The sequence below is a fragment of the Amblyomma mixtum genome, chromosome 7 (genome assembly GCF_055824585.1).
Source record: "Amblyomma mixtum isolate Tamu chromosome 7, ASM5582458v1, whole genome shotgun sequence".
In the NCBI taxonomy this organism is placed as follows: Eukaryota; Metazoa; Arthropoda; class Arachnida; order Ixodida; family Ixodidae; genus Amblyomma; species Amblyomma mixtum.
Window position 1 is genome coordinate 45,029,414 of NC_143018.1, and position 64,091 is coordinate 45,093,504.

General features: G+C 45.5%; 4 protein-coding genes across 4 annotated transcripts; all 4 read right to left on the bottom strand.

The window, feature by feature from the left end:
- Nucleotides 1–2,589: 2,589 nt before the first annotated feature.
- Nucleotides 2,590–19,169, bottom strand: LOC149335875 (uncharacterized). Its single transcript, XM_089554578.1, has 4 exons — nucleotides 19,055–19,169; nucleotides 7,054–7,133; nucleotides 4,960–5,156; nucleotides 2,590–2,908 (listed from the first exon to the last, which is right to left on the bottom strand). Exons 1-4 carry the CDS (start codon nucleotides 19,167–19,169, stop codon nucleotides 2,590–2,592), a joined length of 711 nt encoding a protein of 236 aa, XP_089410704.1.
- Nucleotides 19,170–29,235: 10,066 nt separating this feature from the next.
- LOC149335876 (uncharacterized) lies at nucleotides 29,236–35,477 on the bottom strand. Its single transcript, XM_089554579.1, has 4 exons — nucleotides 35,396–35,477; nucleotides 34,338–34,450; nucleotides 32,009–32,211; nucleotides 29,236–29,512 (listed from the first exon to the last, which is right to left on the bottom strand). The coding sequence occupies exons 1-4, from the start codon at nucleotides 35,475–35,477 to the stop codon at nucleotides 29,236–29,238; spliced, it is 675 nt and encodes a 224-aa protein (XP_089410705.1).
- Nucleotides 35,478–42,206: 6,729 nt separating this feature from the next.
- Nucleotides 42,207–50,600, bottom strand: LOC149335877 (uncharacterized). Its single transcript, XM_089554580.1, has 4 exons — nucleotides 50,534–50,600; nucleotides 45,826–46,049; nucleotides 44,002–44,213; nucleotides 42,207–42,483 (listed from the first exon to the last, which is right to left on the bottom strand). The coding sequence occupies exons 1-4, from the start codon at nucleotides 50,598–50,600 to the stop codon at nucleotides 42,207–42,209; spliced, it is 780 nt and encodes a 259-aa protein (XP_089410706.1).
- Nucleotides 50,601–52,169: 1,569 nt separating this feature from the next.
- LOC149335878 (uncharacterized) lies at nucleotides 52,170–56,804 on the bottom strand. Its single transcript, XM_089554035.1, has 4 exons — nucleotides 56,690–56,804; nucleotides 54,403–54,536; nucleotides 53,827–54,032; nucleotides 52,170–52,449 (listed from the first exon to the last, which is right to left on the bottom strand). Exons 1-4 carry the CDS (start codon nucleotides 56,802–56,804, stop codon nucleotides 52,170–52,172), a joined length of 735 nt encoding a protein of 244 aa, XP_089410161.1.
- Between the last annotated feature and the right edge of the window lie 7,287 nt (nucleotides 56,805–64,091).

Genomic DNA, 64,091 nt, shown 5'->3' on the forward strand with positions numbered 1-64,091 from the left:
TAACCCACGACGCAGTGAACGTATTAAGGCAGTTTGCACTCATACGAAACCAACGAAAGCAGTTCTTTTCGAACTGGGTCCATAGACGTCCCGACAAAGGTTACTAGGAAGGCTAATACTCGCCTGGCAAGCCATGCGGCAGATGTTTTCTGCACCATTTTGGACAATATCACTGCTTATACCTGCTTAGGCGCACTCTTTAGGCACGCACAGAATGAGCAACATTGAACCTCACCACAATTTAGTTCACTTCTTTAGCATCCCTTCCCGTCAAATATGTCGCCTGGGTGGATGTAACCTATCTACTTTGAAACCGAAACCAGGGACACTTTTTGGACGGCTCGTCTTTCCCAGCGTGCGTGTTTTTGCGGGAGCAACAAAAGCTAACACCACTGCAGCTAGAGCAGCACCGGCGCCACTAACAAATTAAGGAACACGAACACAACGCCTAAGTGACTGTGACCGGCGCTGCAAAACAGGCGATGCGTCCCATATAACGCAGGTGACGGTGTTCATGAAACACGCAAAGGATGCGCGATGGTTAGAACGGCCGCGAGGGTCAGGAATTCAAAAAGATTAGAGAGAGAGATCTTTCTCCTTTCAGGACCTTCTTGTGCTCTATCCTTTGTTACTTTGCTAACGCCAATATCTCCTCAGCGACGTTCATAGTGGGCGTAGGCGCAGTAATGGCTTCAGCAGAAGTTTCAGCAGAGGAAAGCTCTGGCTTTCCTCCTCGTGGTTCTACTTCTTGGGCAATTTGTTAGGAGTAAACATCTTTTAGAGAGTGAAGTAGCAGGTAGAGGGGCGCGAGAACATATCATGGCGCCATGGCGCCATCTATCGCAACGACCATGTGACGGTGGAAGGGAGGTCACATGTGTCACTCCTGGTTTGCAGTACGCCTCCTCGGGCTGTTTGTTTTTGTTGTTTATGGCTTCGTATTCCTGCTTACACGGCACCTGAGGCGCTATATCGACTTTTTCGATACCAAATCATTACCGGATGAACGAGCTGAAGCAGCATAACACGGTGAGTTTTATCCTCGACTAAAACAGGACATCGACCAACACACCGCAGCCGTTATTGAGCGCATGTGTTGTAGACTTTACGGACAACACTGAATAGGCTGCGCCAGTATTCAGCGGTCAGCGCTGACCAGCTTCCTAAATCCCACTGAAAAAAAAAATTCCGTATTCAAGGTGCGGGGGCTGTGCAGAACGCGTCTTAAAAATGCAGTGAAAATCAAATGCGGGTCAGTTGGTTTGGATTTGCGCCCGCAGATGCGGTGACGGCCGACTGCTCCCTTGAACTATTTTAGAGCATGCGGGTATGGTATTGGGGATGATGGCAGGTCTTGTCTAGCACAGAGCAATTTTAAGTGCTTGAACTGTGGAGGTGTGTTCCAGCCCGCTCCGTCAGCGTCGTCTGCTACTTACTAACCAAATTAGCGATAACACAATGAACCTAAGCTTCCTCCTTCAAATGCTTGCTGCACACAGAAATTTCCGAACTCACCTTTTTTGCCCGTTCACCGCTTGATTAACCAAGACTCTCAAAACATGAGCCGAAATGGGTCGCGCCCGTCCGGCATGGAGGCACTAATAAACCAGCGTGACAGAAGCACAATTTCCACTGTTACTACGACACATATGATCATAATGTGCAACGCAGGAACTCGCTAAAACTGAAAAATAAACAGAATAACTGACCTATGTCTTTGAAATGTAGACATTTTTTTTTTCGGCACCATCTCCTCCGGCTGCAAAAAGGAATCGCGTGATCCCCTTGCGGCGCAAGATCGGAGGTAAAGACGTTCGCTCCAGACGCTCGCGCCCAGTACTCTACCAAATAGAGTACCAGTTCTTAGCGTGTAGATAATAAGCATGAAAGAAGCCAACAGTCTTTGAAAAGAAAGAAAGCAGGCGGGATTTGTTTTCTGGAGGTATTGACTAAAGGGGCAATTAAATTGCGTTATTCATTTTAGACTTCATATAATTTTATACGAAGTAGGAGAAAAGACCCCCTTCTGCCCCCTAGGGCATGCTATCTCACGACCTTCGCTGTCACGTGTGATGCTCCAGCAAGGCTACGGTAGGGTACGGCGCTCTGCTATGGTAGGGTGTGGCGCTGGTGAACATGATCAAGGCTAGGTGCAGTCTTTGTCAATAATATACAGCCCAAAAGGTTTGCTTCCAAGTCATGTAGCGGGGCTCTTAAGCACATTGGACAGTCCTAAGCTTGGGAGGGTTGAGGACTTAAGTTCCTTAAGCCTTCGTGAGATTAGGGTCTCTAAGTATGCAAGAGGAGCTGCACTGCAGGGCTCAGGAGCAGACCCCTTGGGCTGCATACTTTTGACAAAGACTGTAACTACTTCTACTCTGGAAAGCAGAACGGGAAAGAGTCCCCGCTGTAGCTCATCTTGCGAAAAAAAACACTGACATTCCCCGGCACTTTACGTACTATCAATGCCTGTTTGCTTTTTTAATATGTATTGTTAACGAGGCCCCAATCTTCCTAACTTCTCCCGATCAAGTAGGTAATGAGGCGACGAAGCCTGTTCCTTTATTGGTTGCTCTTTTGGCCACTGCATCATCGGGGAATAATGAGACCCCGGATGGGCTTCTTGAATGAGCCCCGGTGGGTAAGGGCATCGACGGCGAGCTCTAGGGGCTGGAACTTGAGCCTGTACACGTCCAGGATGCCCATGCCCAGGTTGGCCAGTGCCCCGGTGACGCCGCGCACAATGCTGCGCAGGTAGCCCGCGGTGTGGCCCACCAGATTACGCAGCGACTTGTGGTAGCCCGACCAGATGGCCTGCAGCAGCGTCTGGCTCTCGCCCTCGGAGCTGATCTGGCCCAGGGACACCTTCCGGATGAACTTCCTGAACTCGATCTCCGTGTGCTCCGTCCTATCAGAGGAAAGGAGGTGATAAGAACGAAGTTAATCTGTAGAAGAAGTGCAGATTGGGCTAGTTGGTGTTGATTCATAATGGTGGTTAAACAGCGCAAACACACACTGACCAAGAAAGAGACAAGCCACACAAAAACAAGCGCTGAACATACAACTACACACACAGACCAAGAAACAGAAAAAAACACTCATAGCCAGCGCAGAACTTACAACTGGTTGTAAGTTCGGCGCTGGTTTGTGTGTCTTGTCTCTTCCTTGGTCTGTGTGTGTTTGCGCTGTTGATACAACTACACACACGTACAACATACAAAAAACTACACACACAGACCAAGAAAGAAACAGAACACACATAACCAGCGCTGAACTTACAACTGGTTGTAAGTTCAGCGCTGGCTATGAGTGTTTTGTCTCCTTCTTGGTCTGTGTGTGTTTGCGCTGTTGAACCACCATTATGAAACAACGAATTTGTATAAGGGTACTTTCTGAATAGGACTTCCTTATACAGGGTGTTTCACACAAGACTTTACTCAATTTTTTTAAAAATAGGCTTTTTGAGTTAGAAGAGTGCTTTCATCACCATAGCACTGACAGCGGTGTAGTACATCAGAATACATGGTTTATGGTTTACGGGAGTTTAAATGCTAAGACGATCTGTCACGCTGGTTAACTAATACTGACTGAACAGTGAACTTTTTAACTACCACTGGTAGGCTCATTAATTAATGAGAGGTATGTTGCCCACCGTAAGTAATATCCATATCAGTTTGTAGAATTTCTGAAATGTCGTTACCCTCGACGCTGTGGCTCAACAAATTTTGGCTACCACGCCAAAATACATGCGCTTTCGAGAAGTTTGCAGGCAACGTAACCTCTCCAGTGCACGTAAATGGTCGAAATAGCTACAATTTGTTGTGCCACAGCGCCGAGGGTAACAGGGTTTTAGAAATTCTAAAAACTGGTATGGATATTAATTAGTATGGGTTACACGCCTCTCAATAATTAAGAAGCCTATCAATAATGGTTAAAAATTTAACGATTCAATGTTGTTATTCAATGTTGCAAGCATGCTAGTTAGCACGTCCTAGTTGTATTCTGATGTGCTACATCACTGACAATGCTATGCTGAAAAAAGCACCCTCCTAACTCAAAAACCCTATTTTTAAAAATTGTGTAAAATCATTGAGGAAACGCCCTCTATATAGCTAAAGTATGTAAGGTTGTACAAGGAGATCTAATTGGTTTGCATATAGGACATCATACACGGCTTTATATGGGACTTTCCTTTCGAATGTCGTAACTTAAAACAACCGTTTTCCTCTGCTAGCCAACGACATAATGTTAAACAAGCATGCCTCGGGAGTTTTTTGGACCACGCCTTACGCAGAGTTTGGCCAGTTATCATACTGCTTGTAAAAAAACTGATGGACACGTCTTTGATGTTGCATTATATAAAGTCTCCCCCCTTTAAGGACGGTTTAGAGATATGTATTTGATTGTGATGACCCCAACAAGCTCGATGCAACGCAAGGGAGGCATTCATTACTTGCCGTAAATTTTAAACGTTTTACACAGCTAAATTACTTTTCACTTGTATTGCAAGTTCGATGGCAATTGATCTCGTGACCTTACGATTCACATCGTTTAAAGGAAGTTTCTTTAAAGACGACGTTTTGTAACAAATTTTAGCCACTAAATTTGTTTGCAGCACCTAGCGGGAAGAACGGGGATTTGCAGGTCGGTAGATTATTAGCGGGCCTTAGCGGAGCAAGAGCTCTTTTTCATTGGACCTTACTGCTGGCCTCAAATAAAGTTTTTTTTTTCCTCCTCCTCCTCCTCCAGCTGACCCCGAATAGCTGCACATGAGTTCCTGCGACTGCACTGTGTTCTCTTCACGCTCGCCTTCGACAAATTGAAATCAATGTCCAGTGGAGTATCACGTCTGGCTGTAACGAAAATCTGGGCCGGCACGGCTCGTTGAGCCAACACCAACTGCATGACTTGCACTGAGTGTGCACTAAGTGTCACACGATGCACCCGAACTGCACTTACCTGGTGCGCACTTGCCGGATGATGACGTCTATCCTATCAAGCCTCTGCTGGAATTCTATCCGCTCGCGCCTAGTTCGGCACTTCTCTATCTCGACCAACAGAAGCTCGCGCAGGCTGGTCAGGTTGCGCTCGATTTCCCGGCCGATGTTGATCTCGATCTCGATCTTCTGGATCATAGGCCGCTGCGAACGCAAGATCTGCCCGCCGCAGTGCGCACAGCGGTTCGTTTATGTCTATAAGGGTAGCACGACGCAGACACTTTAGGGGTCGCCATACTGAAGGCTGCATTGCCAGCAAAGAGGTTCTCAAAATTATTAACCCTTTGATCCCACGGGTGTTGCATGTGATAGACTTTGCCAAAACTCAAAATTTTGGAAAGTTATTGTTCATAGAAAGAGGCCCGAAAAAACTTAGATTGATGCTTATCTATTTTATGGGAATTTATTTTGCGCCAAAAACTTTTCAGCCAGGAGTGCGAGAGTATATAGAAATGCTGAGGAAATATCGAGTTTCGGCTTACCTGAAGAGCTAAGAAGTTCCTCGAAGCATTAGATTTTCTTTGCGCCAACCCGCGGATACAGGGAACACTTTTATCAAAAGAATTGCGTGCGCCTTTTGCATACGCTCAACTGGCACAGGTGAAGGGGGAGGGGGATCACTTTCCTTCAAAAACGTGATCAAGGGTCTCTTCACTCTCTGAAGCGTCTGCTGGCCTCAAAACACTCGTTTTTCCCGTCGTACTGGCAAGGGGGGGGGGGGGGGGGGGGGGTTAAACGACACTTCCACTTCGTTCTCACTGTATGCAGAGCTTTCGCTCTCGCTACGCGTTATCAACTCGTCAGCGTGTATTCCTCGTCGTGGTCCGACACGTCCGGTTGTAATCCTAGCTCTTAATTGGGCATTGAAAAAGGATAGCGTGGATGTTCTCCTCAGTCAAGCGTTGCCTGTATATCAAGAAAGCACTTTTCGGACATTAACACCTACTCAAGTGCAAGCTAGACAACAGCTGTGAAGGCCAACTCATGCAAATTAACTAAGTGGCCTCAATGACTATAAGGCCGCCGCGGTGGCTCAGTGGTTATGGTGCTCGGCTGCTGACCCGAAAGACGCGGGTTTGATCCTGGCCGCGGCGGTTGAATTTCTTTGGAGGAGAAATTCTAGAGGCCCGTGTACTGTGCGATGTCAGCGCACGTTAAAGAACCCCAGGTGGTCGAAATTTCCGGAGCACTCCACTGCGGCGTCTCTCATAGCCTTAGTCGCTTTGGGACGTTAAACCCCGTAAACCAAACCATCAATGACTATAACGTGTGCGCTAGAAGAAATCTTACACTTTTTTATTTCTCTGAAGGGTGAACCTCAGCTTCCTGACTGCCACAAACGCTCGTATAACTTTCGCCCGTATAGCTAGGTTCAAGCCACGTTGAACTCCAACCGACGACGCGACTACAAGCGAGCGCTGAACTTCAACTTCATTTTAGCGAATCTCCGAACCGCTGCATGAATACCTGCATACATGTTGCGGCGAGGTGTACGTCGGCCAAACAGGCCGATGTATCATATAAAGGGTAATGGAACATTGCGGTTGTTTAACAGGGTCACCTCTCAGAAGCTTGCCAGCTCATTGTCGAAAATGAGGCAGTCAACGGACTCCCGTATGTTCGAAACGACACTAGTTTAGAAAAATGCCACAATAAGCTCACACACGAAATAGTGCAGGCCGCCAAGTTTCCAAAGCTCAAAGGTGAATACGTCAGCACGCACTCCGTTTTCCTTTCGGATAAAGAATTTGCATTCCTCTGTCATTTTGTGCTACTTTACAGTGGTTGTAATGCAACATTTCGCATGCTTCACATTCCCTCTATTAGTCTGCTCGTCTCTATTTCAGTTTTTTAGTCCCTATGCTTACACCTTTGTCAGCTCTCTGATTTTGACAACGTGGTCTTTCATCATATGGCCGTTTAAATTGTTGGTTTTTATAATTATTATCGGCGAAGTACCACCAAAACAACAAACTGATAGTACATCGGGTGTGAAGCTTCAAAGACTGCACACTCGCCACAAGGACCCGCAACTATGCATATAGCGTACTCCTACCTGAATGTTGCGTGCCACCGGCACGCCGCCTAATGTATCCGGACCTTCTTCGCTCCTTTCGACGGAACCTTCATCGCTTTCTGTGGATCAAAATTATTAAGCATTAATAAAACGTCAATCTACAGGCATTGTACTCAAGCAGTGCAGGTAATTGGCCCGATATTGGAAATATATATATTAGCAAATGCCGGCCCTGCAAAGAACCACAGTGAAACCATTAATTTACAATATTGGGCCTTTTACCTAAGCTGCTGGGGTACATGAGTGTTTGGAGTTAAGATAACCACTCTCAAAACTTACAGCAGTGCTCCTTTTGGCTTTCGGCACTTGTACACGCTCAACGTCTTCTCATTTTTTTATTACATGTCCAACATTCGCGGAAAAACATTTTGAAAATTGGAAAATGAAAAATATTGAAGACAATGGTTCATTCTTCTGATACATAGCAAACACTTTCTTTTAAAGTGTTTCCATCGATCGCATCGAATGGATAAGAGCCTCATAGAAAGCCAATGGGGAACGCTTTTGAAGACAACGAAAACGTTAATAGAAAAAAATGCAAGAGTGCCGTCGGGCTGTCCGCGGATATATAGATTGTTATATATATATAGATTGTTATAGTTAAATATTGCATTATATGAGAAAATGACGTGCATAAGCAGTTTCTGGTTCAAAAACGTTTTTGTCCAGAATAGGGGATACTCAAAATTCTGAGTGCGCTTTCTCACATAACTACGTTGCCCCAAACAAGATGGCCGACTTCGCTATAAAGGAACTACGTGGGCTACAAGACAGGTGCTAAAGGTGTGAATAGAATGTAAGAAACGTATTTTAGAAGAATCAAACAAAAAACTAGTCTTCTTGCTTTCTTTCAGCTGGAAACGCATGGTCATCCATCTTGTTTTGGGCAACATCGTTATGCGGGAAAGCGCACTTGCGGAATTTTGAATATCTCCTTTGGCAGTCAGCGGCAAACCTTTGTCCCGGTCTAAACGTTTGCTTCGCTTTTGGCAGGTGAGCTCTGCAAGCCAGGGGACAGTATCAGCCGGAAAGCGGCTCGTATCTTCAACGGCTATCACCTTCGCAACTGCTTCGGGTGACTGATCTGCGCATGCGGCTCAAGAAAGCTGTTGTTTCGACATCGCAAGCCATCCTTGCCTTCATTCGCTCTGGACCTGCCAAAGATGTCCCCCTGGCGCCGATCACCGACTATTTAAAGACCGTCAACTTCGTGGACCGTTGCAGTCAGCGGCAAACCTTTGTCCCGGTCTAAACGTTTGCTTCGCTTTTGGCAGGTGAGCTCTGCAAGCCAGGGGACAGTATCAGCCGGAAAGCGGCTCGTATCTTCAACGGCTATCACCTTCGCAACTGCTTCGGGTGACTGATCTGCGCATGCGGCTCAAGAAAGCTGTTGTTTCGACATCGCAAGCCATCCTTGCCTTCATTCGCTCTGGACCTGCCAAAGATGTCCCCCTGGCGCCGATCACCGACTATTTAAAGACCGTCAACTTCGTGGACCGTTGCAGTCAGCGGCAAACCTTTGTCCCGGTCTAAACGTTTGCTTCGCTTTTGGCAGGTGAGTGTTGGTTACACCTGTTGTAATTCATCACTTTTCGTGTTTTGCCGCTGACTGCACCATGTCTTCTTTGTGTACTTCTTGCTCAAAAGCCATACCGAAAGATGGGAAATTTATGACTTGCTGTGCCTGTGAGGGCGAATTTCACTTGGGGAAAAACTGCTCGTCAGTTACTGATAACGCCTACAAGAAGATGAGTACGGTAACACGTGAAACATGGAAGTGTCCTTCATGCAAGGATGATTCGGTGGCGCAACCTGACGTAGCATCCAACCCCGATGGTGGTTCGTTCTCGCAGCAACTGTCTGCTCTGAATGTGAAGCTGGATACTTTGACTACCACTGTATCAGCACTGATGGGGAAAATGGAAGAACTGTTGTTGGTCAAGGAAGCTAGTGAAAAGGTTGCTTCAGCAGTCGAGGACATACAGTCAGCTATTGACTTCCTTTCGTCACGGTATGACTCTGTGCTTGCTGGAGTGACCACTAATCAGGCTGAGCTTGCAGATCTTCGGTCACAAGTTCAATCACTGTCTTCAACAGTAGTTTCCCAGAAAGAAGTGATTGACAGGATGAGTGGAGAGATAAATGATCTCGAACAATACAGCAGACGATGTAACTTCGAGATTCACGGCCTTCCGGTCAAATCTGATGAAAACTTGCACACTTTCTTAAGTACCTTAGCAGGCAAACTAAACATTACCGATTTTCAACCAGCAGATATCTCAGCAGTCCATCGGCTACCGTCCAGAGGCGACTATATCCCACCGATCCTAGTACAGACTCAGTCGGTTTCTGTTAAGCAGAAATGGCTCGGAGCTCGGAAGGGCCTTCCTGATTTGGTGCAAGACGACCAGTCTCCTCGGCTGTTTTTTAACGATAACCTGTCTCGGGTTAATCGCGAGCTGTTCCGACTAGCAAGGTCTCGGGGCAAACAAAAGGGTTTTGAGTTCGTCTGGACCAAAAATGGGAAGGTCCTTGCAAAGCGGTCCGAAGGCGCACCTCTCATTCGCATCAACAAGTTTTCGGATCTTGAGAAACTAACATAACCATGTCTGATACAGGTTTCGTGAAGTGTTCCGATTTTTCTGAAGTCCGGAAGTTCTTTCAGTATCAAACAGCCAATTCATTTCAGTTTACTCATGTTAATATTCGCAGTATACGGAAACACTGGGACCATTTTTGTGCGTTAATTCACCCTTTTCACTTAAGTTTTGACGTCATTGCTCTCACGGAAGTGAACGCTTCGTCAGACGTGTTACTACAGTTCTCGCTGCCAGGCTACCAGTTATATTCTTACACTCGTTTACAAAGAATGGGAGGAGGAATCGCAGTTTTTGTTAAGGATTCTTGGTCCGTTTCTGAAATTAGTGTTCCTTTCACTCAAGCAGAAGTAGTTGCGCTCCGCCTAAGTACACCTTGGTTGTCGCTGGTTCTTCTCACAATTTACCGCCCTCCGTGTTGTAACGGTCGAATCTTTTTAGCTGAGCTAGATTTTGCATTATCATCGTTCTCCCGCGAAGAACACGTGTGCATTATCGGTGATATGAATATCGATATTTTACGCCCCACTGTGTCAACGGTCGCAGATTATCTGGACACTTTATCAAAGTGGGGGCTAGCGACTACAATCCACAGCCCTACACGTGAGGAATACTTAGCTGGGCAGCTGGTCGCGTCTTGCATCGACCACATCAACGTGCGTTCTCAAAACCTGTCGGTGCGGTCTGCTGTGGTTGAGGTCAAGCTTGCAGACCACTATTTCATTTGTTGCTCGTTAACAGATAGTTCCAGCCATCCTGCATCTATGCACAGCCAGCAAAAGGTCTCAGTACTTGATTATAAGCGTCTTGACGAAAGAATAGCAAAGCATGATTGGGATTCTTTTATACACAGTGTGTCCCCTGCGGACCTATATGATCGGTTCGTCGATGTTTTTCGTTCACACAAAGCAGAATCTTCCCGCATGGTGAATGTTAAACAACGAAATTTAGACAATAAGTGGATGTCTCCCGCAATATTGGCAGCCATTAAAGAGAAGGATCTGCTCTGGGCTCGATCAAGACGTGCCCCAAACTGTTCTCAGCTACGACTGCAGTTTAAACATGAACGAAACCGTGTCAACGCCATGATCCGTCTGGCCAAGCGCAACCACTTTAGGTCTCAGTTTAATGACGCACGTTTTAACAGCAAGAAAACATGGTCATTGGTGAATAGTCTGAAAGGAGGGAGCGCTGCTATCTACAATGATACATATTTCATCTCGCATTTTCATAAAGATGGACAGAGCATTGCGAATGACTTCAACAATTTTTTTTCTCTGGTCTCTGGTGCATCTCGAACCCCTCCTACCGACTGTCCTATGCCTCTCAGTGTGATGGAATCTGCTTTCCTTCCTGATATTACTGAAAGTGATTTGAGGTGTATACTTTTCAGTCTTAAACGTAGCAAATCTCCTGGTCATGACGGCCTCACGATTTCTGAATTGTGCAGAAATTTTGAAGTAATTAAAGGTGTTCTACTAGTTATCCTTAACACTATCATTTCTACTGGTATAATACCTGCTTCAATGAAAACTGCTAAAGTTATACCTTTGTACAAGGGTGGCTCCAGAAACATTATGAGTAATTACCGACCTATCTCTATTCTACCATGCATTGGCCAAATTTTTGAGAAGCATCTATTACTCACCATGACGAATTTTTTGAATACGCACAGTGTTCTATCACCTTGTCAGTACGGCTTTATAGCAGGAAAAGGAACAACGGTTCTTCTTGAAGAATTCTCTGACGTGCTAAATTCAGCTTTTGATAAGAATCAAGTCGCATGTTCTCTTTTTCTGGACGTTAGCAAGGCTTTTGATAGCATCTGCCACGTTCTTTTGCTTGATAAACTTTCTGCGCTGGGATTTCGAGGTTCGTTTTTGGAACTGCTTACTAACTTTTTACAAGATAGGCGCCAATATGTGTCGATTTCAAGATTCCATAGCGATTTCACGGCAATTGCCTCTGGAGTCCCGCAAGGTTCTATATTAAGTCCTTTATTATTCAATCTATACGTTAACGACCTTGCTAACAGTGTGCCATCTTTGCTGTTTCAGTATGCTGATGACACTGTTATTGTTGCATGTGCAAAGAAATACACTGATGCTGTTACAGCATTACAGATAGCTGCTATTCAAGCCATGGACTGGTTTAAGTTTAATCTTATTAATGTTAATACTTCTAAAACAAAACTGATCTGTTTTCATAACCCATTAAAACAAGTTGAATTAACTGACCTTGTTTATTTGCATACTTCCTCTTGTCTTAATTGCAACTGTGTACCAGTTGAATATGCGCATTCGGTCAAATATCTTGGCCTGACCTTCGACAGTGATCTCTCTTGGAAATCGCACCTTTCTTTTGTTTGCCAAAGGCTTCGTGCTGTATCGTGTGTCCTGTATAACATTAGATATTTTATGCCTTTTTCTGTCCGTAAATGTGTTGTACATGCTCTAGCCTATAGTGTACTTAGGTACGGAATTACTGTTTATGGTCACTGCACGGTTCGCTGGCAACATAGGGTGAATTCGCTTTTGCGTTTGCTTCTAAAGAATATTGCTTACGACCTGTCCATTGGTAATGACATTGATATTTTTAGAAGACTAAAGCTTCCAAGTTTTAACTCTTTATTAACAGAAACTATTGTGCTAAAACACTTCTGGTACAGTCAGTTCACCGTTCCATATGTCCCTGCTCGGGATTTAAGACCAAAATACCGCTACTGCATTCCTCGCTCCTCAACCCGGTACGGTAAGCGCACACGTCATTACTATGTACCTGCCTGTTTCAATAGCTTGCCTCCTACTGTACTCCGCATGAAAACTAAATACACCCTGAAGAAAACTTTGCGGTATGTCTCCGTGTTGCTTCCTGCCCCGTAGTTATTTCAGCTATTTACTGTATTAATTTCAAATCACTGTAATCTTTCTTGATGTTGTAATAGTTATATATTTGTTTCATTCTGTTTGGTGACCATTTTCTTTTTTTGCAAAGTTCATTGCAACGTCTCTATTTTCCTTTGTTTTGCCAATGTTAGCTGTCTGCCAGGCGCTGCCACTCAAGCCCTTTGAGGCTTTGGTAGGCCTGATTTATGTTGTCTGGCAATTGACGTGAATAAAAGTTCTATCTATCTATCTATCTATCTATCTATCTATCCTATTGTTGGGTATGTTTTGAATCTGTAAACGGCAGAGTGCTACTCAAAGTGACAAACTCTACAATCATTAAATGTGTCGGTACATCCAGAATCTAGCCTACTCTCTTACGGAATCAGTATAAAAATCGATGTTTATTAGCGTGATGGCAGTGATGGCAGAGAGGACAGTGTAATACTCTGAGCGCTGATACATATTCACACAACGCATCGCGTTCACGTAACCGATGCTATTTCTTACAAGTTTCATTGCGCACCCTTAAGTTGTCAGATCTGTTGCCTTGAAAAGCTGACATGCTGAAGAACCGAACAGAGCAAAACATTGTGGTTCCCTAGCAGGTAAAAACCGTAGCAATTCAGGCCCGCATGATACAATCAGTTTTTTTTTTCTTTGTTCTATTCCATCTTTGTCTATCGCAGTGCCGACTGGCACATCATGATCACAGCAGCGTCGCTGTGCTGTTTGCATCAGTGACGAAAGGCAAGGAGAATCAAAAGTAAATATGATCAGCACGTAATGTTCGCAACAGGTACTCGAGAATCAGTTTATGCTCTCGCCAACAAAGAAATTTTCTATTCTCTGCAATGATGCTGCGGGATTACCTCTAGCCCTTGAATTCTCAGCTCATGTACATATTTTCAACTGCCCGCTTACTTTCCTCTGCCGTAACGCATAGTAACAAATCAGAAGAAAAAGTCAAATGACTATTAAATTTTGAAGTCCATGATAGAAAGAGATTGAGCAGATGGCTCTAAATAATCAAACGTTAACAAGAAAAAGCCTCAGGGTGCCTGCCTCTGGTTAGCAAGCACTCTGAGCCTCTTCTCTCCCTTGTTCACTTATAATTAAATTCTTAAAACAAATAACTCGTCATGCTTTTGAAAGCACTGATCACGGCATCAAGAACATCGTTATGTTGCTCGTTTCTCAAAAACATTGAGATGGAAACACTTTCTACATACGGAAAGCAGTACAGAACAATAAGCACAAGCGAAATTGGTGCCAGAAGATAAATTCAGCCGCACTTATACAGCCTACGTTTTCCGGCATCACGTTACTGATATAAAAGTTTTATAGACTTTTTTTAGCTCTCAGTGAGATCACAACGGACTATGGAAACATAGGCCGTTCTACTTGGGAGCCATAGCCATGCTAGCTGAAGAAAGCACATCCACCATGACGCCTATTCATAATGCCACAGTGGCAAATAAAACTCCTGCAGTAATACCTCACAGAAAGGGCCACAAGCAATGGTTGGCCGCGTTTGATAAATGGGCATGGTACTGCAGAGTTACTAAGGCGAAGTAGTTTATTTATTGTGATTTGTTTTAAAAAGATCTTATTGTTCTCAAATAAAAGTGTGGATTATCAGACGTGTGATATTTGGTCCTGCAGCGATGGCGTAGAGGTAGAGCATCCGCCTCGAGTGCAAGAGGAGCGGGGTTCGAATCCCGGTGCCACGCAATTCTCCACCGGATTAAAAAACAAACCGCGTGTCGATGGAATTGCATAACCAGGCTTGGAGTGCGGCCTGATTTCGGTTACCAGAACCGACAACGCACTTCCTCACCAGAACAGGATTTGGCCAGCCTGGTGTAGTACTTGGCCACAACCTTCTATGAACAAACCAATTAACCCTCGGCCCTCAGTCCCCAGCGGCTGCGGAGCAACTGACCAAGGCGGCGGTCAGATCTGTGACGCAGCGGAGGGTGCTAAGAATCTCTGGCTCCGGACAGGCCGCCATTGGAAACTGAACCTGGCAACGTTTAACGCAAGAACCTTATCAAGTGAGGCTAGCTTAGCAGCGCTGTTGGAGGAATTAGCCGATATGAAATGGGATTTCATAAGGCTTAGTGAGGTTAGAAGGACAGATGAGACGTATACAGTACTAAAGGGCGGGCATGTACGTACTGTGCTATCGTGGATTACCAGATAGGCGAGAACTAGGTGTGGGATTCCTCATTAATCAGCATATAGCTGGCAACATCGAGGAGTTTTACAGTATTAACGAGAGAGTGGCAGTTATCGTAATGAGGCTTAATGAGAGGTACAAGCTGAAGGTGGTGCAGGCCTACGCGCCTACATCAAGCCATGATGACCAGATAGTTGAAAACTTCTATGAGGATGTGGAATCGGCAATGACCAAAGTAAAATCACAGTAGACTCTACTGATGGGCGACTTTAATGCAAAGGTAGGTAAAAAGCAGGCTGGAGACAAGGCGGTAGGTGACTATGGCATAGGTTCTAGGAACAGTAGAGGAGAGTTATTAGTAGAGTTCGCAGATAGAAATAATTTACAGATTATGAATACCTTCTTCCGCAAACGAGCAAACAGGAAGTGGACGTCGAAGAGCCCCAATGGTGAGACTAAAAATGAAATAGACTTCATACTGTGTGCACACCCTGGCATCGTAGAGGATGTGGAGGTCCTCGGTAAGGTCCGTTGTAGCGACCACAGAATGGTAAGGTCTCGTATTAACTTACATTTGAAGAGGGAACGGAGGTAACTGGTGAAGCGAAAGGCTATTAACGAGTTAGCATTAAGAGGGAAGGTAGAGGAATTCAGAATGTCGCTGCAGAACAGATTTTCCGCTGTAACTGAAGAAGACGACCGTAGTGTTGAAAAAATGAATGATAATCTCACAGCTATCGTTACAGAGTGCGCCGCAGAAGTAGGTGGCAGGATGGTTCGACAGGATACCAGCAAGCTATCTCAGGAGACTAAATATCTGATTAAGAAACGCCAAGCATGAGGACGTCTAACTCCACAGACAGGATAGAACTAGCAGAGCTATCGAAGTTAATAAATAAGCGCAAGGTAGCCGACATAAGAAAGTTTAACATGGAGAAAATCGAGCATGCTCTAAGGAACGGAGGTAGCCTAAAATCAGTGAGGAGAAAACTGGGCATAGGTAAAAACCAGATGTATGCGCTAAAAGACAAACAGGGCAATGTCATCAGCAATATAGATAAGATAGTTGAATTAGCCGAAGAGCTCTACACAAATCTATACAGTAGCGAATGTAATCATCAAGTTACTGACGGAGGCAGTCGAGCACAGCAATGGGACATTCCGCCAGTAACGAAGGAGGAAGTAAAGAAAGCCTTAGGAGCAATGCAAAGAGGTAAAGCAGCTGGTGAGGATCAGGTAACAGCAGATTTGTTGAGAGGAGAGATTGTGCTACAAAAACTAGCCACCCTGTATACGCAATGCCTTGTGACCTCGAGAGTACCAGAAGCTTGGATGAACGCTAACATTATCTTAATTCATAAGAAAGGAGACGTCAAAGACTTGAAGAATTACAGACCAATCAGCTTACTGTCCGTTGCCTACAAGGTATTTACTAAGGTAATCGCTAATAGAGTCAGGACAACCTTGGACTTTAGTCAACCAAATGATCAGGCAGGCTTTCGTAAAGGATACTCGACCATAGACCACATTCACACTATCAATCAGGTGATAGAAAAATGCACAGAATATAACCAACCCCTATATATAGCCTTCATTGATTACGAGAAAGCATTTGACTCAGTGGAAACCTCAGCTGTCATGCAGGCATTGCGGAATCAGGGTGTGGAAGAGTGTTATGAGAAAATGTTGGAAGATATTTATAACAATTGCACAGCTACTATAGTTCTCCATAAAGTCAGCAATAAAATTCCAATACGGAAAGGTGTCGTGCAGGGAGACACGATCTCGCCAATGCTCTTCACTGCCTGCTTACAGGAGGTATTCCGGGAACTGGAATGGGAAGAGTTCGGGATAAGAGTTAATGGAGAATACCTGAGTCATTTGCGATTCGCTGATGACATTGCCTTGATAAGCCACTCAGGACAAGAACTGCAAAGCATGATCAATCAGTTAGACAGGCAGAGCAGAACGATGGGGCTAAGAATTAACATGCAGAAAACCAAAGTAATGTTCAACAGCCTAGCAAGGGAACAGCAGTTCGCAATTGGTAGCGAGGTGCTGCTGGAAGTAGTAAGAGAATATGTCTACTTAGGGCAGGTAGTGACCGCAGATCCTGATCATGAGAGGGAAATAACTAGAAGAATAAGAATGGGGTGGAGCGCATATGGCAGGTTCTCTCAGATCATGAATGGTAGCTTACCAATATCCCTGAAGAGAAAAGTATGCAACAGCTGTATCCTACCGGTACTCACCTATGGGGCAGAAACGTGGAGGCTAACAAAGAGGGTTCAACTTAAGTTAAGAACAACGCAGCGAGCTATGGAAAGGAAAATGATAGGTGTAACGCTAAGAGATCGGAAGAGGGCAGAGTGGGTGAGGGAACAAACACGGGTTAATGATATCTTAGTTGAAATCAAGAGGAAGAAATGGGCTTGGACAGGGCATGTAATGCGAAGGCAAGATAACTGCTGGTCCTTAAGGGTAACGGAGTGGATTCCAAAAGAAAGCAAACGTAGCAGGGGACGGCAGAAAGTTAGGTGGGCGGATGAGATTAAGACGTTTGCGGGGATACAGTGGCGGCAACTGACAAAGGACAGGGTTAATTGAAGAGACATGCAGGCTGTAGTCAGTGAATGTAGTCAGGCTGATGATGATGATGATGATGATGATGATGATGATATTTGTGATATTTTTCAGAACTGCAGGAATTTTATTTTCTCTAGCCTTAAACGTCCAGCTAGTAACTGCACCTGTGTTTCAAAACGGCGTAAAGCTGTGTATCTTGGGTGACTGGAATTCTGAGCTGGTCGTTGCGCTACATTTTCCTGTAATCTTTAGATTACACGGTGCACTCGTTGGTAAACTATTATTTGACCAGCCACATCGCTGCTGCTCCTTCTGGCAGCCTTGCTGTTCTTCTGTGCCTGCTGAATCATTTGTTCACAATACTTCTTTCAAGCGACAGAAACCTGTGAATCGCCGGAATATGGCGGTTGTCCACTCGCAAAATCCAACGAGACAATGTTAAAATCGCAAAGTCGGAAGAGAAAGGCATAGAGTGATCACAGAACGGCGTTTAAGAAATCATTGTTGTTAATTTTACCTTTCCCAAGTGTTAGGACGTTGAAGGCAACATATGAATGGTTCCTGGCCCCGAACTTTCCGCCGATTGAGAAGAAGCAATAGCTCGCACTTAAGGTGGTTCGGGTTATGTTTCTAGAGCCGCTAAGGTATACTGTACCTGCAGTGTACGTAGCCCGCTAATCCTCACTATGAGCCGAAATACGTCCTCTTCAGGACATATCTCACTCATCTCTAACTACGCAACCCTGTCGCCGCCACATTCCTGCGAACTTCCCGATCTCTTCCGACCCGAGCTGTGTCCTCTATCTTTTGGAACCCACTCCGTTACCCGAAGGGACCTTCGGTTGTCCTGTTCCTTATGTGTTTAGTCCGTGTCTTTGTTGTGCGCAGTAACGGTTTATTCAGTCATGAGCCAGTACCAACTAGCCCATTCTGCTACTTTATGACCTTCGGCTGCGCACTCTTCGTATCACGTGTCATGCCCATGTTTATTTCATGTAACGGATTTTACCTAGGTTTTAAGAAACTCGATTTTGTTTGACCCACTTGGCTTTCTGCCTGTAACTTAAACTTACTTCTTTTATTTTCTTCTCACTCCATAGTCCTCCTTAGCTGTGCCTCCAGCATCCTACTAACGTGTCTTCGAAAAACTGCAGCTTAGACTGATTCACAATCCACGGCTTTAACCCTGTATTGATCACACATTCAAAATGCCGGATAGGAGCCACGAACTTACAAAATTTGATCACAGAGGGTCCCTTAATTGCAGAGATGTAAAAACTTCGACCTTCGTTTATAGAAAGATGCTTATTTCTGAGCAAACTTGCCGTTAACACACACACAAACACACATGCACAGTTCAAGGATAAAATTAAAAACTGCTCCACAATCTTTGAATGTAGAATTGCGATCACAGAAATTTTAGCCTGTTGTACGGTTAGGGCTAGCTTTTGCATTAATTTATATTTAGACAGGTCTCCTGCATATGTAGCAGCTCACATTTTGACGTTGCTTTTATAAATATGCTCTAAAAGGTCGTATGTAAAAATGTCTTAGTCATGTAGAACTGCCGGTATAATTCTGAATTATTCAGATTTTTACGCCGTTCTTCAAAGATGATACGCCAGATTTTCTAGGGTTAAGCAAGGATTTGGGTTTTTCAGTGTTCAGTGCATCACCACGTCTTATTTCTTCACACGCCACATTACTACGCGACCTTCGCAATTTCCTACCGTTTTCTACGTCACCGCCTTCGAACGGGTCTTCATCGTCCGCCAGCAGCGTCCAACCTACGTCGCAGATCAAAGGCAGCAGCACCAGGAAGAGCAAGCCACTCAGTGAATTCATCTTTCCGTCGGCCAGCCAGGACAAAGCCTCGCTGAACACGTGAAGGTTTCGGTTCCGGCCTCCCCGAGCTCTCCGCGTGGCGTATAGGCGATGCCTGTATTGTACTATTGGCTCCCTTTTTTTTTCTTTTCATTTCTTTATCGTTGTTTGCCTCCTTGTGGCTAGTTGAGCCTCCAAGAACCCCGCCTCCCCCCCGCATTTCTTACTTTGTGTAACTACTACCTACCCTTTCCCCCGCCTCGCTCATACCTCTCCTCCCTCCTGCACCTACGCGTGGGCCCGTAAAACTACTGCAGGCCTTCAAGGGCCAATCACGAAACAGGAGCCGGTGGTGTAGGCGCAATTTCTTATAGCGGGGTGGCGATCGCTTCGTGCCCACTCGGACTTGAAAGTGCCGTGCTTTTCCGCAGATAACGAACGTGAATAACGGCGGCATTCAATCCCGTCGGGCCACAACGCCCACGTCCCGATTACCAAGTGCGGAATATACAGGGTCAGTCAGTGTTTACGGTCTAGCATTCCCTCACTGAAAATTGCGCAATGGTCAAGCTCGTGCGTCAACTTTGACAGGGGGGTCCGAGCATTCTCAAGTGAGAACGTAAACGAAGCTGGAAAAACGAGCAAACATAGCGAACTGCGTGCTAGGAGGCTTGAACTGTATACCTTTCGTCTCCTGGGCCTTGTGTAAGACATAACTGACCAATCATTAAAGAGGACTGCTCACTCTCGACAGCCAGCTCTCCAGCAACAACATTCGAAGCTCAGGCTCAAAAATGGGGCCACTGATTCGCCCGCCACAATACCTCTAGCTTCAACGGGTGCTTGGGAGGTTTGTGTAAGAAGTACTATATGAGGGCCTCGCTAAGAACGACGGTGCTGACATCAGCGGTCAGCCAGTTAAAGGGCCCATCGCTTGACAGGGGAGCCGGGACGTGAGCGTGCAGTTTGTCATCTGAACGAGCAACCGAGAAATGATTTGCGGCTTGGTCGTGACCGTTTCGTTAGTATCCCTTCGGTCTCTGAAGGAATACGGTTGTCGGCCCGTGCAGGTTGAGGTGGGGAGAAATGCTCTCTCCGGAACTCACGCGTGAGCGGCAGATTGTGAAACGAGAACCGACGACTGGTAGAAATGAGCTCTAATCCAGCCCCGTCTTCTCTCCTCTTTTATGTTGGGTGAGAGATGTATGAGCCATCTATTCTTCCAGAGTAGTTAGCAAACATGAGCATTTTATTGTCACTTGAGCTCGGGAAGGGGGCAAGGAAAAGCGACGAGCGAGGTATAGCAAAAAAAAATGGCATATATCCTCATAACCATACGGATACTGCATACTTCTCAGGAATCTTAGTGTAAAATTCACTGTCATCAGATATCAAATCGCACCATATTATGCGCTCATTTCACCACTCATTAAGGACACTGATTTTCTACTATATTTCGCTCCACCGACTAAGGGATGTTCGAGGTCTTTCTTTTTTGTTTTTTTTTCTTGTTTGTGTATTTTAAATTGTTAATCTGCTCCCTTTCTTCTCGTTAGCATTGTGTTACAAGTTTCTGGTTTTACACTCCTGACTGCTCCTCTGCTATTTAACTGCCTTGCAAGTTTACGCTAAACACTGTCACCCGGACGACAATCGTTAGGTATACCCGCCGTGGTGGCTCAGTGGTTGTGGTGCTCGGCTGCTGACCCGAAAGACACGGGTTCGATCCCAGCCGAGGCGGTCGAATTTAAATGGAGGCGGAATTCTAGAGGCCCGTGTACTGTGCGATATCAATGGACGTTAAAGAACCCCAAGTGGTCGGAATTATTCGGAACCCTTCACAACGGTATCCCTCATAGCCTGAAGCGCTTTGGGACAAACAAACAATCGATTAAGAACAGTAAAGAACGGCATGCGCTTAACTGTTCTTGTTGGTTTTCGCTAACTTTTTGCGAGTAAATCCAAGCAAGGCAGCTCTTGTAAAGTGCTGTTCCAACTAGCCCTAACCTGACCACTTTCTAACCACATTCACATACATCAGATTTCATTAAGCTTGAGCAGTTTTTATCGCTCAAAAAAGCAAATAAACCCCAACTGAAGTAAAATAACTGCAACGAATCGCTTCTTTAGAACAGCATGTTTAAACTATTGTTTCTGTATAGGTTGTTTGTAACAGGCAGCTTTGCATGGCAATGTGTGGTTTCAAAGATAACTAAAATATTGACTGTTTTGGATAAGGATTGCATAATATCTGCTTTATGTCTCGCTTCAGTGTCTGTTAACAGCTTGAGGAGTGCTGACAAATATTGTCTTAGGCAGGATCATGCCAACGAAAAAGAGGAATGGGGGATTCAAGAGGCTCTCAGTAGTACTAAGGCCGAAGTTTAGACTAGTTAGCTCAGATTCATAATAGTGGAAAACAACCCAAACTGGACGAGACACACAAGAAGGGAGACAGCGCATGTAGTAGTACGTAGGTTTCATTCGCGAATTGATCGCAGCCACTCCCTGGTCAATCCGCTCGCCAGTGAGATGGTGGCCAGCCAAGGCATCAGCCAGTCATAAATATACGTTACGGTAGAACAGTTTTATTTGAACGCACTAACTTAAGAGATAGCTGGTAAATCCAGTTAAGTAAAAAAGGTTAGAATCTGGTGGAAAATGCTTAAACTGTTTTTGAAAATATGCACTATTCGTCATCTAAAAGAGATGCGGAGGAAAGATTATGCGATTTCTGTTCTTGGCAAACATTAATTTGGCCGGTATTTTTTATTATGTTGATGCTTGTTTGGCAGCAAAAGAAGCCTTTATTGCTGAGAAGACTGAACTTGGAACTGTAACATAGTTTTCTTTCACTTTATTTAAACTCGAGACATCAAGGTATCAAGCCTCAGGGATCCGTGTTTACACAATTTTAGGGGTGCCATCATGGTTTACTTGGATAAAATGGCCGCTAGTGGCGACATCTGTGTTTCATATTTAGACATTTTTAAGCTTTCAAAAAGGTCTGCTCAGACTTAAACCAGCGAATTTGTCATTACAACGTGGTATCTTACCGATGCAGGTGCAGTTCAATGAGTCCTCACTTTCTCATTAAGGTGTATTGACATCTGCCATTGTAGTTCTATGTCGCTGCCATTATCACGTCTGGCAGTATCAAAGCGTACATGTGAAATCACTTTACTGCCATCTTTATGACGCATGTGTTATTGACATAACTGAAATTTCTCATAGTTAACAAGGCTATAAATATCTAGTACATCTAGCATTGTGTTTTACCTGCCGCTCACTGCAGATAAAGCATCATGTGGAGGGGACAAGACTGTTCATCAGCCAAGGTAGTTTTCTTTTTTTTGAGATTGTTACTCATAGCAAAAGCACTGTTTGCTCAGTAAAACGATTTTTCTGTTCTGTTCTTGTTACTTTTACTAGTGTTTTTCTTCTTCAGCGAGAAAATTGCACTCTAAGCCACGACTTGGCAATATGAGATTTTTTCCGCCACTTAGTTCTGAGGCCAAACAATTAATAGCGGGCAGATTCCTCCTTGTAGTTATTCTCTTAGAGAGCAATAGCTTCTTTTAGAGACTAATGGTTGTGGTAATGCTGTTATGCCCCGGACGACTAACCCTAAAGCGCGTTTAGACTTTTTTTTTTTTTTGTTCAGACTGCGCCTTCTGACAGCTGAAACCCTTGGAACGGCGAAATTGGAGCCTTTCTGCGAGAGATCCTCATTATCTAAGAGCGCAACGGAATCATTGTGCGAGTTGCTTACCGATTCGGCCGCAACTTTCGCGACTAAATGAATGCCAGAGACAATTCACTTTGCGCAGCGCGGTGGCGATAGCCCTCTAGCGAGCAAGCCGTGGCGCGTAGGTCCTCAGTCACGAACACAGGTGCCTCGGGTGCACAGATTTCGGCGGCCTTTGATACGCAAATCGGTGCGACTGAATTCGGCGTAAATTACCTCTCTTCTGCGCTCATTAGCATGCGCACGTGTTAAACCTTGCGCGACCTCTTTTGGGTTCCGGAGAGCTGGAGGAGAGGACGGTACGTTCACATTCGTGGAAGCTTTTTTGTGATTCACTCACGCTGATATATTCGCCTCTTACGAACGATTCCTCAAAGATTCCTCAAAGGCACCGATTATGTGCATATGCATTTGTGTTTAGGCTGTGGCTAGAGTTCCGTCCAGACGGAACTACAATTTGCGCTAGGGTTCCGTCTAGACGGAACTACAATTTGCGCTAAAGTTCCGTCCAGACGGAACTGTATCTGACACCATACAGTTCTGTCCAGCATTATCTGCCACAAGAGTTATGTCAAGACGGAATTAAAGCTGGCGTTAGGGATTGGGAAACCAGCTTGCTTGCAGACTTTTGCATGTCCATTTTAAAAAGTTGCAATCCTATTCCGCCTAATGTGTGACAGGATATTCTGCTGCATCATTTTATTTTCCAAGCAGTCAGTGAGAAATGGCAACAGAACGAGCTTTGGCTTGCGTTTGTTGGTGCGTTTGCATAATGCTTATTGACCGTTTGTGTACGTCTTAGTCTTTTTCGCGCTACGTCATCGTGCAGCGCAAATAGCGACAGGGCTTCACATCACTTCGCGAAGAGTTCCTGCACTATGCTTCTAGAAGTGTCATTTTCCCGATCCTGCATGCATGCACGGAAGTTATACCTTCGAGGATGTAACTAAACGCAATACGCGGACAGATATTTTGGTGCCGTATAAATGCATAGAGAGAACATCTGAATGCAGCTTTGTCAACTGGTTATTCCAGAGGCAAATAAATGCTTTATGTGGGCAGAAATCACCCATTTTGTATAGTATGGACAATACGGATATTAGACAGTTCTAGTTTTACGTGCGTAGAACCTTCACGCACGTAAACGTGAGCGTATGCTCGTGTCGCTTCGTACAGTTTTAGCTACACGTACGGGACGCAAACTGTGTATATCTGCCAGTATCTGTCATAGAACCTATAAAATGCACTAGCATGTTGTGCCGCGCCATCTAGTACAGATAAAGAAAACTAATTTTGTTTAGTCGAGCTGCTTGGAGCGGAGCCAGGCCAAGCCACAGTGCGGACGGTGAATACTTTCCCCCTTTCTTCTGACTGAGCAATTTCAGTCCACCGAACTGTATGATGCATGTTATCTTCAAAGGGGTTGCTTTCCTTCACGTCCCGCAACATCATTAAATCATCGCTTTTCGAGAAGCGAAGGCGCGCTGGTGTCCCACTCATGTTGACGACGTGCGCGTATGGAGGCAAAACGTGCACCTTTTTGCTTTTCCCGCTGACCGTGCCGAAGGTCTCGCGATATCCCGCGAGGTTTTGAGCTTCGCGTGGTCTCGCGAGACCGTCGGCACACTCATTGCTATGACGACCACAAACGCTTCTCCGTCAGGCTTAGGAGCTGCTGAAACGGATTTCTATCTGGAAAACAAAAGCTAGTTCTCACCTAAAACTTCATGCGAGAGCAAGGATAGACCAACTGAAGGCAAATACAGCAGTTTACAGCACGATACCACGTCGAGGGAATAGCGACGAAGCTGTTATCGTTGTGAAGCGGGCGGGCAGGGCGCCGCCATCTTGCCAACGTCACGCTGCACGCAAGCAAGCAACGTGACGGCCGCAACCAGGCCGCAACGCAAAGATCCGAATCTCACGTACGTCCGTGCGACCCACACAGACACTTCACGTTCTGCGCATGCGCACTGGTGACCCGTAAGCGCTCTACTTACGTGAAGCTTCTACGTACATGAAGCTAAAACTGTCTATTGTATGGACGGAACTCTAGCTGCAGTAAATATTCCGTCTGGACGGAACTGCAGCAGCAGCAAATGTTCCGTCTGGACGGAACGCTAGACACTCCGTTGTGTTTAAAGTGAATGCGTTCTTCCTTCATGCGGCAACTTTGTGACTACGGTTTCAGCGAAAGTTCTTACTGCACTAGCAGAACCGTCCTCTTTCAGCGAAAAGCCTTTGTCTGTCTGTGTGAAGCCTCAGGTGGCTGCATATCTGGGTGGGTGTCCTCCACCATTATCTAACTAGACCATCCACCTCCAACCTCCAAGAAGCCTCCACTTACCATCCACCTACCCACAAACACTCCAAGAATCTTGAGATATGAGAACTTGAAGAACACACCGACTGATAATAGCTTAATCGGCGGTGGCTATCGCGATAACGCCCACATCCATCTCCATTGTGAAATAGTGGAAGATATAAGAAAAAGGCGTTTATCATGGTTTCGCCCCCTAACCCTTTCGCCTTTTCAAACAATCTTTTTTATGAAGAGCTTGCGCTTGTAAACTCGGGGGCTTGGTTTCCCGTTTTCAAGAAACACAAACAGTTTAAACACACTTTCGCATCAGTTTTTAACGTTGAACACGTTTTGTCCAAAAAATTACGAGTATTAAACCTCGTGTTTTGGCTAATGATGTTCACATCCAATCGGCCTGCATGCGCGCACCTACCCATTCGCTCTGCATTTTACAGACCATTGGCCCGGCCATTGACCCGGCCATTGACAGGCCATTGGCCCGGCCTTCAGCCTACCATGAGGAATGAGTTGTTCTCCCTACTTTACTATTAGCATGACCGCATCAATTCCGACGCCCTTCTTCCCCAACTGCCCTTAATGAAAACGATATCAAGGATCGGAATACGCCTCCAGCCCTCTCCCCACTGCTTTACCCTACGATCTATATTAGCGCCCCCTGAAGAGCCCTTTGATATCGTTACGAAGCTGGTAATGAAAGTTGTTTACTCTGTTTGATTTCTATTTTTCCTGTTTTTCAAAAATGAAGACTAAGCTGTGGTTGACAATTTGCGTACGGAACCTGGGCATCATGTCACCTCATTTCAACGCTTCCTTGTCGTTAGCAGCCCAAACGTTGCTGGCCAAAAGCAATTAATCGAGAATCCACGTATTCTGTGTGCCTATTAGTACATAGGAGTGCTGCGTTCAGTGCTTAATCCCGGCTAATGAACGCCCACACGAGCAGTTCTGGTGTGGTTTTCTATGAATGTATTGCTCAAATCGCTCAATGATAAACTTTGGCGCCGCCGACCCTCGACCTACAGCGAGAGACGCTCTTGAAAATGGTCATTAGCATACCTACACAATAGTACTAAAAGTGTGAAGAAGCACAAGTGAATGCTTTTGGGATCATTAGATGAGGTGTGCCATAAAAACTTGGACGACGCTCTTCTTTTAGTCTGAATGTTTTCCTTCGTTCGACAGCCAACAAAGTAGGATGAAATGAGTCGCAAAATAAAAAAAAAACCTGCTGCCGAGGTTACAGAAACCATCACACCCGCAGCAACCGAAATAAACTAAACAGACTTGAGGCACTTGTTACTTTTTTGCATTTTACCGGTATTGATTCCTTCTGTTGCATGCCATTTGTCTACAGCTATAAGGCTTACACAACCCGAAAGAAATTGATTAACGCCGCCTCCACAACACACAATGGTCCACCCTTATAACTAACTTATCCACTTCCGCTACTTCCATATATCCATTTTACCGGCATATATACCTTCTATTGCATGCCAGCTGTCTACAGATAAGGCTTACACAACCCATGAGAAATTCATTAACGCCACCTCCGTAACACACAACAGTCTGCTCTTGTAACTAACTAACTTATCCGCTACCGCACCTCCGACCGCGCTTAGCGTCCCTGCCCTTTGGAAGCCTACGCCATACTCTTATGATCATTGTGTCACGTTTCTGGCAGTTCGTTAGTCTCTGCACGTCGACGAGTTTACGCGAAAGCGCGTCCATTCTACATAAATCACGGAGAACAGCTGGCCTCGGCCGACCCGCTAACAAAGCTCTCAATGGAATCGTTCATGCAGATACGGGTACATGACAAGTAACAGCAGGTGCATTTCCGTTCATTTACCGCATTCTTTGTTCGTCATTCCACAAGGGCAACCGTCGTAGGCGCAAAATGTAAATACAAGGAAGGACTCAGGAATAAGAAGGGTAAGAGGAGACCGAAATACGTGCTGTCAGTTCCTTTCCCCCGTGCCACTGACACAGTAGCCGAATAGAAAAAGTTAGAGCCCACGTTTCCCGCATAAGAGTAGGTGGGCAAATGATTACAAATTAGTCGGTGCTTGTGGTCGTTAATAGAGCCATTAGCGTAAATAGCGGGGTGAAAGGAAAGGCTTTCCTGTTATTCTATTCTCGAGACTGGCCCTAATGCTAAATGAAAGTGGGGAGAGTTTGTGCTCTAACACCTCCGTGCAAATCAAAATTGGGTCGTAGCAGTATGTCTTTAATTCTTCCTTCTTAGTAGGGTTTTTTTTGCTTTTCTATTTGACTCCAAGTTCTTCCGCGTGCTTCATTTTCTCGAGAAAGTAACAGAAGCTTCCTTTAGCGCGTTATGTCCAATAAGGACAAAAGGGACGCATTGAAATTAATATCAATAGTGAATTAATAAAACGAAATAAATGTGCGATTTCTTCTGTTTTATTTACCTGGCACTAGTTTCATGCCAGTCTTGAAATACTGTTGATGTTCAAAGTATATATCACATAAAAAGTTCAACATTAAGCTTAGGGCCAAATTTTTAAGCAAAGGTAAAATTTTAGTCAAAATAAAACATATTCGGTGTGCGGCTGAATTTCGAACTCCTTCTGCTGATCAATAATTCCACTTTTTTATGCCCATTGCTCGCACTGATATGTTGCTTAAAGCAGTTGCGTTTTTTTCTTAATAGTGTATGGATTGCATATGAAATATTTCCGAGGAGGAAAGCCAGAATAAGACCTTTTTTAGCTGTCTTGTAGAAACATTGTTGTGGCACATTACGCGAAGTCCCGGTGGCATCACGGAGAACATGTCGCTCATCGCAAATGAAATATTAACTTGTTTTAAACAGAGGAAATAAAGCTCTCTGTCGTGCTTCTAAAAGATAAATGGAATTCTACACTTTGATCTCTGCGCCAACAGCTGCCTTATAATAGCCACATAAAATCCCGTTTCCTAATATTGCGCCAGTTAGTGGTAATAAAGCTATGGATTATTTCCTCGGATCTGCTCCGAAGTGACTAGCATGATCGCAGTTCTCGCGAGCGAGTAGTATTAAGAGCTATAATAAGGGAGTAATTACTCACTGACATCCACCCGAGCGCAGCCAATCGGCTACGAAGGAAAGCTATACAGCTTTCTCAGAAACTTCGTAGTTAAAGAAAAATTCGTCCTGGTCCGGGCTTTGAACCCGGGACCACCGCTTCACCTGAGCAGTCGCTCTACCAATTGAGCTAACCGGGACTGCAAGCTTAAGATAGGGCGAGAGCGAATTGATCAATAACTCGAAGTGGGAACTGTGTTGGTCAAATGTTTAGGAGAATCCCCCAAGGTTTAGTATATTTGTAATAAGGGAGTAATTACTCATCGACATCCACCCGAGCGCAGCTATTCGGCTACAAAGTAAAGTCTCAGAAACTTCGTAGTTGAAGAAAAATTCGTCCTGGTCCGGGGTTCGAACCCGGGACCACCGCTTCACCGGAGCAGTCGCTCTACCAATTGAGCTAACCGGGACGGCAAGCTTAAGGTAGGGTGAGAGCGAATTGATCAATAACTCGAAGTGGGAACTGTGTTGGTCAAATGTTTAGGAGAATCCCCCAAGGTTTAGTATATTTGTAATAAGGGAGTAATTACTCATCGACATCCACCCGAGCGCAGCTATTCGGCTACAAAGTAAAGTCTCAGAAACTTCGTAGTTGAAGAAAAATTCGCTCTCGCCCTACCTTAATCTTGCCGTCCCGGTTAGCTCAATTGGTAGACCGACTGCTCCGGTGAAGAGGTGGTCCCGGGTTCGAACCCCGGACCAGGACGAATTTTTCTTTAACTACGAAGTTTCTGAGAAAGCTTTATAGTTTTCCATTGTAGCCGATTGGCTGCGCTCAGGTGGATGTCAATGAGTAATGAGTCCTTTATTACAAATCTACTCCACCGTGGGGGATTCCCCTAAACATTTGACCAACAGTAGTAAGAGCTGTAACTGAAGTAAGTTTAGGCAAAGTGTTTCCTGCGCAAACTGATTTATTCGCCGCACGCGACTAGATTCCGGCGATGAGGTTGATGCCGGCTTCCAGCTTTCGCCTCTTGAGCCCCAGCAGGCTGCTGATGGCATCTCCTATGCCAAAGAGGATGTTCTTATAGAAGTTGATGACGCCAAAGGCAAACCGTCGACACACGATGACCAGGTTCCCGATCACGTTGCGGTAGAAGTTGTAGATGTTGTCCAAGACTCCGTGTGCTTGTCGCCGGTCGCGAATTTCACCCGACGCGATGCCACTGATGAAGGTTTGCAGCTTCTTTTCGCCCAGGTCGTTCCTGCGTTAAGGGTACGAGTTAGGGTGAAATTCAGAACGCGGAAATTAGTGATTAGTTTCTTCCCATTTCTGATTTATTGCCCTAGTTACGTATTGCGTTATTGCATCGGAGTTTTTGCATACTGTTGCTGTATTGAGGCGAAAGCCTTTAATGCCTCATTGTTGTCGACCGAAGGTTGCCAGCAGAGGTGTCACGCTTTTCGGTTGGTCGAAATGGTTATGACGTCAGAGTGCGCGAATTCGTAGTAATGAGGTCACCCACGGATGCCTGACTCCCCCTTTTGGAGCACACGACAGCTAATAAAATAGATGTGGTCCGCTCCGACAGGGGGCGTAAGGCGTCCGTGCGTGACCCCATCACATACATCATTACTGCGATCAGAGCCATGGATACAACCGAACTCATCGAAGCAGAGTCGTGCTAAGGAAGCAGTCTAAGTCGGCAGTCAAAATGTGTAGTTGTAATGTGTAGTCAAAGTGTGTAGTCAAATAAAGGAATAGTACAGCCCAAACAGTCTCGCAGTCAATGCCAAACAGTGCGCCAGGGAAGGCTTTCGCCTTGCAGAACTTTAGAGAGCCAAAGTGCCGCCTGAATTTTTTCTTCTCTTCAATGTTAATACTATGCGAATGAGTATCTGTACTTTCCTCGCCGTATATTTTTTTCATGAAATATACTTCGCTGTTATTCTCCCGTCGGTCCCATTAAAGTATTTGAACCTTGAAACCTTTATCTGCACATCGTTATGTACGTACTTATTCCTTCCAATCAAGGAATCCTTGTTTTATTTCAAGCTCATTCACAACTTATTCATTGTTTCGTGCTGTTCCAGAATTTGGAACTGCTGCTTACAGAAATGGGAAGATGGAGGGGTAGTAGTGTTCGTTTCATGCCAAAGAGCTGTATATCGTTATATAAACATGAATTATTTATACGTGGGACACTTATAATGTTTTATTTGTAGTGGAGAAGTGATTCTGGCCTTCTTTATATACGTATTGTTTTCTCAAAGAGATTGGAAGAAAAGACTATAACGCCTCGGTTGCTTTACTTCCTGCAAAAGTTTCACTTGTAACGGAGTCAAGGTTTTTTATTCTAAAAACAAAATTACCGCATGTGACTTATGTAGAAATTATACGCTATTTTGAATGAGTGCATGGGACAAGCAGGCTAATTCTTTACTTCGTAGCCGTGTAACTAATTCGCTGAAATAGCCACTCAACAAATAGTATGCTGAAGGTGCACAAATCTAAAATTGGGAACTTGTAGTGTCAATAGAAACCATAATCCGCAAGATTAACAAGAAGCAGCGTTATTCTGAAAGTATTTTTTCCACGCACTGAAGGGAGCCCACGGAACCACCAAGAGGCCAAACAGTGAAGACATTATCACTTCTTATAGGCTTATCACTAATGCCGCTGTGCGATCTTGGACAACACGCCACGTCAGAGGCCTTCAGACGTAACAGAAGCTCTGACCTGACTTTTTTTATATTTACTTGTTGTGATACCCACCGTGCCAAATAATGAAATATGCAGTGCGGGGTTCAACGCAACTTATATGTGAAAGGTAATACCAAAAAGTAGTAATACTAACAATGCAAGCGTGACAAATACTGCAGTACAAGCCATAAACAACATGGAGTTTACAGGGAGGTTGCGACTGATTCACGCGACATAATTAAATCAGCTTCCCAACAGGCTATTCCAATCCCGCATAGACTTTGGAAAATAAATACTTTTGCATCTTATATGCGTTCAGGTTTAAGGAAGTTTAGGTCCCCTTTAAAACAGTGCAGGGCATTTTTTGCGTGCAGCTATTTGCATTTAGCTTTTAAACTCAAAGTTTTACTCTTTACATTCAGCTTCAGCTATTTTTCAGTTATTTATTGAGCCTACATGCGTACAAATTTCATTGTACATCATTAAGTGTTATGTGTGTATGTTTACAACAAGCTAAAAAATAATTGTTTCATCTCGCGTGGCGTAGCAGAAATAGTAACAGCCCGTAATGAGAGGTATTTGTGTCTATGGAGCACTGCTTAAATGATTCTAGAAACAATAACGGCTCTGTACATGAAAGGGCTGTACACGAAACGACGCAAGTTTTTTTTTATGCTCTGAAAAGGTACGAAAGCTTCATTCGGAAGGCACCATCCCCGTAGAAGGGTTGTTGGGTGTGACGGCCTGAAGGTTTATTTGCAACAAGATGTCAGTATGGTAAGTCGTGAGTAGACCTATACGTCTGTTTCTCGCACTCTGCTGTCCACGTTGCTCGAAATCAGATGAAAGCTTCCAGAGGCCATAACTGCGATGTTTTTAAATCGTATTTAAAAATTTAATATCACCGATTGTATGTTTGTTGCCACCGAGTAATGTCAACTTTTTCACGATTAAAGTACTGGGAAGAAGGACGCTTCGTGGAAACATCGACGTCCCACTTGCTTCCAGCACCCAAGCAAGGTGCAAGAAACCGTGTAGTTCAGCAGGTGAGACTCACTTGACGCGTAGCTGATTGATTCGCACATCCAGCTGGCGGAGTCGCCTCTCGGCCTTGACGCGACGGACCTGCCCGATCCCTTTGACGCTGACCAACTCCTGGCGGATGGCGTCTCGGATGGCCGTCAGGTTTCGCTCCATGTCTCGGCCCTCGTGCATCGCTATTTCAATGTTGCGGATGATCGGGGCCTCGTCCCGAAGGATCTGCAACATTGATTCCATGCTATTTGGTGGTTGCACAATTTGCCGGCTCGGTAAAGCGTAGGCTTGGTTGATGGGGCCGTGATGTTACTCGTCCAGGAGAAAGTAGCTCCAGTACGGCTTAAAACAAGTTTATTTGATTGATTGATTGATTGATTGATTGATTGATTGATTGATTGATTGATTGATTGATTGATTGATTGATTGATTGATTGATTGATTGATTGATTGATTGATTGATTGATTGATTGATTGATTGATTGATTGATTGATTGATTGATTTGGTTTATTGGGGTTTAACGTCCCGAAGCAACTTAGGCTATGAGGGACGCCGTAGTGAAGGGCTCCGGGAATTTCGACCACCTGGGGTTCTTTAACGTGCACTGACATCGCACAGTACACGGGCCTCTAGAATTTCGCCTTCATCGAAATTCAGCCGCCGCGGCCGGGATCGACCCCGCGTCTTTCGAGTCAGCAGCCGAGCACCATAGCCACTGAGCTGCCGCGGCGGGGGATTGATTGATTGATTGATTGATTGATTGATTGATTGATTGATTGATTGATTGATTGATTGATTGATTGATTGATTGATTGATTGATTGATTGATTGATTGATTGATTGATTGGCTCTCGCGCTTATTCCGTGCAGATAAACCGCTTGATTTGGCGGGGATATAGCTTTTCATCTCTGTCGTCATTCAGCTCTAAAATCTCGTCTAACTTACGCGCCAGGAATTTTACCTACTGTCTAAGTTTGAAGCTGCGCAGGCTTTCTTTTCCTCCGTGCATGAGCCCAGAAATTAAGGGGAGTGTCAATTTTAGCTGAAGATTAAGTTCACTCTGTACTATAAAGAATGAAAGGAAATTCTTCAGTCTAGCTTCAACGATTTAAACAAAACTAAGGCTCTCAAGAATTCTGGACTCTGAACAAGGAGAGTAATTGTGTTGGGGAATAGGCTTATTGAAAAAAGACAAACGAATACACCTTCATCCTTGGCTAATGTCATCGCGCATAACATCAATAACAAAATATGCAGCCGGTTAACTACGAGAGAAATGGACAAGCCTCCACGGATAAAATCACAATGCACATACAAAACTGCAGTATTAGGTCGTGCAGCAATCATAATCTTGTAACTATTTATTGCTACAGACAGCTGTGCTGCGATAATAAATTTGTTTTAGCGTCAACAAACATGTGGTGTATTTTCTCAAGACAAACGTCGCTTTTAATGCGCTTGAAGTGCTGGAAGACAAACTCTTTTTCTTGTCTGTGATCTGGCATACTTATTGAGTATTATTTGACGTCGAAGTACTGGCGAAACTTTAGTTTGTTTTCTAACTTCTCCGTCTGGAAGGGCCGCTATGAGCTATTAAGCTGCAGAAAAGGTTTAATCAAGCTTTATAGCACGTTGACCACAACAAGAATAACGTTGATTCCTGCATTTTAGCCGCCACGGTGGCTCAGTGGTTATGGTGCTCGGCTCCTGATCCGAAAGACGCGGGTTCGATTCTTACTGCACCGGTTTAATTTCTATGGAGGCGAGATTCTAGAGGCCCGTGCACTGTGCGATGTCAGTGCACGTTAAAGAACCCCAGGTGGTCGAAATTTCAGGAGTCCTTCACTACGGCGTCGCTCATAGCCTGAGTCGTTTTAGGGCGTTAAACCCTAGAAACCAAAACAATTCCTACTTTTTTAAAATTATTCAGAACTGTCCTCACTTGACACTTCCTAGTGCCGAAAACCAAGCGACCAATAACTACTACTCTACGAAAGTATGTTCACACGTTTCATCATCCGATGTAGTTACGAAGAAGTAGGTATTGCAGTCGGGCTTTCAGACCACATGCTCTATAAAAAGAATCATGTGATGCACTCGCTGTTAAAAATCCCCACTTTAGAAGAACAGGTCACCCTTCGCGTGACAATGTAAACCCACTAAGATTTAGGAGCAATGCGGCATGACCCAGCGCTAAGGTTGAAAGAAGAGTCAGCATGCAGTGACCCCTTGCACATGGAGTCAGCCCTCCTCTCTGCTCGAGAGGATAAGCATTCGTCGACAGCGCCAAAGGTTGCTTGGCTCTCGAGTATCGGAGTTCAAACAGAGCAAAAGGAAAATCGAGCATACCTGTGCCCCCATACTGTTCTGCGCGAGGCTGTCGAATCTTCGTTGCTGCATTGGTTCAATTTGATCGTTTCCATCCGCCAGTATAGAGTTTCTGAGCTGCTCCGGTTGGTCCTCTGCATATAAAAAGAAGCAAATTCACAACGTAAGTTATTACTATTAGTTGCTGTGAAAAAGGCAATGATGGTTCAGCAAGGTCGACTGATTTATAACAACGCGAGGCGTCATTCCTAACTAGATTATAAAGACTCTTTCAAAATCAAAAAAACTTCTGAAAATATTTGTTTTTTGCCCAGATAACCCTACAGATGAACCCAGAAAGGCCACAACGGTACAGACGGAAGCGACTTGAAGCCAAACAACTTTTTAACAGGTGGTCAGCTATTACTGCGCAAGTATAAGTGGAAGAATAATGCTTTCCGAATTCGTTTTCGCGAAACTCGAAACATATCAATGCGTTTTCAAATATCTCATGCCAAAGAGGAAATAATTTTAGCTCGTGAGTAAAAAATATGTGATTTTCTATATATTTGTCTCACCTGTACTCTCTACTGCTTGCAAATCACCATATCACTGACGTGAGTCCAGCCAGCAAGCGCATCATGGCGATTCGTAAATTATCGTTTTTTTTTTCATGTTTCCGACTGCAGTCGCAATGTTTAACCACACGGTCCAAGTTTGTTTTCATTGGAATAGTGTGCTATATTTTATTTTTCAAATATCTGCAAAACTAAGTGAACGCCTCAACAAACAACGTATCCGACGAAAGTGGAAGCCTGTAACAAATTGCACGAGAGTCTTCGTTTTACGAATTGAAGCACACTGCGCGCTTATTCCATTGTATTGAAGTAATTAAGGTATGCCAAGTTTAGAAATTGCAAGGCTTGTTTCCGTGCTTTCTTTTAGCTAATTGAATCTGGCGTCATGATAGTATTTAGGTGAAAGACGTTTCTTTCATATAATGCTACTATGTCAGTTGCTTCCTTTTATCACCACGGGATGGTTTGCAGTTAAGAGCGGTATTACGAGGCTGACAAGTTTGTTTCTTTTTTTCCTCTCACCTGACAACTGGGCTTGCGAAGAAGTCACTGCAGTGAAGAAAATAAGCGTGACGGACCATCTTCCAATCTTGAGCAACGGCATCACTGCAGTTTTCCGTCGATGTCTTCGAAGTAATTTTCCTCGCGTGCTTGAGAGCGCAGTGCACTTCGCTGTCCTCAATTTTATTCTCCAAAATGCCTCTTCAGTTCACCTCTGCGCTTCAATTTTCATTCGGGCAATTTTCGCGTTCATGAATTAGAGAAGATTAGATTTAAGGCGAGTGTGTGACGGAGGCGGGCTGAATTACGATGAATCTGAGGACCTAAAATGGAGGCCGTAACAGCGAATCATGAAGCGCAGCGGAAGTTCGAACTGAGCCTCATCCAATGAGGTGACAGAACGTATTTCACCGTAGTATTACTTCGCCACAGCGGGTGGACGCATTTTGTTTAGCTTTCCTCATCACTGTCATCTCCTACATAACATCTTGTTCAAGACGTTTACACCCAAGGAACTCACAAGCATTGTGTGGTTCGTGCCAGGAGAATGCTAGAGCGTGGAACTATTTTTTTGCTCGGAAGAGAAGAAGTAGTGGTCGTTGTTCAATCATCCGTCATTGAACTGCACACATTTGGAGAGAGAGGCATGCCCTATACGTGACAGAAAGCGTGTTTTTCTGACCGTATAAATCAACGGAAATGTTTGTAGTCCACAGGTCTTCTCGCCGAAGAAATAAATACACAGCAAAAAAGCAACAAAGCATAAACATATCACCGAAAAAAAAAGAAGCAGATTGACCACCGGAAGCCCAGCAGCTGTTGGTTTTCCTCGAACTGGCGAGAGGCTCACAAGTCTAGAGTACAAGAACTGTGTCGTGCTCAAATCAGGGGTAACGAGCACAGCTGTCGCGAAAAAAAAAGAACCAGTTGCTAGTGCCATCTTTTCTTCTGCTTTCCACCTTGAGGCGGGTCTGTGCGCGGTAAGCGTGTGAGTCGTTCTGAATAACAACGGTTCAATTAGCCGATCTGAGCCCTAAAACGTGCTAGACTTTCTAGAAGCAATGGGCTCAATTAGCATGTAATGTGTTTGCGTGAAGAGTTCTCTTTATTCCTTTCTTCCTTGCGTAGCTTTCTTACTGTCGTTCATTATCATTCCCAACTATATCATGCTAAAGCGATGCCGCTCAGCAAATATCGGCCTAATTTGAGATTATCTGGCGCCTATTTCGTTGCTATTCCTTCTTTTTATTAATTATTTTCCGTGTTAACCGCTGGCGCGCCCAGCCTTCGATAGAGGAGCCGGAAAATGGCATCATTCAATATTTATCAACCATAACCTATTAGGCTGTAGTTATCGATGATATCCTGGTGAACAAGAATGAACACGGGAAAGTGTTTTTACGAAAGTTGACCGCTATCTTTTCCTCTTTTTGCTTCCTAATCGTATATCAGCCGCAAATATTTATTACCAGGCTATCACTTAACCTTCTTGTACACCAATCACACTAGTAGCTTCAAAAAATAAGGTTTTAAATTAAAATGATCCTATGGGCAACATTAGAAGTTATGAAACAAAGCATAGCCAGGCATTTCTCTCGAGTGGTCGCGGATTCTATTAAATAATTTTCTCGACAACCAAAAAGGCTTTGAAAACAGTGTCAAATACAGGAAGAGATGCACTTATAGTAAACGCTATATGTGGTGTTCTCTCCGAACTTCTTGGAGCGCACTGAAACTAATGCGTCTTCAACGTCTCGTTCTCTTCAACGTCTCTGGAGGAAACTTCAGACGCCTTCATTTTTTCTCTGGAAACTGTTGAACGTTTCTTGCAGGGTTTAGTCATGCTTTCTCGTCATCTCTTCTAGTCTTTTCAGAAAGGTACACTGCTATACAATGGCGCTGTCATCGGCAACGCCAGATGTGCTTGGTTTTATACAAGGTGTTTCACCGGTCTACACAATTTTTAAAAATAGCTTCTTGAGTAACAAAAGCACTTTTATCGACATAGCATTATCATTGGCGTAGTGCAACAGAATACTACTAAGACGTGTTAACTAGCATGCTGGTTAACTAATATTGAATAGTTAACTTTTTAACTATTGCTGTTAGGTTCCTTAATTATTGAGGCGTGTAGCCTACCGTAAGTAATATGTGAAGTCGGGCTAGAAGGCGGCGACCCGACCCTGTCTTTGTGAGACGAGTGTATTGGTTGTTGAGGTGGGCCTCCCGAAGCTCCCTGAAAGTGTTCACCATCCCCAGTGCCAACAGGTGACTGGTAGAGGTAGAGACCAGGAGGTCCAGCGCTAGTTTCATGATTTTGCGGAGGATGACCTCGAGGGCATCCTCCTCCTGTTTCCGCAGGTGGAGGTAGGGAGTCGAATACAAGATTCGACTGGTCACGAATGCGTTCGGCAGCCGCAAGGCGTCTTTGCATCGTAACCCACCGCGCTTGTTGGAAACCCGGCGGACCATGCGGCCCACCAGGTCCCCCACCTGCCGGAGCTTGGCGAGTGTTGTGTCGCAGCGTCGCTGATTGTTTGTGCAGACGTAAACTCACATGACAGCGAGACTACTATAAGGAAAAATTTGGTTTTAAATTGCTCTGTCATGTTTTAGAGCACCCCAGCTAGGTATTTGTTACTTTGGGAAAGGAGCTTTCGATTTCCGAAAAAAAATGTCGATAAAAGTTAGTAAACGGTCCCCTTAAGCGCAAGACGCTCCTCCTGTCCACTTCACTGCCTTCCGGCATTGTGCTGCGGGTAGAGGAGAACTCACGGGCGAATATCGACCTCGTCTCTGAGTGAACAAGAGAGAGAGAGAGAGAGAGGGAAAGGCAGGGATGTTAACCAGAAAGGATTCCGGTTGGCTACCCTGCACAGGGGAAGGGAATGAGGGGAATTAAAGAGGAAAGAGAGAAGTAACGGGAAATAATCACAGTCTGTCAATTAAGGCAGTCGCTCTCAAAAAGCGAAAGAGTGCCTTGTAAGCCTTGATGGCAGTTGACTGTTGTACGTGGCCACGGACCGAGGATCTTGGCCTCTGTGAAAGGGCGAGGGTCCAGACGGTCCAAAGCACATCGCAGCTTATGTCTTTCGGCTACAAAGGCAGGGCACTCACACAAGATATGGGTGATTGTCTCATCACAGGCGCAGTTCACACAAGAAGGGCTGTCGGCCATCGCGATCCGGAAAGCATACTTATTCGTGAAGGCAACACCGAGCCATAGACGACACAGTAGTGTTGCTTCACGACGCGCTACATTACACGGAAGACGGAGGCGCAGTCCAGGGTCCAAAGTCCTGAGGCGACGGTTGCACAACTCACCAGAGTTCCACGCTGAAAGTGTGAGCTCCAGCCTCAAAGAACGAAGCCCACACGCTGCGTCAGCTCTCGTTACGGGGATATTAACGGGGATTCCATCATTGTGGGCAGAACTGGCAGCTTCGTCAGCCTGCTGATTGCCATGAATGCCGCAGTGGCCCGGCAGCCACTGGAAAATTATGTTATGTCCTTTCAATGTGGCGTCATGGTAGAGCTTGCGGATTTCGGCAACGAGTTGTTCGTGTGACCCACGGCGTAGTGCAGTTTGCAGGCCTTGAAGGGCTGCTTTAGAGTCGGTGAAAACTGTCCAGTCATCTGCAGATTCCTGACTAATGAACTGAACTGCAGCCCGTAGGGCAGCTAGTTCTGCACCAGTTGAAGAGGTGAGATAGGTAGTCCTCACCTTCATTAAAATAGACCTGGCCGGTATCACCACAGACCCAGCAGAGCTTGTTGAGGTCACTGAGCCATCTGTGTAGACATGTATGCGGTGTTTATGGTTAAAATGCAAATGATGCAGTGTCAGTTGCTTGAGAGCAGGCAATGATAAATCAGATTTCTTATTAATTCCAGGAATAGATAGGTGCACCCGGGGTTCATGGAGACTCCATACGGGTGAGCATGATCTTGATGGGTGGGCGAACTGCGAAGGAAGATAGGCACGGTGAGCTTGAATTACATTTGCAAATGCAGTATGTGGTCTGAGTACGGGAAGAGCTGCAAGATGATGACTCGGAACTCGCGTGAGGTGCCGAATGTGTGTTCTCATGGTTTCAACAGCAATGTATGAAGTAACAGGATGCTCCCCAGCGACAAGAATAGTGGCTGCCGTTGAGGCACATTTAGGTAGCCCAAGGCAGATTCGTAGAGCTTGCGCTTGAACACTTTGAAGTGTCTGAAGGTTTGTCTTTCTGATATTGTTTAAAATGGGAAAGCTATACCGCATGTATCCCAGGAACAGCGAACGGTACAGTTGAAGCATCGAGCGTACAGATTCACCCCAGGACTTTCCCCCGAGGAAGGAGAGAATATGAACAATCGCTGTCAGTTTCTTTCGCATGTCGTAAAGATGGGGACTCCACGAGAGGTTCCTATCGATAACAACGCCAAGGAAGCGATGGTTTTTCTCATAGGGAATGGCGTTGCCATTAATATATAAGGGGTAACTTGTCATTTTTTTTCGCGTGAACGCCACGAGGGAACACTTCTCGGTTGAAATATTTAGGCCCTGCTGACGAAGGTATAACGTCAGTATCGTTGCCGCCTTTTGTAGTCTCGCACGAACTTGGGGACGGGTCACGCTTGATGCCCAAATACAGATATCATCGGCGTATATTCAGATCTGGACTGATTGTGGCAATGAGTCAACCAGGCCGACGAGAGCTATGTTGAAAAGAGTTGGGCTCAGCACTCCACCCTGCGGGACTCCGCGCGAATTTAGATGCGAAGAGGTTGGTCCGTCTTCAGTCTGGACAAAACACGACCTCCCTGACAAATAGCTGCGTATCCAGCTGAACATGCGGCCTCCAATCTGAGCAGCTTCTAATACGTCCAAAATGGCCTGATGCGTTACGTTGTCGTAGGCGCCCTTGATGTCGAAGAATAAAAATACCTTATTCCTGATACCTTATTCCATACCTTATTCCTTATTCCAGAGATGCCTTATTACATTTTGTGTTGGTAGTTCCCTACTTAAAATTTCCATAAGGCGAGTTCCATAACTCAATATATTTCCATATTGATTGTATTTCCACAAGACGTGTCCCATAACTCTATATATTTCCGCATGAATTATATAGAGTCATGTGGAGAGCATGGAGTAGGTATGGACATTATGGAAAGCGCGTATGGAAACTTACGGACTCATCTGGCGTCATTCACGTTTTAGAGAAGATATATAAAAAAATTATAGAAAGTTTATGGACTCCGTACAAAAAACATATGAATGTCCATGTATCTTTCCACATCATATGGACTACATCTTCTTATAATTCCGTACGAGTGACTCGTACGCAACGTTTTAGTAGAGTGCGATAGAATTAGCAGCTGTTGATTCCTTTACCGGAAGGGCCTTCCCTTTCGGTACGGTGGCGTCACTTCCGTCTGGTGCGGTTACTTTCGTCCAGCCAATGAAGATACTGCGTTCTGGTGACGTCACTTCCCACCAGCCAATGGACGAATTTTATGGCCGATGAAGCATTTTAGCCCCATGGGGCTTCGAATGCTATCGCGTTAAAACAGTCTAGGAAGAAAAACTGGGTGCGCTAGCTGTTGCCACGTCGTTCGATGCCTGACAAGGACTCCTTCCAACGTCATGCCATTCTACAGACGAGGTGAAAGCTCTTCTCGTTGCAAAAAGTCTGGACTTCGTCATCATACCCTAGGGCATGACTTCCATATTCCCGTCACTGGACGTTCGCCTCAATATGACTTTCAAGGGACACGAAGAGTCGATATGCTAAACTGATATCCGATGGACTTGTCCTGAAACCGATGGGACGCATCCGAATGCCAGGCGTCACAACATATAAAAGTTTCTAGCCGTCGTTCCATCACATCGGTAGGGTGAGTAATACGAGGGGATATTTTATTCCTACCATGGGGGTCAAACGTACGCGCGCGGGTGTTTACAGGTGCGGATTATACGCGTGAATATGCGGCATATATTTAATTTCTGCTTAGCGCGTTTATTGCAAATTTAAAAGGCGCGTTACAGCAGTGTGAGCTGTTTTACAGCATAGTAGCATCTTCGTTTCTAGGCTTGTTTATTCTAATTCCCGAAGCACCGGTATGAAGGGTGCCACATTGGCCAAGTTAAATATGTACTGGCCGAGGGAAGTAAGCTCGTCCAACGCACTTCAAGGGATCCTGGAATGATTTTGAGGGGCATATTGTAGTGCAACAGATCTTCACAGGTGTTTTTTGGGGGTATTAGAGTCAAATTCGAAAGCTCTGCGCGGACCCTATCAATTAGAAATAATTTTTAAAAATTGCTGCCCGCAGTCCCTCGTAACCGATTAGGGCGAAGCTCGATCAATCTGTCCACCAACGTCATCGGATAGGGGACGCGCGGTCGGTGACGTGTCAGCCTAATCTGTTGCTAGCTACTGCAGGCAGCAATTTTTAAAAATTATTTATAAATTATAAGGTCCACTCAAAGCTTTCAAATTTGACTCGAATAGCCACAGAGACCACCTCTGCAGATCTGTTGCACTAATATATGCCCCACGAAATCATTTCAGGGTCCCTTTCACAACGGCCGCGTTTTCCAGCTAGTGTCAATGCGAGTTTCCGTAAGACAGCGTGCGAAAGACAAGTACGAGGAGCGACACAGACCAAAAAAAGTGCACTGCCCCTCACCCATCTCAAGTGCCATATTGAGGTTTGTACTCACACTGTCGTGACACCACATTGCTCACCGCATCTGCCTGCAATGGTAATAGAAACGAGATCAAAGAAGTTCACGTCTTCTTTGGTCTGTCAGCCTCGTGCGTTTATTAAAACCGTTTGGTCAGATACCAGCGAGCAAGTTGAGACCGGCCGTCATCTGTGGCTGCCTCAAGCCGAGAAGAGAGTGGAATATGTGTCGGATGCCCCCCTTGATGCGCCTGTAGAGGTTCACCGCGCCTCCGAACGCCACTTTGGAGCCCCTCACGCTACCGATCACCCCCGTGTCGACGAAGTGGGAGATGTCTCTCAGCCGGTTGTGCGCTTGTTGCTGGTCGTGGATCTTGCCGGAGTCAATGCTTCCGATGAACTTGCGGAACTTCTCCTCGGCCACTTGGTTCCTGCGGTAGCGGAGTGTGTAGACGAGAACGCAAGAGGCGTACTGTCAGACATGGCTAACTGGGCTATTTATTAATAAGTTAGCACTTGAAAAGTAAGTGCAAGCACAAGCGGCGACCGCTGTCACATATGTCCACTTCACCGTCACGCGTGGCCGCCTCGATTATAACGACCTTTAGAGTCAGGTTGCGCTTCCCTAGCCTACTCTCGGAACGAACCATTGTTCCGCTTCTTTCAAACGATGTGGCACCCTCTCAGGCGAAAATTCTTCTCCTACTGGTTGAAAACAAACGTATGTGGGAGACGCAGGCGCCATCTGGTTCCAGGAAGAGCCAGCTGTGCCTGCGAAGCGGCAAGTGTGTGTGATCTTGACAACTGCCGCCATCTGTCGCATCCGCCTGTCACTAATATTAACTGCGCATGCGCAATAGGAGCAGGCAGTTTCATCTTCAACTAGTGGGCGCGCATGCGCAGAGCGGCTTTACGAAAAAGGCGGCTTATGCATTAACATTAGAGGGGGCTGTGCAAGCAGAAATGGCGACCACCGTCGGGCATGACGAGTCGGTCCGTTTCACATGCGGTGATTTTTTGGAACGAAAGCTCCACTACACCATGTTTCGCCAAGGTCATCGGGTGCTGCCGCGTGAACTTCAAGCAGCACCTGAAAATGCTAACGCATTCAGACGATCCACCAAGGATCGCCTAAGTTTTTTGTTTATTGATTGATTTATTTATTTATTTATTTATTTATTTATTTATTTATTTATTTATTGATATTATTCAGCTCTTTACTTTGGACCAAAGATGTACGATATCTTTAAAGTTGCACTAAACAGGAATTTGAACTCGTCTTTTTACCTCGTTAACTCGATCTACACGTTCCGAACATTCTTAGAAGCTTGAATTATTCTCCTGAGCGGCCGATTTTCGTAATTTAGATCGGATAAACGTCCCGACCCCCACCTTTTTTTTGAACTCACCGCCGAAGGTAGGAGGAGCAACCAACCTTTCACCCAGTACCGTGGCGGCTTGCCGCTCTGCCATTGGCGGAGTGATACGCAGCGATCGGCGAAAGCAAAGAGTGCACGCGTATTTTTATCTCCATGAGCCTAATTTGCAGCTATGTTGTCTCTGACTGGATCTATTCACGGAAACCGAAAAACACAACAAGAGCGACTGCCACCACGCGACTGCCTGAAAGGCATATTCCACGCGTTAATTGACTCCTCCTACCGCCAGCGGCGAGTTCAAAACAATAGGCGGGAGCCGGAATGTTTAATCGATTTAAATTAGGGAAATCGGCCACACAGGACAATAATTTGAAGTTTCTAAGAATGCTCGGAACGTGTATATCGAGTTCCCGCGGTAAAAATAGGAATTCAGATTCCTCTTTAGTGCACCTTTAAGCGGGTTCCGTACAAAATATACAGAGATTTAGCTTGAACATACGTGGAACTACACAAGCACAAGGGGGACCGAGAGTAGGATCCAGCATTCACGCAGTGCGTGCGGAGACTCACTTTGCGTGCAGCTGTCCAATCTGCCCGTCCAGTTCCCGGAGTCGCTTCTCCATCTGGTCGCGTTCCTCTCCCTCCGCGACTCCGGTTCCTCCGCCGCCGTCCATCTCTCGGCGGATGACGTCACGAGTGGCCGTCATGTTCCGCTCCGTCTCGCGCCCTTCTTGCATCTTCTCCTCGATGTCGCGGATGAGCGGGGCCTCTTTGCGAACAATCTGCCACGCAGGACGACAGTAATTATATTAAGTCATAAATAACAAGAAAAAGTGTCTCTGTCTGTACAGCTTACCGTCTAACAGGCCATGCCAATTGTACTCTAAAGAAATAAGGGCTAGCGTCAAAAGTAATTTGAAAACACACACACAGGCGACGGTGCCAACCTAGGTCCCATTAACCCAATGGAGTTTACTGACCTCACAACCCTACCGTGCTACCCGCCGCATCTCTCCTTCCGTGATTTATCACAGTACATCTATGGAGTCCTCCAGAAATAGCACTTCTGGCTGTCAGTGCCGGTGTGGATGAGTGGGGATCCGTGACGACGGCTCCGAGTTTATCAAGCATGCGCCGAGGTCACAGTAACACAGCGTTTGGACATTATCACATTGCTATGCCAACTGAACATGCTACCCTAAGGGGAACTTCACCAGCAAAGCGTCATAACCACTTATTTTACAGCGACAGCTCCATGTAGCACGTCCCCTGGTCTCGCAGCGTCGGCGTCCCCCCCCCCCCCCTCCCCGACTACTCTCCACTGAAGCGGTGGCCAAGTCGTTTGAGCATTCGCCAAGCATGCGGCAGGGTGCGGGGTTCGATTCCCAGTGCTCCCGGGTACCCACCGGTGATACAATTATAGGTACAAGCTTTCCCCTGCCTGGTTCTCAGCTTCTTTAGGGTGAAATACTTGGGAAATGGGTCTCTGACCCCACCTCAGTAGAGGAAGAAACCTTGTGCCATGACGCTGTTTGGCCACAGATGTCCTTGCGCAATAAAAATTTATTGTCATCATCGTCATGACTACCCGCCACCCCATGTTTAGTTACTGCACTAAGGGCAGCGAGGGTAGGAAAGGAGAGCGCCCACACACATCCCAAATCCTGCCCAGACTCATTGAACAATTTGACTGGCATCAACGTTTCGTATAAGCCAAGCTGCCGCCGAAATTTGAATGGCCACAAAGGTAACTGTCTGATTAATATTTTACTCTTCCAGATGAAAAAAAAGATGTTAAAGAGCCGTCACTTAACCAGCTGTTGTGGCTTATTGATTGATTGATTGGTTGGTTGATTTATTTATTTATTTATTTATTTATTTATTTATTTATTTATTTATTTATTTATTTATTTATTTATTGCATATATTTATTCACTTTCCTCCTTTGGTAGTGTAGCGTGAGTTGTGCTGAATGGAGTGCACGTACCTTATTGCTTGCATTTCTCGCTTGCATTTGAACCATTTTTAATGCATTGTACTGTGTATGTAATATTGCTGTCGAAATGCTCCCCTTGCCTACTCAATCTGTGTTCACAGCTTTTTGTCAGGGGGAGGGTCAACATTCTACAATGCTGAAAATAAACCTGCTTAAATTAATTAATGATTGATTGATTGATTGATTGATTAATTAATTAATTAATTGATTGATTGATTGATTGATTGATTGATTGATTGATTGATTGATTGATTGATTGATTGATTGATTGATTGATTGATTGATTGATTGATTGATTGATTGATTGATTGATTGATTGATTGATTGATTGATTGATTGATTGATTGATTGATTGATTGATTGATTGATTCCGTTGTAAGAAAGGAAACATTGCTCACGTTCTCTCCAATTTTGTCCGCCGTGCTCATATGGCTCGGCCTTGACTCTTGTTCTGATTCTTCCTCCTCTTTATCGCTGCCCATTGCTGGCCTCTGTATCGATTTCTGTAGCGTTCCTTCCTCGGGATTGTTGGACTCTTTCGATTCGTTTTCGCTACTCAGCGTTGACCTCTGCATTGGTTTTTGCAGTACGCTCTCCGGAGACTTGTGGAGTTTGGAGCCATCTGAAAGTAGAAAAAGTGCTAGCAATCGGAAGTAATCATTCATTGAAGGGGCGCCATGACACCTGATGAAAGCGGCGGCCAACTAACTGACAGACGCGTCAGCTTTGCGAGACAGCCATGGAGGGTCTCTGTCTGGCAGCATTGACTACTTGGTCGTCTTCCAAATCCTGGCACTGTGTGGCGCTACAGTGCTCCCTCCTAGACCTTTTGTCAATAACAATAAAACTAAACAGATAAAATGAATGCGGAGGAAAATGAGAGCAACGGGGGCACTACATACTAACTGTTTACACGTGCTTACAGTAAGTCCGTGTCCAGGACGTAATCCAATCGCTAAATAGGGGAAATCAAAAATTCAGTACAGGAGGTCGCGCTTCAGTGAAACGCAAAGGCCTTCCAGTGGTTACCGCTGCTCTGGGAAGAGCTAAGGCGGAAGTGGTTGTGGGGGCCGGTCGCACAGTCGGCAACACAAATGTCGGAAGACGAAAGGCACAGCGGAGGCGGCAGTCGACCCAAAGGTGGGTCCACAACGGCTGATGAGAGTTTTACAGGTCTAGCTTTCCCGCTGCATCGACTCTGCATTGATGGTAATGACGCCACCGTGCCTGAAGGTCAAGTAGCTTTAGAGCAGTGTAGGTCCTTGGGGAAGAGAAACGTGCAGGACATACTCGTACGCGTGGCTGTGAAAGATTGGTGCTCTTCGTATGTTGTCGAAAACGGTGAAGGCTGCGGGCCGGCATCGTACACAAAATCCGTGGAGATGCATTCGATGGGCGCAGGCAGCGACTTCGGGTGCGGCGGAATTGAGGTGTTGAAACGCTTGAGTCGGGCCTCTGGCGCTGCTGTGAATACAGCGGCACGGTCTAAGTGGCCCCTGTAGCTGCCTGGGCGATCACAGCGAGCTACCCTTCATATGGTAAAGATTCGGCATTGCAACTAAGGTTCAAGACGGGTGACACTGGGATATATACAGTAATCCGAAGACGGTTCACCATTGCGCAGAAGGACCTCAGCCGTTGAGACACATGGGTGTGGTGAGGGGCATAGAGTTGCTTACTATTACCTAGAGGGAAAGCTGGCGGCGCTGCACTTCAGCCACCATGGACGCTCAAAGCATCATGGGACGGTGAGCTACTTGGTGCGGGACAGTCGTATTTTTTCAGGAGCACGGAGTGGCACTACTGAGATGTTTCATTCCAAAAACGCTGTTCGTGTGTGTGCAGACGACTTTCGAGCGAACGCGGGGTGCAAAAGTCATAGTGAAAACGCAACGACACACGACGCCAATAAAAGGTTTCACTTTTCCGAAATGCCATTAAAAAACCTGTTAAAGTATCTAAGCAACAACATTTTTTTTTAAAACATATTTACTTTTGAAAATGCACCTGTTAATTACGAAATATTAGTATTTGTAGTGTTCATTACTTGGCCAATAGGAAAGCTAGCCCTCTCTTATTTTGGGCAAACGTTGCACTTAAAGGCTTTTCTCCTCGTTTGTTGCAATTTACAGACAGGATATTGAATGTCAGGACATTCGTATTTTTCGAACAGCTTTATTTTTGCATTACTTTTTGGCCAGAAGTTGTAGTTCTGCAGTAGGTAGCTCACCGCCCCATGATGCTTTGAGCGCCCATGGTGGCTGAAGTGGTCTCGAAGGAGCTCCACGCAAACTCCCATAGAAGGGGCGCCAGCTTTCCCTCTAGGTAATGGTAAGAAACTCTATGGTGAGGGGTCAGGAAATTGGTGCGAATCCGGTGCCGCCAAGTCCTGAGACGCGCATGGCAACGAGTTTGTGACGATGAATGGAGGGCGTCGACACACAGTACTGCTCACGGGAAAGCAGGGCTACGCTTGTTACGTCTTGACACGCTCAAAATGCGGCTGGTATACACGCTCAAAGGCACTGGTATGCAGGCCACCTATAAGACGCTTCTTGGCGAAGTAGAACCAAGTGGCTTGGCTGGCGACGCCGTGAATATAAAAATGGGACCCGAGAGTAGCGAACCAGCGTGGGGGGTCGTGGTCGTAAAAAGGAGCTAATCCGTGCAGCTCAGGGAAATCAGTCTGACTGCACGGCATTTTTGTTACGGTCTACTTGGCGCCAATGTGACCTGTGCTGGTATGCGGCTTTGCTTCTGGTGTACCAGTGCCGGTGCAGAGAAAAAAAAAACTCATGAACATCATAGAGAGAAAGACGATTGAAAGCGGTTATGATTACGCGGCAAACCATGTAGTTGTTTTGTTTTTTTTTTCTGGCGAAACCAGAAGGACAGTGATGGCCCTTCAATACGTTTCATGCCAAAGTCGACTGCCGGGTAGGCAATCAGACTGACATGTTTTCTTTTGTTCTGCTTTCGTTTTTCTTCTTCTCGAACTCGAGTTGCTAGTCCAATACTTTCGAGTATTAAGAACCAGTTCTCAAGGCGCTGGGAGGTCCTGAGTCTTACCTTGAGAAAAAGTTATATTAAAAAAATTAAACCACAGAACTTATCGTGGATATCGTCTGTGGACGGGAAACGCGTTTGTGGACGGGATGTGGACGGGATCGTTGTGGAGATCGTGGATATCGAGGTCTGGTCAAGTGCGCTAGCAAAGGACGTAGTGGTGTGTACCAAAGAAATCCCAGAGGAGCTACAAGAAGTTGAGGTAGACAGTAGCCTAGTGAAACTGTGGGAAAGCAGAGCAGCAATAACCGCGAGATGGCAGAAGAAAAAGACAAACAGGAAACTCGAGCTCAAAATAGCGGAGCTAAACAAAGCAGTCGAGGAACACAGCGAGCAACTAACCAGGCAGCAATGGAAGCGAATGTACAGCCAAGTATGAGAGGCAAACTAGACCACCATCAAACCTGGCAGCTGCTGAGGCATCTACTTAACCCAAACGCTAGCAAATCTAAAACGCAGAACAGACTCATCATCTCACAACAGTATGAAGGAACCAGTGCAGAGTTACTCGCACTCGTAACAAATATGTACGTCCCCCAACACCCGCGCAGAACTCTACCAGAGTACAAAGGCAGCAAAAACAACGAGATAGACGCGAACCTAAATGTAGCGGAAGTCAAAGCTGCGGCTATGCAACTAAAAACATCAGCAGCAGAAATTGACAGAATCACAAAAGTCACCTGCTATATGAACGAGTGCTGGAAACGCGACAAAATACCGAAGTCGTGTAAAATAGCGAAAATCATCCTCATTACGAAACAAGGCAAACCGCTGAGCCTCGAACACCTTAGTCCAATCTCTGTGACATCCTGTGTAGGGAAGCCACTGGAACATGTAAACACGCTCACAAAACACACAGAAAGAAACGAGCATCTACCGGCAACCATGGTAGGCTTCAGACCCGATCTACATACGAAGGACGTCATGTTGCGGCGCAAAGAACACATTCTGGTCCCCAATACTCCAGCTTAAGACACCAGAGCCGTCTTAGCGTTGGATCTGACGAAAGCCTTCGACAGTGTGTTTCGTCCAGTTTGCGACGTTCTTCACTCTTACGAAATAGTAAAGAGCTAACTTAATGCTACCTGAAAAGCAACCCGCCGCGGTGGCTCAGTGGTTACGGCGCTCGGCTGCTGACTCGAAAGACGCGGGTTCGATCCCGGCCGCGGCGGCCGTATTTCGATGGAAATGAAATTCTAGAGGCCCGTATACTGTGCGATCTCAGTGCACATTAAAGAACCCCAGGTGGTCGAAATTTCCGGAGCCCTCCACTACGGCGTCCCTCATAGCCTGAGTTGCTTTGGGACGTAAACTCCAAGAAACCAGAAACCTGAAAAGTCACGAAACACCTGAACGAAGCAGAAATTTCCGTTGCGCTTGCGATCACTACTCAGCCCAATATGATTACTATCTGATTCACAGGCCGCCGGTATAAACTTCATTAGAGGTCAACTTTGCACCAGATCCAACAAAATTCGAAGGTAAACAACCCCAAGATACCAGGAGTAACAGTCACTTTAATTCCTGGGAATAATGGCACCCATGCCGCTGCCCGAAAGCTCGCAAATCGGGTCCCACATACGGAGACTTATGAGAAGACGTAATCATTATTCTTATGTCATGACATACTACAACATTACAGCCTTAGTCGACAGTATACCTCCATTTTCACAAATATAGCTAACCAAAAGAAAACGACGCAACCATCTGCATACTTCAAAGCAATACATTCCACCACCCCTACCTCATGCTTGAAATTTACCCCCCACCCTCTACCCCATAAAGTTTTGTACATTCATTCACTAATGCTGCGTGGCTCTTACTGGTCTTATTGGAAAGTTGAATATTTTCAAATCGGTTTAAAGCTGCCAAACACACAGGAACTAGACGCACCACAGTATAATATGATAAGACGTGTAGTTACATCGAGGCATCACCGTATAAACGCCATGAAAGAATCAAATGTTAGGATAGTAAGCAGAACCTGCATGCTCCGGCTCCCCAGCAATATTCTCAGCGGAGGTCTGTAAATCCTCTCACCGGAGGTCTGTACTCGTGAAGTAGCCACCAGTGCCATGAGCAGCAACGTGGGAAAGCACCTTGCCATCCCGAAAAGCACCGCTGCGGCGGTTTCTGCGCGAATGGTCCAAGCAGGCCTTGTCGGCGCAATTAGTAGCGGAACACAGATCGTTTCCTTTCTTTTTTTTCGCGGCCGACATATGCGCAGACCTCATTTCCGCTCCTATTTACGTACTTGTCTTCTGCATTTCTTGTCAATGGCGCTAACAGTCAAAGGGCCCGCGAGCGGTTCCTTTGTAACGCCGCGTAGCACACAGTCAGTTGGGCAACAAAAGGCCAACTTTCGCTACACCTTAGTTTACTGGCACATTGTCATTGGCTTGTGCTTCTTTTCATTATACTACTTTTTTTTTCCTAAAATGAACAGTAATTGATATGAATGACCAACCGAAACCCTACCCAAAAACACAATAGAAAATTTCCTGTCGTCACGCCCGATAATATTGTAACATTTTGGGTTTTGAACTCTTCGTAGCGACAGAAATTCTTGCTGTAACAACAAAACTTCCCGTCGAAAAGTCAACGGTTTCTGCACTATGCGCTTTCGGCTCTCGTACCAGATAGAGCCAGCTCTGTCGCGACGGCTGTCTACTGTGCAACATTAGAGAAAACTCTGTCGTTACCGCAGGACGACAGAAATCTTTTGTCACATTTTGAGAACGACTCTCTAGTCACTTTCCACTCAGAAGCGCCTTCACTTTAGAGAGCCCCGCAGCTGGTGTTCTTCACGTACAGGAGAAAGAGCTGAACTTATCCAAGCTTAGAGCTGATGCCAACATGATGATAGGCAGAGTACTAATGATAGGCACTGAAGAACGCCATCTGGTGAAGAACATATAATACAAAACCCACTTCTTTTTGTTATATTTATTTAATGATAGATGGCGTGGGGCTAAGTGTTGTCGATCAGGTGATTTGGGGCTTGCGGGGATTCTTGCATCTGGGAACCTTGAACCGCTAAACTCAGTGCCTCGAAGTATCACTCGTACCAGAGAGGTATTCCAAGCGAAAGATGTTTAACAACGTTGGCCATTTAGAAGCATACTCGCAGATACGTGAACATCGGGACTTACCATACTAGCCACGTCAGCCGTGTACTATATAACGACACCCCAATGAGTCTCAACACAAGGAAATAGCCTAGGAATTGTCTGCGTTGAATCTTGAACGCCCTCAAGCGTTGCAGACTAGCTAGGCGCTGTTCTTTACTTTAATGGAAGGCAGGGGAGTCCTGACGTTTATCAACTGGCCGAAATCTTACTTGTATTCCGTGTAAAGCCTTCTGAGTCCACCGGTGTGTCCTGGCGACAGCTTTGTAGCCAATCGTCGCTCCGATTATTGTTTTAGGGGTTGCGGTGTCTTCGGCCACAGAAAGAGAAAATAGATGCGCTGGTGTCATATTGGTACGATCTGGAGGGCATTCCTTGGAAAAGAACTTGTGTCGGCCAGGGAACTACTGGCCCTCATGCAGTATTACAGCGACGTGAAGTGAACTGGCGACTTGAGACTACCCAGAAACCGTAACTCGGCTCATTGGTTACAACTATGAGACAAAAGAATCGGAAGCTCTCCACGTGGCGCATTTATTTCGCATGCGCTAAATCCCGGCGATCAAGTTGACACCCGCTTGAACCGACCGCAGCTTCTTGAAGCCCAGGATGCCGTGGAAGATGTTCGCGATTCCTATGAAGATGTTCCTGTAGAAATTGATGATCCCCGCGCACAGTGACACGCAGGCGTTGACGTAATGCATCACCACCTGGCTACAGAACTGTGCGATGCCGCCCAACTCGGCGCGCGCCTGCCGCTGGGTACGGATTCTCCCCGAGTCGATGCCGCCGACGAAGTTGCGGAAACGGTTCTCGGCCTCCCGGTTCCTGCGAAAGCGAGTTGTACCGCATATAACAGCAATCTGACCATAAATGAAAAGTACGGCTCGGTGGCAGTTCTGGGTCATTGGTTTGTGCCAGGCCATCACTGACTGATTGACTAGTTAGTGGACTGATTTATTACTTGATTGATTGACTGATTTATTTATTTATTTATTGATTGATTGATTGATTGATTGATTGATTGATTGATTGATTGATTGATTGATTGATTGATTGATTGATTGATTGATTGATTGATTGATTGATTGCCATCTCCTGTGGGAGTGCCCTGTCTTTGCGAACGAAAGGCGTAAGCTGCGTTGTGCTCTGGGCCACCTTGACCCTCGCCCCTTCACAGAGGTCAAGATCCTCGGTCCGTGGCCACAACAGTCGACTGACATCATGGCTTACAAGGCACTGTTTTGTTTTTTGCGAGGGGCTGCATTGATTGACAAGTTGTGACTGTTTCTCGTTCAGTCTCTCTTCCCTTGCCCAACGCAGGGTAGCCAACCGAAAACCTTTCTGGTTAACATCCCTGCCTTTCCCCTCTCTGTATCTATCTAACATTCATAATTATTCACCCAAGGATGCTGGACCTATTCCATTTAATGCTGTACTGTGTCAGATGCCCTCCCCCCCCCCCCCCCTCCACCGGCGTTCTTCTCTAATCTCATCCGTCTTTTTGGCATTCTGCCGCCCTCTGCTACGCTTGCCTTCTCTCGGGATCCACTCCGTTACCCTTAAGGACCAGCGGTTATCCTGCCTTCTCATTACATGCCCTGCCCAAGCCCATTTCTTCCTCTTGATTTCAACTAGGATGTAATTATCTCGCCTTTGTTCCCTGACCCGCTCTGCCCTCTTCCGATCGCTTAACATTACACCTATCATTTTCCTTTCGATAGCTCGCTGCGCTGAAAACGCAGAGCGCCAACCATGCGACATCCCAATGTAAGGGCAGGTGGAAGGGGGAGTGGGCGGAGGGTGAATAATACAAAATTAAAGGAGAACAATGCAGAGGAGCGCTACCATGTGCACACAAGAACAACACTCATCATACATGTTAGTCAAAGAGACCCGCGTTGAACTTTTTCAAAGCTTATCATAGGAAGGACGAGCATCAGGCCGACGACGTCTGTACCCTCAACAAAAACCGGAAAGGTCTCGGCGCTGTCAGGATCCGTTAATGGTTATCTAGTTGAACTGAAGAAGAAGTTAGCATGTACAGGACCTGTATTGCGGAGACAGGATAACCCACGGCCGCTTCGGGTACCGGATTTGATCATAAGAGAAGGCAAGTGCAGCAGGGAGGGGCAGGTGGGATTGGCAGGTCTACGAGGGTAATGTGACCGCAGTTGGCGCAGGGCAGGGTCAACCGCCGCTCACTTGGCACGCAGCCCAGCGAGTCGGTCGTCCAGCTGGTGGAGCTGCCTCTCCATGCGGAAGCTTCCCCTCACGCTGCCGCTCTTCTTAGCTTCGGCCAGCTCCCGCCGGATGGCGGCGCGCACGGCTGTCAGGTTGCGCTCCGCCTCCAAGCCCTCGTTTATCTGTATCTCCACCTGGCGTATCAGCGGGGCCTGCTCACGCACAACCTGTAGGAGATACGCAAGACACTTTATCACCCAGTATGCGCCCACGATACTCTATTTGTGACCGCGCGAACGTCCGTATAACCGCTCCCGAGTCCTTGTGCGTCGGTTTAAAGAACAAAACGCCGTTGCGTCTTGGACCTTATAGTTGAGCTCCGCGTCGATTGATTGATTCATTCATTCATTGATCACTCGATCGATCGCTCGATCGACTGAGTGACTGGTTGATTGACCGATTGATTGATTGATCGCTCTATCGATCCCTCGATCGGCTGACTGGTTGACTTTTTGATTGATTTATTGATTGATTGATTGATTGATTTATTGATTGATTGATTGAACAGGCAGAAGGAACATAAAACTACCAGTTTACCTGCACGGCAAAATTGTTCCTGTTGCTGTTGTCGTGAACGCTTTCAAAACTGATGCTTGGCTGCCACTGAAAATCTGTGTCCTCTGCTGCTTGATTCTGCACAATGCGGTTCGTGCTGCTCGCACCTCGGAATGCTGGAAGGTAAAAAAATAATAATTTAATTAAACATTTCATCTGTACGTGCTTGCTTTTTCAGGTTCGGAACACGAAGCTCTGCTTATTTATCCGCACTTGACCTTGGCTCTCTCTCTCTCTCTCTCTCTCTCTCTCTCTCTCTCTCTCTCTCTCTCTCTCTCTCTCTCTCTCTCAGTTAAGGTTTTATTTTTTCAACAAACGCAATTTCCTTGGGCGGAATCCTGCTGCTGATAACTTCCAGTGGTGTCACGAGGGGTGTGCGGTCCGCATTGGGTGCAGAGCTCAATAAGGTTCAGTTGCAGCATATAAGGCGGGCAGGGGCATGTTGTGCCTTTCTTAACTGCAAATGAGCTTAATGTTTTAACTCCGGAGCTCGCCGCCTTCTCTGAGTAGCTGTCTGAGAGCGAACTTTAAGCCGAAATACCTGGGCTACGGGGAAACCTCGAAGTGGTGTGCGTTGACCTGGATGAGGCCAAGCATTGGTCAGCATTCCACTTCTATACATGCATCCTTCAGTTGGATTTTTTCATCTTGCTGAACCTTTTGCACTAGACGTTAAAATATTCCTCAGGATATCCCGGCCTGGGGCGTCATGAAAGGGTCGGGAGATCTCATTTGAAACCTATCAAAATCTACTTAGTATCTACAATGCAAACATCTAGGTTCTCAGTCCCTGCAGTATTATCTTGTGGAAGAAAACTGGCAAAAAGCATCGAAGTTGAAGAAATGGTAAGCAGCTTTGCAGCCCTCATGGTGAGAAAAAAACAACTTATTACCTCTTTTTTTTTATCCATACAAATCTAAGTGAGGAAATTCGTTCACCAAGTGTTTATAAGGCCAGATCTGATTTCGCTTATGCATATCAGCGCGGCCACAATTTCTCATACGGATGAAGATGTAGGTTCCACCGTCAAATGCGAGGTTAAACGATTAAACCAAAGCTATAACAGCTTTTCCTGTATGACTAATGCACTAAGCCGGTGAGCTTAGCTCTACAAATCTTTTTTTTCCCTTCCTTCCCATTAGACAGCTAGTTCAGCTGTCAGGCATGACGTCAGAAGTCGCAACTATCAATGGCAGAAGATGTTGAAGAATGATTCAGGGAAAGAATGCGGCCAAAACTTTATAAACCGGCTTTGGAAGGGTAAGGAATCGTCAGATATTACAGGCTTCATTACCTCAGTTTGGCTTCCTGCAGAAAAAAAAAAACAACGGCTTATCTCGTAGACAGAAATCGAACGAAACATGCATTAGCCAGAAAGTTAACATAGCATGGATTCGCTTTTGTTGTTTTTATCTGATTGCGAACGGGTATTTATGTTTTGGGAATTTCGCTGCGAACTCCAAGATTTCCCCCGCGAAACGCACACCTGCGGTTGAGGGCTTAAGGTTCACCTCAGCCAGAATCGGAGAGGCGGTTGTTCGACTCTCGGCTCGTTTCGAAAATGCGTGATGTGCATGGCGGTATTGGAAATCTGCACGTTATGTTATGTGAGTATGCGTCATGAAAGTTCCAGAAGAAAAGTGACCCAAATTAATGCGTAATTTCAGTATAGGACTGCCTATCAAAGAACGATGGTACATTTAAGGAGTTTCCCGTTCTTTAATTGCATAAACACATGCTGTACCTTGTCATCCCTAATAAAAACGGTCCATAGACAGTCTATAGACTTCTTATAAATTCTATTCCCTTTCTATAGATATTTTTTGTCTGTTCGCACACATCTAAACAGAAACGAGTAAAACGGGATTAGGCTGTCCTTTAGGGCACTCCCATTTCAGAAGGGAATGCGCTAGAGGACAGTCTACTCCCTTTTAACTCCAATATATATAGGTGTATTAATTTTTAGAGTGCAGTCTAGACACTGTCTATAGATAAAAGTCTACTAAATGTATGTGACCATGAATCTTTAGATTGTCTATCGGATTGTATATCTATAGACTGTCTATCGGATTTGTATTGCCTGTAGACTGTTCTCTAGGATTTGTCTACAGACAGTTTATGGACGTTATAGACAGTCTATGAGGCGCTGAGAAACTTGGACATTTACTCATGCAAAACGCGTGGATACGCTGTGGGCAAAGAATATATACAATAGCATTGACAATAATCAAAACATAAACCTGCTGATGCGCGACAGCACACGCATACCTGAGTTGGCATTGCGTATTATGTTCCTGGCGGCAAGCAAAGGCAGCAACGTTGCATCGGTCAGGCAGAAGAGAGGCAGCAGGAGTATGGATGACGAGAAGACCGTCCAACGCATGTTCTCTCGTGCTAGTAGCACACCCTGCGGCACAGCGCAGAGGGTCCCGATTTCGGCGTTAAGCTTACTGTCCGTGCAACGCCAACGCGTCCTCCTCCTATATGGCGGCCGCGGGTAATTCCTTGCGCTTCCTTGAGACTTACGGGCCCTGAAGAGAAGAAAAACGGTAGCGGTAGTCTGCAGCATGCAGCACATGAAGTCTCTCTGGAAGTCCAATCATAATCGAGAACGACGGATTACCCTCGCCACCTTCTCTAAAGATGTACGGACAAAAAGGCATAGGCAACGACTTCTCGTAATCCTCTCTACCGTCGGCACATCCTCTCCTTTCCGGCCGCGCTATGAGCGGTCAGTTTGCCGCACGCAGGGACTAAATTTTCTTGCCCACGATGCGGTCGCTGTTCACTCCTGACGCTTCCGCGAAGCCTGAGAGAAACGGTGACAAAGATCGACTGCTGAACAAAATAACAACGTGCTCGGTATGTCGTCCACTCGCTCACAATCCCTGGTAACAACAGGACGCAAAGATTGGGTGCTGGACAAAAGGGAACTGGCTCGACAAGTATTCGGCCTGTCTTGAGTAGGATGTCGCAGTCGGTTATTTACAAGCAAGTCGTGACTCCTTCGTTATGGAACGCTTCCGGCCAGCAGGTGTAAGACACCATGTTCCCAGGAACGGGACCGCTCGACAGACGCGGCCTGGGCTAGCTACATTTTGTCAAGCGCTCAGCTCGTGCGCGAAAATAACCAGCAAAAATAGATAGCTCGTGGTTTTCTGATGGATTTTTATGAATGTCTATGAGACGTGAAGAATTGTTATACTTGAATGAGGAGTGAAAAACCCTCATTGCGACTTAAGAATCATGACTTTTTGTGGACCTCTCCAAGTTTATACGTAGCGAGTCAAAGCCAGCCAACGCTAAAGCCAGCGGCTGTGCGGTTCAGGAACGATAACTTAGTTAGCTATTAAGTTCTGACAACGCGAATCGCGAACAGTTGTGCGCACATGTATGTACATGTCGGCGCATAATATTGTGCGCACGTATCAGGCCGCAAGCATCTTCATGCACTAAAATCTCTGGGCGTGGAGTTCTTCGCGGGCCTTATAATTTTTCAATGCCCGTCAGAGCTTCCGCTGTGATGAGATTGCAGCTAGACGGTTTAAAAGGAAGGAACAGCCTGAAGAAACACGGGCACACGAAGGAACGACACATACACGAGCGCTGTCGTGTGTGTGTCGTTCCTTCGTGTGTCCGTGTTTATTCGCGCTGTCTCTTCCTTTTAAATGTATGACCAACTATCACGGAACCTTGCTCTTCTGAACTTCATCTCTTGTTCTTCTGGCTCTATTAATTGTTTCACCTCTGACCCAAGTTGCATCTGCTCTCAGGCCGCTAATGCGATATGCCGGTCCCGCACCCTCTCCTTTTGTATCCGTCACAAGATCCTAACCCCGGACGTCCTGGCTTTATTCGGCGGGTTTGTTCCCTCGTCCGGCCATGGGATCCGGGTACTGAAGCCTCTATAAGGTCAGAATGACAGCGACAACGTCGTCTCTACATGGACGCCCTATCCCTACGGGTGTGCTCAAGCAAGTCGTCGAACCACGCCTGGAAAGAATGCCTTCGAGTCCTCGACACCACGGCGGAATTCCTCTGGCAAAGATGCCTCATCATCCTGCGGACGCGGTTGCCAAAAAAGACAGTGAGACCTTCGAATCCGGTGCACACGGTGGGGGATGTTGGGTGTTTACCTACCGGTGGGTGTTTACCGGTGTTTACCGGGTTTACCGGTGGGTGTTTACCTACTGGACAATGTTCGGGGTCTCCTCAGCCTAGGTCGCAATTTTGCCGTCGAGCCCAAAAAGTCCGTGGTTGAACTTATCGGACTAAAACACAACGCTCGTGTCGTTCCTTCGTGTGTCCGTATTTCTGCGCGCTGTTTGTTCCTTTTAAATGCATTACCAACTAGCCCGGAACCTTGCTCTTCTGCAGCTAGACCCCTAGCTCAGCCTCGTCAATTGCAGATCTGGATTATCGCGGGCAACTATAGTGACGTATCCAGAAATATTTTTCAGGGGATTTTGTATACGTCACCGGTAAAAAAAAATAAGAGTGCCTGCGCCCAAACAATGTCAGTCATTTTTCTGGCTTTATAAAGCCGAAGGCCTATGTTTGGTTGTTTCTGGCAAGAATAAAAGCGTAACAAGACGACACAAAGAAGGAGGAAAAACGACAGGACAGGCGCTATCCTGTCCTGTCGTTTTTCCTCCTTCTTTGTGTCGTCTTGTTGCGCTTTTATTCTTGCCAACTATAAACCAACATGCCCCGGAGAGTGTTTTGGTTGTTTCGTTCACTGTAACATCTATGGTATATGTATACATAAAAACACGAGGGCACACAGGACTCCGAGGACTTGATTCGCAAAGAAGATTTATTTTCTCACAAAGAACACGCCGGCGAAAAATTGCAGCTATTTACAATAATAAAGAATGAAGTCTGGCTTCTTGGTGCCTTTGATTTTCAGACTACGACATATTACTATAGCGCTAAAATGCGCCCAAAGTACAGCGAGCAGAAACACGCAGGCTACTGACAATATTTTCTCATAATATACAACAACACAAAGGCTTCTTTTCTACAACAAAGTCAGCAACTTCAAACGAATGGCATTTGTCAAAGCATTTGCTAATGCAAGTGTTTTGCGGGAATTTACACTGCTACACCCCACTTTTAGTTCAGCGCATTAAAACGGAGACGCACCGTTTAATCGAGTGACTCTAATAACTTCAGCTTAGTGGCGCCATCTTGTTTTTAGAACAAGAACTATTTTTCCAACAAACGGACACTCTTCTTATTTTTGTTTTTACATTTTAATACATGGATGTGGTGCGTAAATAGCATGGGCGAAAAAAAAGGCCAAAAGGAAAGGGAGAGGGGAGGGTATGCAGCAGTCCGAAAGATTCGGGTGGTTTTGCGACAACGAAAAAGGCTTTGCCTCTGATCGCGGGCCAATAATCGCCGCTCATGGCGTAGAAATTTCGAGTTGCACTTCTAATGCAAGGTGCACGGTTTTGATGCTGACTCCCCTACGACTGCTACCTGAAGCAAAATAATTGTACACAGTGTGGATTTTTCTAATGCTTCTGATCTCAGGCTTATAGGTTTTACAAAAAAAAATAGTTCCAGGTTACTTTGCATTTTTAGCAGAAGAGCGAAGCGTGTTTTTTTTTCTTTTTTCTTGTAAAACTCACCCAGCCCTTTAGGGGTATGTCTGGCCTCGCACAACACATTTATCGTGGTATTTTACAAAGATTGCTTCGAAATTGCATAGCGTACTTTGTCACACTCTTCTTCAAAGCACTCACCAACTGTTCACAAACAGCCGCATGAGTATACTCTGTGAAACGAGAAAGATATTTCTGGAAGTTTTGTTGGCGTGCGTTAAATTTCTAGGGCTCCGCTCCTGTTCCGTACCCGCAGCCGGACGTCCTTTCCAAGCGTAGGTGTTTTAAATATACATCGCCTTCGAAATGACGCGACAAACAGTCTGTTCTAGGACGAATATGGTTGCTCTGCACGAGGAGACGACATATATCATAGGTGCTTTTCGAAATAAGAAAACTGCTTTGAAAACGTTTGGTTCTGTGCATTCTTATGGGATCAAGCCTACTTTTCACCCTCAGTCGGAACTGCCTGCCGAAAGCTCCCGTTTGTTTATATCATTTTTCCTCCATGGTTTATATCTATCGCTTGTATCGCCCATGTTAAATGATTTAGCCAGTTTCGAATTCGCTTCTCTGACTAACACAGCGTATATTTTTGTGGCATTAACATTCACTGCCTGGTTAATAAACTTGAGGCAGTTTATTGACTGCCATAACTGACATATTTAGTAAGTATTGTGCAGAATTTCGAGTTTGGCTAGCTCGCGCCCCCCTCTTGCCTGTTCGCAACGTGCTTGTACTCTTTGATACCTTCACGCCCAAAATGACCCTCACATATCTTAGACGTGTGAGAGAGGCGTCTCTCCTTGCGATGCAGCATCGGCTCCCACCTTTTAAATTCGTTTTCGCCGTGGGCGGTTTGAAAAAAAAATGGTGACCAGTGGCATCGTTTCTGTTGCCACTTGTGCAGCCGGACGCAAAGCAGGATCAGTCAATCAATCAATTTTATTTACTTAAAATACCCCTTTTCAGGGGCATTACATAAGGGGTGGGTACAGCGTTTGGGAAGACAGAAAGTAATCATGCGTTATGATGATGACAAATAGCTGCGCTCGAAGTTCGCGGGACAGGTTATTGTTGCAATGTCAGCGGGAAGGCCATTCCAGCCCGCGGTGGTGCAAAAAAAAAAAAAAATGAAGCTGCGAAGGGAACGGTGCGTGCACGTGGACGGCTGATCTGGAGTTGATGGAGAGTGCAGTGAGATATGCTTGCCGGAGGGACCATGTAGGGTGCAGTTCGTCTGTGGCTGTAAAATAACTTGTGAAATAATAAAAGACTGCCTGTGCGTCGGCGCAGCTCGAGTGGATGTATGCCTGAAAGCGATTTCAGATACGTGACACTCGTGCTGTAATGGTATGAAGAATGAATAAATCTGACGGCGCGGTTTTGCAAAACTTCTAATGCGTTGGTCAGATAAGCTTGTGTGGGTGCCAAATGGATGATGCGTATTCTAATTTCGATTTCACAAGTGCTTCGTAAGCTAATAACTTATAACATGCATGGGCGCATCGCGAAGATGACGTTTTAGAAAACCAAGGGATTTGTTAGCTGAAGAAATGATGTTAGGTTATATGCGTTTTCCAGGAGAGGTCAGCGCACAAGGTTACGCCTGAATATTTGTATGATTCGACTGGCAGCACAGGAACGGAGTCGATGCGATAGAAGGGCACGAGCGGCCGGGTTACGGCGGCTATGGAAAGAGAGTACGTTGCATTTGTGAGGGTTAGGCTCCAGTACCCAAATTTTACACCTATCCTGAATCTTAAGTTAAGGCTGTTTTGGAGAGGCAATTGATCAGAAGTGTTATTAACTGTTTCCTAAAGAACACAATCGTCAGCATACATGAGAATTTTACAGGACACATGCGAGGTCAAATCATTTATGTATATTAAAAACAAAAGGGGACCTAGTACAGAGCCAGATGTTACAGGAAGGAAGCTGGAAGCATGTTCATTTACAAAGACGGACTGATCATGAGTGCGGTTAGTTAGGAATTCTTTAATCCATGCAAAAACATTAGGATCGATATTAAGGTGAGATAACTTATACAACAGGCGTTTGTGGGAAACTTTATCGAAAGCTTTTTTAAAATCAAGAAATGTAGCGTCAGTTTGCAGGTAAAGATCTAGGTTGACATGCAAGTCATGAATAAAAAGGGCTAGCTGAGTATCGCAAGAAAAGCCTTTCCGGAACCCGTGCTGCGCAGGATGAAAGAAATTGTTCGAATTCAAGAAGGCATTGGTACGGGAGAATATGACGCGTTCCATGAGCTTGCAAGGCACGTACACTTGATAAAGAAATGGGACGATAATTTAATGGAGAATTTGTGTTACCGGATTCGAAGACTGGTCACCTTCCCATTTTTCCAGTCTCGAGGAAGTTGACCTGAAGAGAGTGACTGCTGGAATAGTAAACACAAATAACTAGCACTGGTGGGTTAAGTATTCTTAAGAAATTTGGCGTTGATATTATCGAAACCAGCAGAAGATGAGTTTCTTTTTATCGATTAGCGACAAAATTCCAGACGTGTTAAATTTAACTGGCGACATAAAATTATAAAGAAAAGTGTTCGGCACAGGAAATGCGGCATCGGATTCATTAGTGTTAGTGAATACTTATTGAAATGCAACATTGAACACGTGAGCACACTCTGCATGACTAAGCACGTCTCCCGCTTCATTTGTGATTCTTTTGTGTTTTGGGTTGATGGTGTCCCAGAATTTTCGAGGATTAGTATGTAGTATTTTGGGCAAGTCCTTGTTAAAAAAGGAACGTTGGGCGTTCCGGGCAAATGAATTATATATGCCTTTTCGGCAGCGTAATACTTGTCCCAGGCCGCCTGGTTAGTTTTTGCTTTGGCTGCGCGAAAAAGACGCTTATTTTTATTCTCCGAACGTTTTAGCGTTTTAGTGAACCATGGCTTCTGTGAATTCTCTCGGAAGGTGAACTTAGGAATGAGCTGATTCAGTAATTTTCTTTCTTATATATAGTCCAATTTTCTTCGATAGACCGAATATGGAAATTAGTTCGAAAAGATTGAAAGAAGACGTCCAGTTCACGATTAATCTCTGCGTAGGGACCCTTATCGTGCAAACGGATCGTCTTTTTAAAAGTTTGGCTCCGAAGCGGAGTTAAGGCTATATCGGCATGAATTACTTCGTGATCGCTTATTCCAGGAATAATCGTGACTGACTTAACTCTTTCGGGATGAATGACGAGTAGTAGGTCTAATATGCTAGCGCTCGTTTGTGTTATTCTTATTGGTGCCGAGATAACTTGCGTGAGGCCAAAGTTTAGGCAGACTTCTATGAAATTCTTGGCTTCCACCGTGCCTGATGCTGAAACAGGATAGCATGTGTACCCCTCGCTTGAAGTCACCAAGTGCACATATTTCCCCACAAACAAGTTTTCACAACACTAACAGCACCATCACACGAAAAACCAGCTCGAAAATCTGACTAGCCTGTCGTAACTGCAGCGAGCGAAACTCCCGCGACAGCAGACGATGTAGAAAACATGGAGGAAGAACAGGAAAAGCTCGATTTCAGCGCCACTAGTTCCTGCGTCCGCCACTTTAGCCACTTACCGAGCGGAGCTGCGGCGGTAAGTGGCCACTCCCAGCGGCGGAAAAGAACTAGAAAACTAACCAGTAAGTAGGCCGGTCATGAGGAAGGAGAAAGAAAGAGCATTAAACGACAGGTTAAAAACGCGGAAGTTAAAAATTGGATGAATTTAATGGAAAAGAAACATAGTGTAGAACTATATCGATACTGGAAAAGGCAGATCAGGAAAGAATTTTTCGATGATAACTCAAGAGGCAGTGCCCTACTTTTTGAAGCTAGGTCAGGGTGTCTTAGAACGCGCAGCTACAAAAAGAAATTTAACGAAGAAGATGACACATGTGCAGTGTGTGGCGGATCTGTGGAAACAATTGAACACCTCATGCAGGCGCAGTCACTCTTTCTGAGGCCCTAGGGTTTAAAGATAACAATGATCATGTAAATAAATCTGCAGTGGAAGTTAGCAAAAAGCGATTGGAGGATTGGTGGCTGAAAAGCAGA

Coding starts and splice junctions, on each gene's coding strand:
- LOC149335875 (XM_089554578.1), bottom strand. CDS start 19,169: ATGAATTCACTGAGTGGCTTGCTCTTCCTGGTGCTGCTGCCTTTGATC. Junction 7,134..19,054: donor AGGCGGTGACGTAGAAAACG/GTAGGAAATTGC, acceptor TTTGATCCACAG/AAAGCGATGAAGGTTCCGTC. Junction 5,157..7,053: donor CGGTGGCACGCAACATTCAG/GTAGGAGTACGC, acceptor TGCGGCGGGCAG/ATCTTGCGTTCGCAGCGGCC.
- LOC149335876 (XM_089554579.1), bottom strand. CDS start 35,477: ATGCCGTTGCTCAAGATTGGAAGATGGTCCGTCACGCTTATTTTCTTC. Junction 34,451..35,395: donor TTCGCAAGCCCAGTTGTCAG/GTGAGAGGAAAA, acceptor TTTTATATGCAG/AGGACCAACCGGAGCAGCTC. Junction 32,212..34,337: donor AGAACAGTATGGGGGCACAG/GTATGCTCGATT, acceptor TCAATGTTGCAG/ATCCTTCGGGACGAGGCCCC.
- LOC149335877 (XM_089554580.1), bottom strand. CDS start 50,600: ATGGCAAGGTGCTTTCCCACGTTGCTGCTCATGGCACTGGTGGCTACT. Junction 46,050..50,533: donor TTCACGAGTACAGACCTCCG/GTGAGAGGATTT, acceptor TTCTACTTTCAG/ATGGCTCCAAACTCCACAAG. Junction 44,214..45,825: donor CGGACAAAATTGGAGAGAAC/GTGAGCAATGTT, acceptor CCTGCGTGGCAG/ATTGTTCGCAAAGAGGCCCC.
- LOC149335878 (XM_089554035.1), bottom strand. CDS start 56,804: ATGCGTTGGACGGTCTTCTCGTCATCCATACTCCTGCTGCCTCTCTTC. Junction 54,033..54,402: donor GGAACAATTTTGCCGTGCAG/GTAAACTGGTAG, acceptor TATCTCCTACAG/GTTGTGCGTGAGCAGGCCCC. Junction 52,450..53,826: donor CTCGCTGGGCTGCGTGCCAA/GTGAGCGGCGGT, acceptor TCGCTTTCGCAG/GAACCGGGAGGCCGAGAACC.